The sequence below is a fragment of the Solea senegalensis genome, linkage group LG13, assembly GCF_019176455.1.
Source record: "Solea senegalensis isolate Sse05_10M linkage group LG13, IFAPA_SoseM_1, whole genome shotgun sequence".
In the NCBI taxonomy this organism is placed as follows: domain Eukaryota; kingdom Metazoa; phylum Chordata; class Actinopteri; order Pleuronectiformes; family Soleidae; genus Solea; species Solea senegalensis.
This window is the reverse complement of record NC_058033.1, coordinates 8,244,175-8,310,772: the sequence shown is the minus strand read 5'-3', so window position 1 is coordinate 8,310,772 and position 66,598 is coordinate 8,244,175. Positions and strand designations below refer to the sequence as shown.

The following is a 66,598-nucleotide window of genomic DNA, read 5'->3' as shown; positions in this document are numbered from 1 at the left end:
ATGCAGGTGTCTGTCTGGTGGTTAAGAGAACAACATATGAACTCATATTTACTGTATTATCAGTTATAATCATCATACCTACACGTTTAATTCCATAACTAATTCCTTTTTAATGTGTTAAATTCATTTCAGTTTCTCTAAATGATCATTATCTCAGGCAGAACAAGGTTAAGCCGCCGTGATAACATCATAGATCATGTTAAAGGTGACATAGAATGCTTGTATCACACATATATGTCAGTTATGGAGGTCTACTTACATATATTAACTTGTTTTCATGATTAAAAACCTCCTAATCGCTGCAAACGAGCCGATCAAAATATCTCCTCACTGCCGCTCTCGTCAGCCGCGCTGTTTCAGACCAAAACCACACCCCTAGAATGTGGACTGTGTTGTGATTGGCCAGCCAACGAGAGCTTTCCCACTGTCCTGTGATTGGCCAGGTACCTGGAAGTGACGTAATAGATACGCCAGCTCTCAGATACACAGCTCCCCCTTCTGGCACGGTGGATGCTCTGCATCTCAGCAGCTACAACGAGAGTAGTTCTTCTTCTTCTGCGGTTGAATGTACGCAACCGGATGTGCCCGGACTAGTGCCCGCACCAGGAGGCGCTACGGTGGTGAGAGGAGTGGTGAGGATTTTTGATGACGACATCAAATTAAGGAAGTGCCGATCCGCTTCGCAGAGCCCAGGAAAACAATACAACACTATTTTCTCAGCAGTGACTGAACTGTTTGTTCTGAAACTTTAGGGTTTCATAAAACGCGGTAATGACGCAGATACACACACAAACGCAGCGTTAATTGGAGCTTCCGGTCTATGTGGGCTTTAATATTAATACTTGCAAGTTGTATAATAAGTTGAAGTTGCAGAGCTGTTTGTATTTACTTAGCTGTGACAGACATAACGGTGCTCTGCATGTGTGCTGCCACATTAACATCATCAAGGCATTTTAGAAAGATCTGAAATCTGCGTTTCTCCTTAAAAAGCGGTCTCTAAAATGTGTATTTGCTCATTGCAGTTTAGTTGTTGCCCATTTTGTTTACTTCTTACTTCTTCTTACTTTCTGCGCCAACAGGATATTCCATCTGTAGCCGAAGATCAGGACTCAAATTCAAATTAAACTGCATAAACTGTTTATTTTCATAACTGTGTTATCTGTCACTTTACTTACTGTCGTGTCGAAGCAAAGAAACCAGAATAAACTCACATGGAAGAAGCTGAAATCACAGCTCTTGTCTATTTGTTTTTAATTCTAACTTTATTTTTAGAACAAAGAATGATTCATTAATGAAGCCCTGAGTGAAAAAAAACAACAAAACCTATTGCCACTGCTGGCTGCACAGTATATAAATGTTGACATGACAGATTCACCATCACATGTACAACAATAAACAAATACGAACCCCACAGTTCCTGTAAAAGCACTGTTTGACAGCAAGTAAACATGATAACGGCCGAGCGTATTCTTTACAGGATCAAATGTCTTCCTGCATTAATCTGTTACAGTCAGCTGTGATCGATATCCATTACAAGATGTAAGCTGTTTGTATGATGTACTCTGCGCAAGACCTGATTACGTACTGTCGAGTTACCTGAGAGTAAGGCTGTGTGATGTGTGGTTTCTCAAACTGTGGTACGTGTACCACCGAGCTTCCTCTGGTGGTACTTGGAGGAAAATCTAGTCTAACGTTAGATGTTAGAAGTCTAACATCTAACGTCACTAGACCAGTGTGTGAAGTATAAGTGAGGGAAGAGGAGTTGTGATGAGAGAGCAGATTCCCTTTTAACGTTTTAACAGTGATAATGGTGTTACTTTGAGAGCTCAATATTTTCCCTAGGTGGTATAAAAAGTTTGAGAACCTCCGGTATCGACCGTAAAAAGGGTTTCCACTGTACTACAGAACAAATAGTATCTGTTGTGTCTGTATATTGTGGACGGTACAACTTATCGTGACTATAGTAATATGTGTATGCGTCTGATACATTAACACGTGTCTGTGTCTGCAGTTAAACAGAATTACTGACATTTAGAAGACATGGGTATCTATAAAAATGAAACATGATGCCTTAGTGCTCAGGTGCACCCATGGTAAATTGCTGTCGGAATAATACACACAACTCCTTATATGGACATCCTGGGGGTGTGTGTGTTTATAGGTCACATATTCAGGCTTTAAATTTTATTTTATTTATTTTATCTTCTTGTGTGTTGTTGAGTCAAAGTTATGATTCATTTGATATCACATTTTTAGTGGTGATATAAAGTAGCAATAATTGTGCAGAAGTCACATAATTAGACCGTTTCTTCTTGGCTTTTTGTTCATAAAAACGAGCCAAGAGAACTTTGAACTGTGACGTATTTCCAAATTTCACAAATTCAATCTGATTTTAAACATTGTGAGTACTTTTTGCTCACGTGTGTTTCTATAGTTGGTGATTTTTTCTTTTTTTTCATCAGATTGCCTAGGTTGTGCTGAAAAAAAGATAGAAGACACTCTATATTGCACATTCTTATTGCCTGTGTATATGCCATATGGGGAAAAAGCAGCCAAAATGGCCTGTGTTCTAAGGGCTAAAACAGCTAAAACCCAATCCAAATGTGTACTGAGTTTTCTTGTAATCTTCCTCATCAGCAGATGCAGCTCTTCAAACACACCTGATTTAAATGAACAGCTCGTTATCAGGCTTCTGCAGAGCTCGTTGACGAGCTGACCATTTGATTCAGGTGTGTTGGGTCAGGTCGCATCAGATTGCCTCGGTTGTGCTGAAAAAGGCACTGTATATTGCACATTCTTATAGCCTCCGTATATACTGTATGTTTAAACATAGTTCAATCACTCAGGCTGGATGGTAATCTGGCTATTTATTTATCTCTTGATCTGCTGAGAGTTGCATTGTCTCGAAAATATCACAAAACAGCAAGCTCAACAAAATCTGACTTTTGCCTCAACTAACAAGAAACGCAGCCCAGTCTTACATAACATGTAAGAAACTCACCTCAGTTTTGTTGACCTCCTGTCAGCCCAAGAGAGGGAAGAGAGATCAATTGTATTAATGTCATTAGAAAACACTGCAAGCGTGTAATCACGGTCATCTGTAATTAATGGATGTGCACAATGAGAAGGTCATTAAATGTTGGCCTAAAAAATTTGATTTAAACTCTTTTCAAAACACTGAGAGGACACATTGGTAGCAACATAAACAGACACGGAATTTTGTAAAATCACACAATACAGTACAATAACTGGGAAATATTATTCATCTACTGCAGAGCGCACTATGATAAACTGCATGCAGCATGCGCTGTCTTTAGTGTAGTCGAACCACAAACTAATACTGCATCCCAGCATTTGGCTTTAAAACTCCATAACAATTCCACACGTATCAAACTGAATTTACAATCAATCAATCACAGCAATCAATGGGAGCAAAAACACTTAAGCTGTAGTGAAATCGCTGCATGTGACTGAGCAGAGAGGTGGAGAACACTTTTCCCAGAGTGAACACTGACACTTACTTGACCTTGTGGATGGTCAGCCTCCTCCTCAGAGAGGACACCTGCAGTTGACAGCCCTGCTTGGCACCCATGCAACTCTGGACCACCATCGTGACTCGTTCATTAATTACTGCTTCACTCCCCTAAAGCCGTGTGGATGGAGAACAGCGGGGCATCCGCAGGACGCCAGCCACACACCAAACACACATGCACTTCATCCTTTACATCTTCTGCTACTCTCTGCATCTCTCTCTCTCTCTACCTTAATTTGCCTTTCTTTGCACCTCCCTCCTTTCTTTCTTTCTGCACCTTGCCTCCAACTATGCAAAGACCGCTCCAACTGGCCCCTCTTCGCCTCCCCTCTCCGCAAAGACTTTGCTCTTTACATATGACCCATTTATTCTATACCGTCCATCTTACTTCAGTTCAGTCCCCAGCTGCTAACGCTCTGCACAGTTGCAGGTATACACTGTTCTGGCGTCATCCCGAAGCCCACTGGGAAACACCACATGCTTTTACACAGTTAGCACATTTGTCATGTGCTGTCTGTGCAGAGCTGGCCCAGCTGTGTGTGTGTGTGTGTGTGTGTGTGTGTGTGTGTTCCTCCATATACAATATTTTTTGTCCATGAGCATGAATTCTTTGCCCTTGTTTCTTCGGTCCCATTTGTTATCCGACAATGCGACGGAGACTGTAGATCAATGTTTAAATAAAAGGTTGAGCAAATGTTGCAACATAGCACTATTTATGCTCGATGGAAAATACAATGCACAACAGAAGTGACAACTGCAACAATTCATTTCAATAATTGTGAGCTCTCCAGAGAAGTCTCCGGTAAGTTTGAATCCTTTACTTACTGGTAGTATAAAAGGTCACTCATTACCAGTTTAGCAAAGGCATCATGGGAATCCCCTATTGGCCACTAATTCTCGAGACAGTCTATACCACGCAAAGGCATACAAGATGGAGTGGTGGCGAAACTCAAACACCTCTAAACCTTGGTGTAAAAATACACCTACAACTGACAGTAGTATTTGAGTTGAAAAAGGTTTCCATCTAGTGGTAAGAGGCAGAACTGCCTCTCCAAGGTTCAAATGGAAAATAAATGTGCATTAAAAGGTGACAACTTAGAGTATTTAATTAACCTAAACAATGTTTTAAATCCATGACAAATACAATACAACACGAAAGAAAATGTCCTACACAAATGTGTATACTATACAATGTGCATGTGATTATTGTATTTCACTGGAATACATTATGCTTCAATATTTTGTTTTTTTGTGTAATTATTTACATGACTTTGTCTCATCTTTCCATGCATTTTTATTTACTTAAGTAAATAACATAAAGGCTACCTTATATTGTAGTTTTGCCAAACGTAAATGTAACCTTTATTTAACCTACTGTTACATCACGACCCTTCGTTTCTTACCCTAACCCCTTATATCTCCCTTAACACTGAGGACATCAGGGAATTGCTGACCGTGCCATTGTCCCCTTAACCTCAACTTAAACCTGACCCCAGTTCACCTGGTGATGATATGATACTCCACACTATATTTACGTCATAGGACTTTGCGCTCTTGTGGAGAAAACAAATCCATGTGATGTAAGATGTGTAAACATAGCTCCCCCAAGAGGAGTAAAAGACCACACACGTACACACATGCTCTCTCTCACACACACACACACACACACACAGCAGACGTAAACACATTTGCATAGTCATAAATCATTAACCTGCGTTCATCTCCACCAGAGACCTTGGCTGCCTTCCCGTGAATAAATGCACAGCGGCTCGATGTGACTGCTCAGCACATTTCGGGCACAGGCCCTTTCCAGGATAAAGACAATGTGTAAATGAAACACTACACACCCTTTTTATTGGTATTTTACATTTCAATAAGGACATTCTGGGCCTAAAAGTAAAATCAGGGAAATCCTTTGCTATGGCCACAGATAACCCTGATAATTGCCTTGATGTATTTAGAAAAACGTCCCTCTGCAAGGTTTGCAGCTCTTCTCAGTCACTAGTACAGAAAAAACGTAACAAATCACCATTAAAAGAGATGAACATTAACTAAAACATGCAACAAAATAACACATTTTCTTCTGACTTTAACTCGGGGTTCTCCCTCTCCATCTTCCACGCTCCACTGCATGATTTAATAGCAGTCCTCGTTGTACCACTAGAGGCCAACATTGGCTGCACATTGATACAAATGGAGTTCCATGGCCAATGAATATGATTCATTTGATCAAAGCGTGGCCGCAAGACAAGCAAGCGAGCCTTAACAACAAGCTGGACAGAGTCAACGGGGGGTTTGTTTTAGCTTATGTGTAATAAATGCAGATATTATACACAAAGTAAATAGGCTTTAAGCTCATTCCACAAACTGTTGTCATCCGTAGACTCATGCTGACTCAAGTGAGTGAGGCTTCATGAGTCTCTTAACACTTAAAGTGGCATACTTGTATTTTGAAAGTTTTAAGTATGTCAGATGGGCTTTGCCTCCATTTAAGGCTCTAAAAACCTAAACCACACAGCAAATTGTGTAAACCACTTTTTTATTTTACTGTATTTATTTGAATTATTTCAAACTAAACACGACAGAGTCTTAAAATGAGCAAAGCTCCCATTTGTGTGTGTGTTTTTCCGTGTGACTCTTATTGGCCCATTAAAAACACATTTGAGTGAAATGTATCCATGTATGTACAGTAGATCTCTGTCTACTGTGTCTTACAATCCTTGTTACTTGTTATTTCAAAAACACTTTGAGACACTTTGGATCAGGAACACTTTTTCCTCTGTTTCACACGTTTCCTCTCCTGCATGTTCCCCCCACACTTCATTTCTGACCTCATTATTTTCGCTCAATTATCTCTTCGCCCTCCGGGCCAATCGGGACTCACGCACCGCTCGTTTTGAATTACTCGTTTCTGTCTTCACACTCTCAATTTCACAGTCCGTGTCCTTCATCCGTCACCGTCTCCATCACTGCTTTATGATTATGGCAAAAAAAATGATCCATGTGTTTCACCTGAGAGGTTCTAGTCCCCCCACTGACCCCAGTGTATAGGGATTCTACCTTGTTCCTCATGCTGGGACTAATAAAGGAGTATAATCAAAAGAATATACACTTTTTTATCAAGGTTTATACCCTGTATGCTTGTATGTTTATTGCCTTTAAAGAGTCTTCCCGTCCATTTCCTTGCCAGACGTGTGAAGAAGACAGGGCCTCTCTGTGCGTCTCCATTCAAAGTTTTATTTTAAAAAGAAAAAGGGAAGAAAGTCTCTGTACAAATATACATTTTTTCACTCAAACTGTGTACTATTTATATACAGTATGTGGCTGGCAAAACAAAGTCTTGACAGAGAGAAAAACATAAAGATAGATGGGACTTTCATGATGACATAAGGATATTTCACACAGTACTTTGTATTGAATGTGTACAATATAAGAAACTTAAATGCAGAACAAAAAATAGTATTTTTATTTTTTTTATACCAATATTGTTTATCTATAGGAGTATCATTTCTATAATAATATAGATTTTGAGGCAGAGCAAAAATCCGTAGATCATTTAGTATCTGTAACATGCATATAACCATCATTCCTTTTTCCTTTAACTGAGGGGCTTTTATTACCCTATACATTTCTCTTAAATGTAAAATTTTGATTTTTAATCTAACCTGCGGTAAAAATGGAGAGGTTTGTGACTTTGGTCGTTTTTTCTCGTGGATCTCACTGAGCCCTAATGCTACAGAGATTCAAAGGAACAATCATGCTCTGCAGTAAAGCCACATTCTCTCATGTGAATAACCCTGCTGTGTTTGGCTTCCAGGGGCATTATGGGGAAATTCAAAAGGTTGCTGTCGCCATTTTCTACTCCCAGGTTTATCATAGTAGATGAGAAACAGAAGTACAACCTTGCTTTGATGTGAAGCTGGTGATTGGCAGATTGTCACGCGGTGGAGGTGTGTGTGTATTGTGTGTCTGACTTAAGCTAAGTTCAGTTTAGACGTTCTTCCTATATTAAAGGGTCAGTCGGTCCATATTGTCGCTACAACTACTACTACTGATAATAATAATCATATTTTCTTACATTCATATAGTGTTTTCTAGTCATGCAGATAATGTTTTGCTTTTGTCCACAGTTCTGAGTCCATCAGGATTCCCCAAAACTATGGATGTTGCCAGACGTCAAAATGGCACCTTCGCTGCTCAGTGCACAGACCTGAAAGTTTAATGGTGTGGTTGAACGTGGTCATATGACAACTTAATGCTACTTTCATTATGATAAAAGTCCTTATTTTGTCGTGGGAGCTGTGTTTGTTCAGTCATACTATCACCTTACCACTTAAGAGGTTTCTTGTATATGAACGGTTTATAATCATAAAGATTAAGTGGGCTGCCTTCAGGGGGCAACAGACGTCTTGAGAGTGTTTGGTCACTGTCATAAAGGAGCAGCAGCGGTAAAGGATGCCAGTGAGGGCACTTTTCCTCAGAGCAGGTGTAAAAAAAAGCACAATATATACTGGATGAATGTTATTCTCTGCAGTGTTTTGAATACTATAATGCAGTTCTTTTGTGCTGTAAACAGAGTCATCTCTGTAACCGTCCCAGCGACAGGGTAAATATCATATCACAGTAAAACTATGTTTTATACTGTACGGGTCAATATAAACGTGAAAATAGTAGCTATTCTGTCACCATGACACCGTTCTAGCAGTTTTAACTATTACAGTGTTAAAACACAAACATAGCACATTTATTCCTAGATTTGTAACTGTGGATGCGTGTAACACAAACAGCAGAAAGTAAATCAAGGTAAAGGCCCTGGTGTAGTTCCGTGCACATGCAGCCCAGACTTTGGAACCACGCGCAAATAGCGCGTTGGGTGCACATGACCAGCGAATGCGCAAACTGAACTTCCGCCCCTACCGGTAGGTGGAGTATTAATTAAGCCCCGATCACCAAGCAGGAAAAACATACAGCAGACAACAGAAGAAGTCGTCGCAAAGGATTGTCATCCAAGCCTAAACCCGGCAACCCTCTAACCCTTGTTAGGCCTTTCAATTGTTAGCCACTCAAACCAGACGTATCCGAGAGAGCTGTAGCATCGTTCTCTTCTTCTTTGGTAGGAATGCGTCCTATTCCCTGCGTCCAGATTTGTACCGCCACCCGATGGTGAAGTCAGTTACTGCAGGACCCTGACGTGAGAGAATACCGCGCTGGCCAAAGTTAGTGGAAGTATGCCAGGGCCTTAAGAGTGCGGGTCACGCCATCTTTAAGTAGCTTTGAAGTAACTTTTGTTTTGAACCGCAACAATGAGAAAAGCTCTGCCCTTAGACCAAAGGACGTACTGTCCGCCTCTCAGCAGCATGCAAAGCACCGCGGTCGACTACGCTATCACGGGAGACGACTGAGGTGGTGATGAAACACGTTGGGCTAAGACTCACAAGACAAGAGTTAAAAGGCGAACAAGGTTGAGAGGCCGACTGTGCGCTGAAGGAACAGAAAGTGACTGAAGAATGAGTAATGGAGAGGGATCCGCTTTGTCCTCTGCTGAATGTGTGATGAGGCACAAGGACGGAACAAAGTCTGCTGGCTGGTTCACAGTGGGTCAGATACAAACAGTGCTCTTCTCCAAACCTTTGTGAACTCCTTGTGTTTGTGTCCTCGTGAAAGGACAATCATTTGCTAAGACTATTGTACTGTATACAGGTTATTCAACGTATGCGTACACGTATCGAATCAACCATGACTTTGCAGCAGGAATTCCATCTTATTTACATCACAATAAGCAAAGAATGGAACCGTAGCGTCTTTGACAGTGACATGATGGTCGTTGACAGGTTAAACCACTCCTTACAATTGAGGAGAGCAGTGTTAGTTTCCGCTGCTGTCAGAGAAGGAACATGTGAGGCTGCAGTGGACACACACACACACGCACACGCACACACACACACACACACACACACCAACACTGGACACGTGAGGGCTGAAAAATTTCATATGAGTCAATCATGTTAACATGGAACAGACGGGGAAACTACATCATAATATTGTACAGTGTTCCTAATATACTGCTTACTGTCCGTATGTTTACATACATATACATCTATATATATATATATATATATATACATACAGTACATATATGTATGTATATTACTTATTTCTATTATGGTTATAACATTCTAACCCACACAGAATAAAAGGAACGTGATTCTTACAAGTTCTGTAATCGAAAACAGGTGTAGTCAACGTGATTTCTGCCAATCATGAATATGTTGCCTTTCAACATTTTTATGTGGCAAATCTGATAAATTTGTTTCTTTACATGTCATATTTTTCATTTCCATGGCCTGGCAACACTGTAAATAACCTGTGGTAGTAGGTTTAGGCACAAAAATCACCTCGTAAGGGCTAAGAGGAACATTTGGGGTGAGAATTTCACCTTAAATACTTCTGAAAACTTGTTATGAATGATATGTTAATTCAAGCAATTTGCCAAAATGCATATTTGAATCTGTTGCCTTTAGAAAATTTGATATGCAATGCAACGATTGACATGGTTGGCAGAAAAAGAATAATAGCAACGTGTGTTTTCTGGGCTGCAGGTCGTCTGCACTGAACATCTAATTAAAGGCAGTTTTTATAACACAGGTAGACACGTGTTGCCATAGAGGCTGCGTTAAACATTATAGTCGTAAACTAACTGTATTTGTAAGATATATCACATCCCGTGTCATAGTGTGATTAAGATTAAGACTGTCCTCTTTCTGTCTGAGTCAGAAAGACATTAAATCTACACTTAAAAAACATAATTTCTGTAATCATGAAATCACAAATCATAAACCACACCACAATTCTAATTCTACTTTCACTGTACATATGGCACTAAGGTTATAGTTAATGGCAGATGGCTATGGATATAATGATGTAAAAAATAAAAAGTGTGCACTACTCCTCATGTGATGAACAATCCGCATGTTTATATTGGATTAAAAAGTCAGAAAATTTAAAAGACCCTCCCCTCTCTTGGTCCTGGCAGTAAACGCAAACTGCTGTATTCATTTTCTGAAACACCTCAGGCGACAACATTCCCCATGTGATGGGTTTGAAGAGTAGTGAACCTGAATGTGATTTTGTCTCTAACATGAACACCTATAACATGAATCCATACATTGTCTACTCCACATGAGGGTCGTAGGTCACTGGAGTCAGCTGACACTATTACACAAATCAGTGATTCCCAAAGATTTGCATAATTTCCCCACCCTTTCACTCAAAATGTACTGTATGTGCATATTTTTTTGTCTAAATAACATGCATAAAATGAACTAATTCAAAATGATATTATTTCGATATTTTGTCACAACAGTTTGTTTAGAATGTGGGTCCACGCGCGAAGTTTGGGAAACACTGACACGAGTGATGATTTAATCCTTCTGTGCTTCGGTGTTTTCTCCAGAACAATGGGCGGCAAAGACAATGCAAACACATGGGGTAAAATGTCCCGAATGAATCCACGCTCGCACGATTCCACACATGAGCACATGTGTTTGCAGTGACAAAGAGATGCAGTGTGTGATAATACTGGCGACACTGATGGATAAATGAAGTGTCTGCATAGTCTTTTACAATCAGCCAGAGCCATTCATCGTTATCCTGTGAGGCTGCTTTCATCAGTTCACTCATGGGTGCGGGTGTTTTTTTTTAATTTGCAACAGGTGTGAAGCGGTTGATAGAAAGGTGTTTGAATGTACTGTGAAAGACACGGCTACTCCTTTTTTCCTTCTCCCCTTATTTCCATCATTCCTGCGAACCCCTGCTTCACATTTGAACAATTCTTAATCTTTATAAGAACTCGTTTTGCTCAGACGTGTCAATGGCAGAACAACGGAAGGAGCTTGTTCCTATAATGTCAAAGGAAAAGCAGAGATTCCTTGTGAGTTTAATTTGGTGAAAGTGTCCGTCAGACTGTGAATATTGAGAATGTACAGTATCTGGATAATAGAATGGGATTTTTCAGGGATTTTTAGTGTCCTGAGGCTACGTTTGTCTTTTCTTCTGTGGGATTAAAACAGTCTTCTAAACAGTCTGGAAGGCCTTGGTTTGAGCAGGGATCATAACAGGTGTTGCCCCCATGCGGGTCAGGTTCGCCGGGCTCAGTTTAGGGGGAGGGCTGGGCTTGGAGTTGGAGGTAGTGGTGGGGGTAGAACGTGGTTCCGGAGTCTTGGGAACTGCTTGACTGTAGCTGGGTGGAGACTGAGGGAAGTTGGAGGCTTTGCAGTCCTCCCTGAGGGCTGCCACGGCGGGAACGCAGCCCCGTTGGCCACGGGGCCCCATGTTGTGCACCATGGACTGAGTGGAGGAGGTGCCTGAGCGAGAGCTGCCAGAGCGGGATGAGGACAGGGAGTTGGGGTTCACCAGTTTGGCCTTGGGAGCCTCCGCGTCCTCCCTGGAATGAACACATGGATGAATGAGTTTAAAAAAAAACACATCTGGACAAACTAGTGCCAACACTATGAGTCAAATTCTGTTTAAATTAAATCGATGTTTTGGTGATTTTTGTTTTTATTCTGCCTTTAGTCTTTGAGAACAGGAAGGATGTGATACTGTGTGTATGCTGCATCCTTAATGTGAATAAAAGGCTCTGTCAAACTATATTATCAGACGTGACTGAAGGAGCGTTTGTTTTGTGAAAACCAGCAGCAAAGGTTTCTTTTAGAGTGGAATTCACTTCAAACACTTCTTATACTTAAAAACCAGGCACCACAGTTTTTAGGTCATTCACAATAACGTCTACAAAATCTCCAGTTGTTCTTTCATGACATAGCTGCAGACAATGTGATTGTGTTCACTTTCAACCTGCTTTTTTTTTTTGTTTTTTTGCTCTGTCGCGACTAAATTATGCATAGCGAGAAATCTCCACCAGTCTATTATTCATTCAGATGCACAAGTGGTGCAGTATGAAAGGTAAGAACAAACTTGTGTATTACATATTCTATTACTTTACTTTTTTGTTTAACTCTGTAATTCTATGTTTCTCAATCCTGGTCCTTGTGAACCCGCTGCCCTGTTTCCCATGAACCAACACACCTGATTCAAATGTTCAGCTCGTTAGCCAGCGCTGCAGCAGCCTGATAACGAGCCATTCATTTGAATCAGGTGTGTTGGAGCGAGGCAACGTCTGAGGGAAATAGTGCAGGTAGTGTGTGTGTCTTCCATTATCTGTTTCTGGTCATTTAAGTGGCTTTTTACCTTTAAATTACCTCATTTCCCCTGGTAAATATGTTTTTATACCATTTTCATATGTGTTTTACAGAATCTTTACAATGTAAGGCAGAACACATGGCTGACACTAACAAAATTAACAGTTACTTTTCTGTATCCTGAAAGTTTAAAGTTATTTTTATTCACCAATGCCATTTTCTATCAATTAAAACTTCCACATGACACATGGGGAAGGGAGCTTAGCGTTGTATTTTTAACTCTGCAATTAATTTTACTACTTTGCTCTCCTCATGCACGCACAGTCTCACGGGAACAGATGATGATGTGATTTAAACACTTGGGTTTGGTGAGAGTGACTTTGGTGGGTTCATACTCGCCAGTCATATGAATATCGTAAGAATAATTTAGGAGAAATTTAGTGAGAAAAGTATTGCGGTATTGAAGCAGCAAACCATTATCGTTTCCTTTCTGTACTACATGTATGACATTGTACTGTGTGGTTGTCATGGACACTGTAGCCACCTGATTTCATTTGGTGTCTCTTCTTCTTCATACTTCTTCATCTCCTTCTTGCGACACACCAACCAGATGATGAGGATAATGAGGAGGACGCCAAAGGACACACCGACCACTGCCCCCGCTACCACGCCCATTCCTCGTACGTCTACACACACACACACGTCGACATTACACATATTGGAAAAACAACACAAATTGTTGTGTGAGAAAGACAATATTGAATCTGAACATAACAGAACATGAAATACAGGTTTTAGGTTGTTGGAATGAGCGTTGCAACATTTGTGTTTACGACATCAAACAACGGGCGTTTGCTCTTCGAGAGCGAAAATCCCTCTGAATGAAAATGTTGCAGACTTTGCACACGCGCAGCGGTCAGCAGAGGTCGTCCACTCACAGTGCATCTTAACCTCCACCGTGCAGCTCTCCTCTCCCACGTCATTGCTGGCCGTGCATTTGTAAACTCCAGCACTGTCCTTGGTCAAGTTCCTCAATGTCACAATTTCTGGGTTTTTCAAATCTAAGAGAAAAAAAAATAACAATGCATTCTTTGTTTTACAGATTTGTTTAAATAAATTTAAATTTAAATTAAATTATTTAAAATGACCAGAAACTACTAAGCAGTTTCGAAGCTATATCTGTGTAAGTATAATCAGAGGTGGCAGAAGCAGACGGATAAATAGAACAGACAGAATACATGGCAGCTTATACAGCACACTGCCTGAGTCAGCAAAAAAAAAACATCCCCGGCAACATATTGAAAGAGCTGAAATGTGATAACAGTAACACACTTCTTTAAAATGAACCTGAGCCGGATGACAAACAGATGAAGATAAAGGGTGACAAAATACTGACTGACAGATCTGCAACATGGTGACACGCTGATAAGGAAAACATTTTACACGTTAATCTTTATATCTCAGGAGCAGTGTGTGTGCGTGTGTTTGTGTGTATGTTAAATTACCTATCAGGGCCAATGGAGGCAGCTTGCCAACATACTTGCCCTTGTCCAGCACTCTCTCCCATTTGTAGTGGATGGGATCGGAGCCATCGGCAGACTTGCAGCTCATCTTTACATCGCCGCCCTCCAACAGTTTGCCCTCCATCCAGCACTGCGGCTTCGATGGCTTCACTGCAGGGAAAAAAACAACAACACATCTCATCTCATTCATGCTGTTTCCTTATTTACTCGTTTTTCTTTGATTTTTATTGATTGAAATTTGGTGGTCATGTAATATTAAATTACACATGCTATTATCAAAGTAACTACGTGATATCAGACCAAGCAGGACTGAAACCTTTGAGGATTACACAGTTACAACACCACTGATTCACAGAGAAAAGTTAAGCCGCATTATCACATAATGAGAGGAATGTGCTGGCACAATTGAATGGTAGCTCTCTAAAGTTCTTTAAAGTCAGCTGCATACAGGATTTTACAGGATTTAAAATGGAACGCTTTCTTCTCCCCTCCTCTCCGCGTACCTGTCATGCATTCAGAGTACTCCCATTTTAAATATTCAGCCAGCACGGTGATTTCACTGGCTCGTCTTCTGCATCACTGGTCAGAAAAAACAAAAGGGGACGTGACGGTACCCTGACCGGCACAGCGTTTACTGCTACTGTAAATGTCTGCAGCATCCGAGCACATCCACTGCAGAGGGACTGAACTTCAGTCAGAGTATGCTCTTTGTGCTCCTGCAACAATGTGTCTGAATAAAATGAATAGGTTTTACAGTTGGAACAAAAAAATACATTAGCATAGTGCAGGAGATGATTCTACAAGACTTATCTCAGTGAGAGTCATTTCCCTCTATCCATCCTCCATTTTATCAACATCGTCAAATCCATCCATTGGAAACTCAAATTTAGTTTTACTGTCATGGACAGGAGGAGGAAGAACCACTAAATGTATGTTCTAAAACCCTCTGTGGGATTTATTTATGCCTGTGATCTCCTGGAAATTAAGGAGGTGTTTTCTCGACTTTCAGAGTCAGGCGCCAGAAAACTTCTTAAGCAATACGACTCAGCTTATTAGGGCAGTGATTCAAAACTAATCTCAAAGTGTTTTGTGTGCAAACTCTGCACACCCTGACCTTTTGATAAAAGAAACGCAGAGTGAGCATATGAGTGGAACTCCAAAGAGTTTGGATAAGGAATATTCTCTTTACTATTGCATATTTAACCTAATTAATCTGCTCCACTCAACAATGGAGAACGTCACAGACAATGCACTCAGTTTACTCTTTCAGATTCAGTATTAAGACTCAATGGTGTAAAGTCTTTCCACACGGTAGTTGTTATATACAGTATATTTCGACCAGATGAGTTGAGAGACTTGTTCATTTTTGTTAGAGACCTGTGAAATAACACATTTAGCGTTTTCACTCTACTCTACTCCACTCTACTGGTTATTACCTGGTACCTGGTACTAAAGCGAACAATGCCGAACTGTAGATCAGTTAAAAACACTTAACAATCCTGAATACGTACGTTAATCTCCAACATTTAGCAAATGCAATGTCTAAAATCTCATCATTTAACAGAGGAGTCTGGTGTATTTAGCGACAGCACTGCTGAAAGCCTGTGATCACGAGCGGCAAACCGCGTCACAAAACTCTGTACCGCTGTATTGTGTATGTGACTGTGTCAGACGGAGTCTGTGCTCCGGTCATGGAGGAAATACTGAACAAATCTTTTCAATCAACTGATTCTAATGATTCAGTACATGGAAAAGAACTCCTTTCAAGTCACTGGACACTAGTTTGTGTGTGTCACATATAAAATGAAGTCACGGCAGTTTCACGCAGCCGCTGTGATGACCCCGCCTGCGTTAAGAAGGCTGTGTAGAGCCGAGGTGAGGCGAGGTGAGCATGTAGTGGAAGCATTAGTCTTTTTCAGCCACAATGTCTCCTTCCTACCCCTTTGCGAAATAAAACAATCTCTCAATCAACATTTCAAACTTTTTTTTTTCCAGTGTGACGTTGAAGAACAGCTTTGTTTCAAAGACTTGCGGCATAGTTTGACCTGTGACGTGTCCCTGCAACTATTGCACACGTGCGCATTGCGATGACTCTGCTTAAAACGACTAAATACTGTGCAGCCCTAATCAGTGTACAGGAAGTGAGTAAGAGATCAAGAAGTGACATCGTGCGTATCATGAGCACCGCCACAGTGTGCTGCAACTTTAGCAGTCTGGGACACCTGCAGTTGCACAGTTTTGTGATGAGTTTTTCTCTCTGCATGGTCTCTCTGTGCTGCTGAGTCGGCCACTTACACAGCACTATGAGGTTGATGGTGCTCCAGTGGTACCGCGCGCCATTCTTGACTTTGCAGCTGTACTCTCCTGAGTCCGTCAGAGACAAATCGCTGATCAGCAGCGACGCGTCGCCTTTTAAGTACTCGCCACCAAACGCCACGCGGCCACTCTCCGCATCGTTGGGGTCAAAGACACGTCCGGCGAAGTAGGTGATCACCTGGTTATTAATGGAAGGATTAGTGATGAAGGAAAACAAGACACACGCACTTGTGCACAGATATATAATAACCATATAAATGTACAATCTGGTTTTGGAACCATGACATATTTTATTGTATCTCATCTAATCAGAATGTCTTCCACTTAAATGTCTATTTTCAGTTGATGCCTAATGTGTTTAATACACTTTATACATCTGTGAGAGTCTTTGCAGGACTTGGACGATTAATTCTGCTACACAAAGAAGCAGAGGACAGGGACGCTGTGAGAAATAGAAATGAGTTTCACCTTTCTCTAAAGGGCTAGTCAACGTTATATAGCAGTTGATTGACAGATCAAAGTTGCCACACTGTAATTTATGCACTTATGGGAAATGCAAAGTGTGTTTTAACTGACTCCATTCACCTTAAGAGAAGCCCCATGCAGTCTCCCACTCACAGTTACATAAGACAATGTGTAGATGATTGTTGTGATTATTGCAATGTCTAATGTGTTCAGTTCAGAATGAATACAATGAAAGCTTGCACGGACGGACACTCACCACCCTCTGTCGGTTGGTCGGCTTCAGAAACAGCCACTCGATGTCCAGGGTGGGGTCGTCGACCGCCCAGAACTGATGGTGGCAGGGCAGAGTGGCGTTGTCCCCAACAACCCTCTTCATCTCCATCTGGGTGTACGTCATCTGCACACCCAGCACAACTGCAGAGAGAGAGAGAGAGACAGGCCAGGTCAGGATCAATGATGTAACTGATGCACTGTCCTACCTAGGTGAATGAGATTTACATCTCAAGGTTACTTCCTGGTTACATGAAATGAAAGAAATGCATCGCGTTAAACTGTATAACATGAAGTTCTGATAAGGCCGCGCTGGGGACTCAAAGACATGGTTGATTTTGTAAATAATTCAGTTTACAGTAGAGTTCAAACCTTCATGTAGACAAAAGTGTATTGATTTGATCAGAACCCCCCAACTCCATTCTCTCTCTCCTTACCCTAACCTTTACCATCACAACTAAATGCCTTAACTTAACCCTTACCCTAAATCTAATTCTAACCCTAACCCTAATTTTTGCAGTGGTAGTGGCTGGTAGTCTACCAGCAATGGTATTCTTAAAAAAAACACTACTGCTTGCTGTGAATTGTGTTGTTGTATTTTCAGGAGGAAAACCCTGTGTGCCTGTGCATTGGAAATAGTCAGTGGCCCTAACCCTAAACCTAACCCTAAAACCAGGTCTTAATCCTCAAAAAGCCTGTTAACGTTGTGTGTACCAGCCAAAATGTCCTCACACAAACAAATATCTGTATAGTCCGACTGGTTAGACGACATCATTTCAGTCTTCATGTGTGCCTGTATCTGCATGTAAGCGCAAAATGAATTGAGACCCAATCACACGGGAGACACGTCCAGGACACATGTTCATTACTGGTCAATACTTCAAGTTGTCCTCTTGTGATTGAATCGCTCAGGACAATGTTAATACCAGGTCTTAACAGGGTCTTATTTACCACTGACATTCTATCAGAGTAGGAGTGTAAATCTAGCATGCTGCATGCACTGTGGTGCACTGAGGTGCTGATGACCTACAGTAGGTTATTTTGTACTCCTCTCCCTCCTGATGAGGGAATTTGTTTCCCCCTTTTACCTGATACCACTAAGAAATGAGGATTTTGGAATCTTTGGTGAAAAACCAACAACAACACAGTTTTAAGTGTCTCTCTAATCCCCTCACATCATAAAAAATGGGAAACAGAAATGAAAATATTACCCAACACCCGACATTTGTTTTGATTGTTAAATTATCACTGGGGGATGAACTGTCTTTATGAAGGTGCAGCTACTTTCTCGCTCTCAAATCAAAGACAATAAATAAGCCATGTATTGAAAACAATACCAAAGCCATGAGAGTTCTGAATGCGACTATAGAGAACATTACTGACTTCAAACACTGCCGCCACCACCACCACCACCTCCCCCTCCTCTGATCGGTCACAATAATAATGAGTCCAAACAAAAGAGGAAACACGGACAATGGGTACAAATTCAGCTGGGATATGAGCTTACCACCCACAGCAAGGACTGAATCATTGGCACCTTTAACTGGGGAAGAGATTACACTGAGACTGAGGATGAAAGGCTGAGCCTCCAATTGTCCCCCCATCCCCATTTATTTATCCTTCCTTGGACACTGATCAGCTGAATGGACTGTCCTGTTCTGCTGGCTCAACACATTGTACTCAGAATGGCAGAGCAAAAATAAAATGGGGACGGAGCGTGCGTGTGCATGTGCGTGCGTGTTTGTGTACAGATGTTACAATCATTAATGTGCACTCTAACAAATGATGTGCTGGCTCAACGTAAAAAATTGATATAACAATTTGCGTGGATATTTTTGAGTTATTTCAACTTAGCTAGTATTGAGTACATGCCACAATACTTCTCTAGTTAGGCCAACTAGTACTACTTTAGTACAAGCAACATGATATGCCTCTTCCTCTACAAGCTTATTTAACTTGAACCAACTTAATTTTAATTGTGTTAAAATTACTCCTTTTAGTTATTCTAACTTATTTCTTTTTCTTTCATTCTACTCAGAAATGTCCATGCAAATTGTTACCTTCATTTTTTTTAGTACAATAACTTACTTATCTAAGTCAGTATAAATTACACATTGAAATTCCAGTTTTGTGGTCTAACTGTTTATTTAAACACCAGTCAGCATCTTGCTTACAGTAACAGGAGTGTATATACATTTTAATAGAAAACAAAAATGTAGCATTCATAAAATAAATCAGGAAACTTATCAGCCCCATTAGCAAGGCACAGGCTCTGGGAACCTCCACATCGGTTAGGACCACTGTTCCCTCCAGGACGATCTTTGCACAGGCTGCAGGTATACCCCCTCGTGTTGTGACACTCCCCATCACCATCCTGGTAGGGCAGAATCAATATAAATGGTTTAAGGGTTTGTAGTGGGAAAATTCCACATAGACACACAGTTTTTATGTAATCATGTCCCCGCTTGGAAGTAACTTTAAATCATTTATTCACACCTGTAGGAGGATGTTCTGTAAGTGCTGAATCTTGATGAGACATTGGGGTATCTCTGGGGTATAAGAGAAAAGACATCATTTTAGTTTGACTTACAGAATACATTCTGCTTAACATAATGTATTGGAGGGGAATATTGACATTGATAATTACCAGTGATATTGTAGAGACTTTTCATCAACTTTGCAATATTAACTTGCATGGAATAAGGAATTGCACTGGTTATTAGGTATATCTCTAATCATTAGCTTTCACATTAGACATCGTATGCATTGTATTTATTCTTTTTGACACCTGCAAATCTGAGCATCCACATATTCATTCATTTAGTTAGACACTATTTGAATCCTTTATTTCTATGGCAAATACATTTACTATAAAATAAATTGTTCATCCTCTTAAGGTTTCCCATTGAAACATGATGTAATAAAGGCAAATCTACAAATATCAAAAACTTACAAAAAAAAAAAAACAGCTAGTGGTTCTGTTTAAATTACTTGAATTTAGGTCATTCAGAAGGCTGTGGTGCCTACAACTTGTGCAACTTAAGTACAATAAATTTTATTTAACTATTTTTGACTATTCAAGATGAGAAACAAGAGAAAATGCACACACACTACTGCAAAGAAATGGGCAGTGGGCAATTGCACACTTGTGCTGTTATAACAACTAGCTTAATAATGGTATGACCACTGCTGTGGCTCAGTCACTTACAACAGCCAAGCCATGAAGCTATTGCTGCTTCAACACTACAACAAATTTTAAATATTTTTTAAAGAAACAAAGTTAAACTTCTGAAAACCAGTGCCAATTAAAACCTGCCACCATAAAACAAAACTTAACGAACACTAATGTCAGACTGAATTATTAGCATTACTGCTAGCTTACACATTACCACTGCTGACCGAGAAAAAACATCTTGTGTTGTGTACAACGATTTCTTGAACTGTCTGCTGATGTAGTTATTAGCTGTTGTAAATAAAACAAGTCAAAATTGTACTCACCAAGTTGTAAAGTTTGCAAACCGCGTTTCTCCAACTCAGTGTCTTTGAACTTTATGCTTCCAACAGGCATGGTCTGTTCGTGCCAAACATGTCCGGGCAGGTCAGCCTTGTACTCAGCTTTTTAACAAACTTGGACACAGATTCTAAAGTTGGACTAACTCAATACACCTCTATGTTAAGTTAAGGCAGAAACATTTGTTGAAAATTCATGTTTTATTGAGTTAAAGCTATTTTATTTATTTTCATTTAGAACAACTTATTTAATTAAGATATGAACTCATTATAATGTATACACATAACAAACTTGTTTTTTTATACAGAAAAAACTCTTGATTTTGAGCTATACTAACTAACCCCATGAATCATTTCTGTGTGTACAGCAGTATTAAAGTGTACTGTACTGTACGATGATGTGTGTTTGTACTCACTTGTTTATCTGATGTGCATATCTAGCAGATAACGTGTCCTTTTATTTGTCCACTTGCATGTGTGTGTGTGTGCGTGTGTGTACGTGCACTATAGGAGGAGTTGTGCTCCGATAAAAATCGATCTCGTTCCGCCCAGAAAATTTCTCACTGGACCAATTTAGCAGTCCCAGAGGAGGACACAGCAGTAATCCAGTTACCCCCCAAACTGTCGAGAGTAACATTGCCTTCCTTCCTTCCTATGTGACCAGAGGCTTGTAACCAAAAACAAAAGCTCAGATCTTATAAAGAACAATCAAAATAGAAAAAGAGAGGAAGGAAGGAAAGAAGGAAGAAGGGAAGTAAATGACTTCTTACTGCAAGCTAATTTTTCCTAGATTGTCTAATTGCTCTTCAAATATCCTGTTCTTAGATGGTGATTTGGCAAAAGAAATGCGTGTATTTTATTTCAGTTTATTATTTAAGGGGAAAGTAGTTGCACGACCATCATGTTTCTTTTCTTTGTGATCAAGTCGCATTAAACTGAACCATTTCTCCCTCTGTGATATGTTTTTTTTCCAAGAGCTTTATTTGGCAGTGTATCTGTGTGAGGAAAACAATGTGTAAACATGATTTGATTTTCTCATCCTCGTGCTGGAATAATCTGCGTCACGTGATTTGATTGGCCTGGTGCTCGCGCTGCCATGTGGAAAGTAGCAGCTTTGAGCTCAAACTTCTCCTGAAAAGCAACGGACCCACCAGGCAGTTTGGCAGCACTTGACGTCGCCCCATTAAAAGTGATTGAGCGGCGTTTCATTTGAAATATGTGTGTGTGCGAGTGCGGGTTTATTTCACGTTGAAGAACGATGGGGAGGCGATGCCGTACTTATTTACCAGAGGCGTTAATGACACAATGTCACATAGACATTCTCCTCTGATTCCTGAGTAATCTGAACATTGTATTTGTTCCATGTGCCATTTCCAAGTACCGGCTACACGCTGTGCCGTTTGTTGCTTCATGATTTAGGAGAGGAGTGAGTGCACGGTGCTGTCGTCTGAGCAGGTGAGAATTCAAATGAATACAGTCCATTAAAACACGGATCAATGTTACGCCTCAGAAATATGAACGTATTGTTTCACTGCACGGTCTATATAATATTTTATTTATTTCCTGTGGTGCATTAGCCGCTGCTGTGCCAGCTGCCAGCTCTGCTGATGTGCCAGGTAATTCACCTAAGAGACTGATAATGAATGCTGAAGGAAAACTGGGGTAAACGTTGAGTAAAATGAACACCATTCCTGAATCCAGCTGTTACTACACCTTTTCTTTTATCTGACGATCTTTCTTTTCTCTTTTCTTCTTTAGGTATATTTTCTCTTTCTTTGTTGGCTGACTGCCCATGTCTTTTTTATTTTTTAATGCTCTTGCTTGTCACATTAAACACCACCACCCACTGCTCTGCACCACATCACTGGTGCCTTTGCTTTTACTATATGAGCGGTTTTGTTTGCACCTTGCTTCTCTGGGACACTGCATTGCTTTAGTTCAACCAAACCCGGTAACTATACACACTCATTCACATCACAGCAGCTGCAACGCTGTGATGTGATCAGCTCATGTGTCCATATCACACGAGGCTCAAATCCAGCTGACACGAGCTGTCTGTCGTCTCCACCCATGTTTCTTGTCATTCTCCACTGACGACAATCTAATCAAGCAAAGATATCGTACATTAGCAACACAAGGGCTGAAAAATTGCTCTTGATAGTTGATCACCTTGAAAACACAGCTCTCAGATCACAGATGGTATATTTGGCTGAATACAAACACAGTGCTGCAACATTTTCATCTCGTGTGAGACTGTGCAGATTTCCTTTTCTTCTTGTGCTGCATCTCTGAGCAGAATTATTTGTAAAGTGTGTGCAGCACTGCTCCATATGAGGGAGACGGACTCTGCAGGGTCTCTGTATTTAGAGTTAGACTTAAAACCGTCCTTTTTGATAAAGCTTATAGTTTGGGCATCGCTTTTTTTTGGCTGCTATGGACGTAGACTACTCACACTCTCTTACACTCCGGAATACGACTATTACATGTCATTAACCTTCTTTTTTCTGTTCCTAGTTTGTGTCCTTCCTTCCTGTCCTCTCTCTCTCTCTGCGTCCTCATCTTGAAGGCTGCAGGATCCAGATCCAGTTTCAAGGCTATTATTATTAGTCGTATCATTGTCATTATTATTATGCTATAATTAACGTCAATCTCAGTTTCCTGTATAAATTACATAGTAGTACTATAAACGACTGATTCAGAAATGTCCTGTCTAAACTTATAACCTATAACCATTTGCTGTTTTTCCACTATATGGTCCCGGCATGGATTTACTCTATCCTTTCTGCACGGCTTGACTCTTTATAGTTTGGTTTCTTTTCCATGACAATATAGTACCTCCTTAACACTAGCTTTCAGCAGTGCTGTCGCTACATGACAGATTAACACACATTAACAACAGTTTTCAGGATTTTTAAGTCTTTTTAACTGATCTATAGTTCGGCATTGTTCGGTTTGATTCTTGTGTCGGACGTCTTGCTCATGACTCTCTCGCAAATGTGTTTTGCTGTGTACATGTGGGACCATGTAGTGGAAAAGCACTACATGGTGGCCCCCACCTCTCCTCTGTCCCTCAATTTTTCCTTTCACCCCAACCTGTCTTGGCAGATGGTTGCACAAGATCAAAATCTCCCAAATGGCACATCAATGCAGTTTGGGCTTATGAATAAAAATTAATCAAAATTTCAGCCAAATAAACAGTTTTAATTTTCTAAAGTATTGTCCCAAAAAACAACATTGGGTCACATAACATTCGGCTATGAATATTTACCAGTTGACACGTTATCTGACACCCACTAAATAATGCACGGGTACAGTCAACAAAATGTCATGTTGTGTTTCCCTGGCCCGCTGCTCCACCTTTTCTGTGCGTGTTTGCAGCTTTCTGAAGTATGCAATCATTTTACTGCAGCCTTGAACACTTGACGTAGAGCAGGGAACTCAGGATCAATCATATTTTATGTCTCGCCGCTGCTACCACTGCTGCTGCTTTACGACGGGGAAAAATGAAACATACTCACCTGCAACAACACAGGAAAAAACCCCGGAGCATAGGGAAGTGTACGATTTTAAACATAAAAATGTAATAAAAATGTAATAAATGTAGGATTTGTTTGGTGTCATTGATCAATATTTCCAAAAAAAAATAACCTCCCAGGCTAATGTAAATAAAATAAGAGGGACAAAGACTCTCTGCCTTTGTATTTAATAATTGTGGATTAAACTTCACAATTCTGCAGCTTTAATGAGTCAGTGTTTCTAAAATTCTTTATTTCCTGAGTCTTTCTTGAGGACATGCAGCTAATTTAAAAATATATAAGATGGAAATGTTCCAAAGAACACAGTGTCATCTATTTTACACTAATCCTTAACCTTGACCATTGATTTAGATCTAGCGCTTTAATTGAATTATAATATTGTTTGGACTTATTATCCTGCTTTAGGGTTAGAGAGTGGGTTTGTGTTACAGTTACTGGGATTTTTGAACTCCCTGTTTTACTCCATGTGTCCCTGCTTCTGTCTTGTCTCTGTCTGCCTGAACTTCCGGCAGTTTCTTGATTGTTGATCACATTCACCTGTGTATCAGTTACACCTGCTCCTCGTTGACTCAGTTGACCTTATAGTCTGCACCTTCCCGCCACACCACTGGTTTGCTCCTTGTGTTCTGTCCTGCGATTTCTGGAGCTTTACCCGTGTCGCCTTTGTTTTTTTACCACGTTAAAATTGCCCTCACCTGTGAGCTGTTGTCCTGCACTTTGGTCAAACATCGTAAATGTTAGAGTAACAGGTGCACTTTTAATTAAATGAAATCATTTTTTCATCTCCCAGCACTAATGCACATTTTATACAGAGTTCTAAATAATCTACACAATTACCATCGAAGCAGATCATCACAGACACGTTATACTGACACCAAGTCTCAGTTTACCATAGAATTTGCTATTTTTGTCCCTGGTTCTGTCCATGTCCCCCGGGGAGGACAAGGACACCAACACATGCACCTATTTAGAGCACAACGGACAAAGACATGAGGGTGCTGGTAACTTAATAGGCCGTATAAAAACCCACGTGGAGGTAGCAACGATTCAGTTTGAAATATTTCATCTAAAAATCATCAAACACTACATTGTCATTATCATAAAATGTACAGTGTGTCAACATATACTCAAGCATGTACAAACAAGGTAAAAATTCCCTTTATTGAAATGATACAGTTGTCATTACTAGACTAATGTGAAAATCCATATGATGTACAGAACAGAAACAGATGCCTCTGTTGACATATCTTATATTTTTTATGTCAATATCAAGACTTTACTGGTCTGTTTCTTTCCCATTCATATTAATTTGCCTCCAATCATGTCAACATCCAAGACATTACATGCAGATATGGAGAGAGAGAGCGGGACAGCAGGTGCACTGCTGGCGTCCCTCGAACCTTTCCGAAGAACATGACACTTCATACCAAGTCATGCCAAAAGCGCTGGTCGCTGGAGTGTGTTTTTAATGTCTTAATCCGTAAAAAAAAAAAAAATGAAGGCGTTTTAACTTTAAAACCATCTGTAAGTGCTTTGACTTGGAGCCCTTCTTTTTTGGCATAAAGTGTCCATTTCTTTGGACATTAACCACAGATATTAATATTAGCAGATGTTGTTCAATGGAGAGAAGCACAGATAGATAGATATTCACACACAAAATGTCGGCTTAATTATATTCATTGTGGTGTTCTCAGATGTCTATAACCACAGCTGCTCGCCTAATGATCCTTCTTCTCCGTCAGACGCCAAACACAACATGCTTTTTTCTAACATTTTTTACTGAGAGTCGGTGAGAATTTAAGTGAAGCTGTCGTGTCAGAAGCTGTAAGTGGACGATTTTTGTCCCCTCAAACCCTCGTGAGACCACAGCCAGACACGATGCTCGTCCAGCCGTATGAGTGTTAAAGTCCATCAGACCGGTCAATGTGATGTGATTTGATTGTGTTGTCTGTTGCTGACAAAGACAAATACAGCTGAGACTGCGCTTTGCCTCCTGTTCTCTTTTGGCTTTTAAAAAAAAAACATTAAACAATTAAATCACCCATAAAAACAAAATATTTAAATTGAATGTCTTTACTTCTACATCTTTATGGTCCAACAAAGTAATGGCCCATCCATCAATGGATAATCACCAACCCATTTGGGGCTGGATTTAAAATTACACAGAAAGACTGGGATGATTAAGTGTGAAGTGTTCCCTTAGTGTTTTTGCAGTCGGTGTATTTGATGCAGTGGAATTAGGAATGACTGACATTTTGTAAGAAAGAAAAAAGGCGTTGTATTTGTATAATTGTGCTTTGGTAAATTTGGGGGACAAACAAATTCAGACACATTATGTTAAATAAATAAGTACGCTGCAGGCAGGATTGTGTTTGCACGTATCGATACAGGAAATGTATTTCACACGCTTTCATTTATTTGGACTCTGGTTTTTGTTGCGTCATTTTTTTCTGCCTGTGTGTGTGTTTTTTTGGATTTAACTCCCTGTTTTGCTCCACGTGTCCATGCTTCTGTCTTGTCTCTGTCTGCCTGAACGTCCTGCAGGCTCTTGATTGTTGATTACGTGCACCTCGTTTACTCAGTTTAATTTTTTGTTGATGTATTAGCCCAATAATACAGGTTGACACATCATTAGCTGCTGTTTTTTTTTTTTGTGGTTTCTTTTTAAACACACACATATTGAGGCATTGCAGGCAGCACAGTATAAAAATAGGACAAAAAGGGAGGTGGTGTTGGCTAAATTGTAGCCCAGCACAGTGGTTATATCAGGAAGGACGATGGCAATTACAGCAACTTGTAACTTAACTTGATCGCTGAGGAGGAAAACTTTGACAACTTTATTCTTACTATTAGCTTCAGGATTCAGGCTTGTTTCAAGGATCCAACTCCTAATTACACCCACACTTACTGTTCTGTTATATTGACTATGTTTATATCTTCTATTTTGCACTATTTTGATCAAATTTTACTCAAGTAAGGTTATTTCTTTCTCACAATAGTTGTTTTTAATCAAAGGCAAACCTTTAAAGGTCAAAGGTCACAAATGCTTTAACTTTCTCACTCACTCAGGGACCTAAATTAGCACCAGTTCACCTGTCCTCAACCTTCACATGTCCTCATCATTCACTTGTCCTCATTGTTCACCTGTCCTCATTATTCAACTGTCCTCATCATTCACCTGTCCTCATTATTCACCTGTCCACATTGTTCACCTGTCGTCATCATCATTCACCTGTCCTCATTATTCACTTGTCCTCATCGTTCACCTGTCCTCATTATTCACCTGTCCCCATCATTCACTTGTCCTTATCTTTCATTGTTTAAAACGTAGTACAGTACTTCAAAAAAACAAGCCAAATTAAAATGACACAAAAGTACACAAAAACCTACTCAGTTACAGTAACGCGAGTAAATGTGATTCATTACTTTCCGACCTCTGCTGTGAGTGTAGTGTAACGTGCATTAAGAGGTTGATAAACTAAGGATTGCTGCACAGTATAAGGGAGAGACGGGAGATTAAATCTTAACTAAAAAAAAAATGATGTGCTTTAAGAAATACTAGCAGCAGTGTTATTACCATAAATTGTGTATATTAATGAAGATCATTCATGAGTAAACATCTGAAACACACACACACACGCACACACTCCTGGCCTTTTTATGTCAGCAGATGGATGAAAGCCCCTGTATCTGGACCTCGTCTCTGTCACACAGAGAAAGACAGCAGGACGAGAACGACACAGAGATACCTACCAAAAACATACCGTATGCATATAATCAGGATAAACATTTCATAATTTAATGTTGTTATATATAAAAGCAATAAATATGCTGGTGATATCTAGTGGACACAATAGTTTTGAAGAGAATTCCATGGGGTGGAGATCTCCAATTGAGAGAGCGGGAACTTCCACACCCAAAAGCTCTGTGATAATGTCCGGATAATTCACAGCGAGTGAGTGGGTGAGTGTGCAGTTTCCTGTCTCCACCCCATTGCCTGGATGTTGTGCACAGTCTCCTTGTGCAGTGAATGTGTCTGACCCAGATGCTTCCCAAACGTGGGTTGTAGCAACTCCCATTTGGAAGCGTTGACATTCATGATTTCACAGCTCAAAAAGATGTCACCTGTCAATCACACTGGTGTCCACTCATTATTATGTGCCATGTCTAAATGGGAACATCATTAACAAATTTGACATCGTAAGGTATTGGAGAAATTAGCAGTTGAGACCGTTAACGCCTCAGTTAATGAATGTTATAAATCAAGTAAGAGGTATAGGCTCATTTTCCCAAACTGAGCAAGTTGCTGAGTCACCACTTAGTGATTACTTTCATCCTACTTCCTTTCAAACTAGAAGACAACGTCCATTTCTATATACAGTCTGTGTGTGGGACATAGGGGCGGTCTAAAGCTTGTCTTATACTGTGTGTGCAACACCTTTAAATGTATCGAGCAAGAGAGATTGTCCCTGCATACGTTACTTGTGTCATATTCTGTTACAGGATTGTTGGACCCAAACATTTCCTCCCTGTTTTTCTCCTGTGTGGTTCAAACCAATGCTCCTACCATCTTGGTTAAATTCCAAATCTCTTCCTCCTAAATTGAAAGTGTCATGTGATGTTTGTTGAGCGAAAAGTATAAATCGGGATTAGAGCTTTCAAAAAGAGCTCGTCCCACTCTCGCCTTCCCGCTGTCACTTCCTTGACTTCCCCACACTTGGCTGTCTCTTCACATCTCACCTTCCTACAGCAAAAAAATATGGGTGTGATGTTGTGCCAAAAGCCTTGCATCAATTTGGCCATGTGGGTGAAGAAAGGAAATAAGTGTGATGTAGAGTGACAGTTGTGTGTATATATATATATGTACACACACAGGGTTTTTAGTGGATTTTTGGTGTCTTGAGTGTGAATATGTGCTTGTTTCTTTCCTCCGTGACAGTAAAACGCTGTGGTTCCACCTGTTTGTTTTTGAACTCAATCTCCCTCCGTCCTGTTTTCGCTCGTGTGCATACCTGATCTATTTTCATTAAACCGCGGAGCAGGGAGGTAACGTCTGCATCTTATCCCAGCACTTAGGATATTATAGCATTTGGAATGTAATCAATGCGTCAGCCCTTTTAGCTGAAGACAACACTTTGTAGTCCAAAAATAAATGGATTTTCTTTCAGCGCCAGGAAGTAAGATCTCATTGCTTGGCATTATGGTGAAGATCTTTCAGTAGCACTTAAGCAGGAACAAGCACAGTGCCAAAAAAGATGGATGGACACGTGGAGGCCATGTGAGGTGAACTCCGGGGGGGGAAGGGGATTGAATGAAGACAAAGAGAAAGACATGTCTCACCTGTGTAGAGCCCCGCGATTTTAACTCATCACAAGTAATCATAGAAGTGTGTGAACTGCCATCACACACTCTCTGTGAGGAACACATGCTAAAACAATTAGAGGGAGAGGTGAGTAGGGACTTTAAAGAAGGCGATCAGTGGGTGAGGAGATGAGAGGGGGGAGAACAAATGAAGCCCTGTACACATTCCTGTCACTAGTGATCCATCTTTGAGACCAGTGTGGGAGAGCGAGAGAGAGGAGAAAGGAGGAATGAGTAAACAATCCATCACATTAGCGCTGTGAAGGGGTCGCTCCTCTTTTTATTCTTCCACAACGACGTATTCATCTGCATAAACCTCACCTCAACAATTACCAGCGGCTGCGCTAAGATGTGGGAAGTGACTGACTTGCATCTTTTGCACACTGTGTGTGTGTGTGTGTCTTTGAAAGTCCCCGTAGCATCAAGTTGAACTACAGTATCAACAAATCACAGTGGCAGGATTGAGGAGACAGGAGACGTAACACCCGGCCGGTGTTACGTCCACTGGTTCCATTGTCTTTTTAGTGGCATCTGAAATGCACGTCATCTCTTGCAATGCAATGTTAATGCTGGTTGAAGCAGGAACCTTGTACAAAGGTTTCTTAGATGAGACGTTTACTGTCATGCAGGGCTGCAGCAGTGTCAGTGTTTGTTAAGTGACACAGTATTTGAGGCCAAAAGTGTCACTTGGTGGTGGAACTGGAACATAGTGAGCAACATCTGCAATGCAGCAGATTATACTGTAGTTCCAAGACCAGATTGAAACCAAATGTCATGGCATTCTGGTTTGTTTTAACCCTGTGACATGGCGTCTTTCACGTGCTGTTCTTTTTCTTTCTTTTTTTTTTATGGAGACAATGTTGATGCTACGAGGAAGCACTGACCACACCACCAGGTGCTTTACAATATACTCATAACCAGAAAATGATTATTATCCTCATCTTTGTTTCTTTGTGAGATGGTGTGTATCTGTGGTTTGCAGAAACTTGCGAAAATACAATCTACTTCACTATTTCAATTCACACTATGTATCCCAGTTTCCTTCTGTGGGGTGTCAGTGATGTGCTTCCAACAAGCTGAAGCTCAGGGCAGAGGCCAAATTCCCCCCAAAAAAAACCTCAAACATCCACCACAGACACTTAATGAGCTGACAAAGACGCCAGTTCTATCCCTCTTTGACAGTTGATACTTATCACACATGACACACATATTTTGAGCGAAACACATAGACATACTTTGTGAGTCACCAGATATTGGCTTTGAAACATCGCCAAACACGCCAAGATCTTCCGATATGACTATTGACTAAAATACGCTGAATAAGCTGCTACCTCCTTGACCTCTATGCTAGCGCCCCCTACTCATTTTATATCCACATCTGCTGCGACAAATATTATTATCATTAATTATATCATTATCATTTCACTACAGAAGAGACTGAACAAAACAACATATTGGTGTCTGTATCAGTCTAAACACTCCCGATAAAGATCCTTTACCGAGTATCCCTAAACTGTACACCACACATATCACAATCGGTATTTGATTCAAATTTGAATCACCAGCTACTTCTAAATCGATTCCTAGTTTTCCTAGGTTCGGTTCTTGGTTCGTTTCCCTAACGTGCAAAAGTGTGAAAACAAACTCGGACCGGCTGAGTGTTGCAATCCCCAATTGAACCAAGGAGTGAAAACTAGAAATTAGAAAATGAGCCCATCAATCTATTCTCTATTGTCTATCATGATCAGTGAGATGAAAGTGCTCTTATTCAAGTGGTTTAAAAAAAGAAAGAAATGCAATAAAGCTTTGGCCTCTATGAACAGACCCAAGAGCCGTGTCTGTTAGCTTGTACAGGACAATGTAGGCCTGCGTTATATAAGATGGAACACTTTGTGTGAGCACATGAACAATCGTTCAGAGACAGACGAAGAGCAGAGACAGGCGGCGACGTCTCAGCGTGCCGTGACCCCCGAGGACGACCTGTTTTATCCACTTTAAACTGCCCTTATCTTTCGCTCCATTCTTCTAACCCTAATTCCCCCGCTCACTGTTCCATTTCCTCCGTCGCCGTTTCTCCGCCCTCTTTAATTCTGATCAGTCTTTGTTCTCCGTCTCCCTCTCCCCCGTTCACTTAAACTGTTCACGGAGAAGAAGCGCTGAGGGAGGTGAGGCCAGGACTACTGATTTTCTTAGACCATGTTATCACTATTACTGCAGTTGTCTTACGGCACGAAATCTCTGTCAAACTCTCCCACGTGCCTGCGAGCCACAAAGCCGTTTGATATCTGTGGTTCTTTGGTTCTAATCAATCAGCTCAAATCAATGTCTACATGTACGGTATAGGATGGAGGATGCAGACGGACGCTCTCGTGTTTCACTTCACGCTGCCTATACTCGGGAATGCTGACATGCTCTCTAAACTCACACGTCGGGGGGTGGAAACATGCCAGATTGATTCACTGTGAACAAGAAGAGTCGGCATAACGCGGGCGTCTTATTATCAACAATATAGCGGGAGCTAACTGTGAACATATGTCGCGCGGATGTGTTACAGCTGCGAACTTCAGGCAGTAACGGCGATATGGGATCTTTTTTAAATAAATGATACGTCTTGACATTTTCATGCAGAATCCGGCGAACCAACTCAAAAACGACGTGAGGGTTTTATTTTACACACAGGTTTTGTTTTTCACGATGACACACTCTCTGTCTGTTCTTTATTATGGTGATCTGTCGTGCACCAATGCCTCGTCTGAGTGTTTTCATATGTTGGATGCTGAGTATCGTGGCTCTTTGAGGTCCATAACAAACTCTAAAGATCTCACCCATCGTTGCACATTGTTTTCTAACGGTCCTCCTCTCTCAATGGCTTAATTGCTGGTATATTTTTAACCACGAGGCTATCTCTGCTGCTTTTAATGTCCCGAAAACGTTGCACTTGTGGACAAAAGGCAACGGAATATCATGTTAATGGCACCATTTTATGTGGAAGAGCCACATGATTGATAATAACAATTCTATTTGTGGGTTTGGAATCGTCCTCCGTCTAATAATGGGGTTGTTGTTTTGTGGGGTTTTTTTTTTGGAACTGTTCCGCTGAGATTTAAATGGGATTTTAATCAACCATACCAATAAAAACCCACTTCATTGGGAACGATGCTCTGTGCGGTAACTTTTTTTTTTCTGGAAAAAGGGATAAGAGGTTAAGGAAGACGACAACTGCAGAGGAGACGAGGGCGCTGACAGCCTTGAAATGGGCCTTGATGGTGATGGATCTGCACAGCATGAAACATTCAAACAGAGCCTCGTTTGTCTCTCTCTCGCGCACACAGACCGGCGACACCGACGGAAAACATACGACATGCGAAACATCAATCACGCCGTTCAACAAAAATCAGACCTTCACTTGTCTTTGTACGGGAGGGGATATTCCCGATCTCTTCTGCATGGAGTTCTGCGTGACCTCGGCTATTTAATTGATCCATCACTTCTCTGATGATGTGATCTGGCAGCAGATGCAGCTGTGAGCTCCGCTTGGAATTCAAAGGTGGTTTTAATGAGAACAGCCATCGCGCATCAGCGTCACAGTGACATCACCATCATCGCCGCCATCATCACCGTCACTGCCGCAGCCTCAGTCACGGCCTTGTCACTGTCTTGTCACTGTCTTGTCACGCAAACCCAACAGGAATTCACCCTTGGTCAGGGGTCACAAAGATGACAGCAAGAATTGCTTTCAGTGACATGGTAGGCTGACTGAGTGAGCCCGCCATCAGCTCTGATGATGATAACAGCGCGGAGCATCATCTTTTTGAACGGGTGAAACCATTCTTAATCATATAAAGGTGAGGGCAGGTCCACAGGGAGGTTTTTTTTTATTGCTCCCGCTGCAAACACGACCGTGAACAGAAGAGTGTGCATGATAAAACAATATGTCTAGATTGGGATTAGACCAGGGGACTTGAACTGAAACGACCTTGGGGCCAATGAGTGTCCAGTCTGGTCATGAGGGGCCGGTCAAGTTCAACGATGTAGGAAATTAACGATATTCCTGATGATATTTCACAACATTTAAAAGTAAAAGTGTCTGTTATGATATGGAACATTACATAGATCACAATAAAAAAAGTACTTGTGTATATTTATGATGCAAATTGAAATCAAAAATGAAAAATGCCTGATTCATATAACCTTAGGTAGTATTATTACAATAATAATAAAAAATATTGAATTATCAAAATATTGATCATTGCTAACAATCCAATTTAGTATTATATTCTCTTTAAAATCAAACTGTAGGTCAAGGGTCAGTTGTTATTATGACTTGATATTGAGGGGCAGATGATTGGCTTCTCACACACACAAGCGACCACCAGATATTCTCAGAAATATAAAATAGCAGTTCAAAAGGGCTAAGATCTTAATGTTAAAGGGTGAAACCTGAGAGTTGTGCAGTATTTTCATTGCATGCCACATTATGTTGCATTATCCTGATCAAGTAAATCCATCTGTCAGCTTGTTATCCAAATGTCTGTATGTGCATTTGTGCTTTTTTCTCTTAATTGTGATTAGAGATGAATACAGATGAGAATAGCCTGGGTGAGGGTCTGACTACTACGCCGCTTTGGCCAACTTCAGAATCTCAAATCACAAACGCGTCCCACGGGCAAAAGCTGTTCAGTCCTTTGACGCCATGACTCGATAGTAATTGCTCCTAGAAAATTACCTCAAGCACGTTTGTTAACACATTATCCAGATCATTGGTCTGATTGGTTATAGGTCTGTCCAGTTATCTGGTTTTTGAGTTATGTCCTCTTGCAAGTGGGAGGTGACGACACCCATTCCAGACTGGACTCAATTGAGGAGGAGAATTTGAATTTACTTTAGTACGTCATTCAGTGGAAGTTCAAAAGTTCACATTGGGGATGTGAACCGAGGAACGTGTCAAGCAACACTTTCTTTTTCTTTCCCTGACAATTTCTGATGCTCAACACTTTTAAATGTGTCGTGTGACTGAGTATGAATTAGGATTGAGGGTGTGCAGTACATCGTGTGCATGTATCCATGGTAACCATAAAAGTCCCAATTTATCTAATATTCTGAAATTTAAAACGACATATGGAGACGTTTTGAAAGTAATCTTTGAGGTCACAGGACTGAAGAGATTTAGAACTCATGGGTGCAGGCTCAGAAATTCCAAAGTTCAACAGTAATTGATGCATTAAAACACTTTGGTTTGAATGTTTTTACCGTGAGACGTGTACAAATGTTTCTCTGTTTAACTGGTATTTGCTGTTTCCTGTCCAGAGAGATGTTCACAAACACATTTAATTGGTTTCTTCAGTGTTCACACTGGAGCATTGATTAATATTTGATTAGATTAAGGATTAGCATTTCAAGCAAAAAATGATAGTTGACAGTCACTGGGTAAGCAATGTGTGCACTGTTGACTGACTTTAACATGGAATATCAGTGTTTGTGAACCTGCTGTGCCAACATCAGAACGTGTTTTTGTAAATAGAGTGCGAACGGTTTTGAAAAATAATCAGAAGTGACATTTCAGAAGTAAAAGACGTAGCTTCCAAACCGCAGCAGTCGCTGTTTACTCTCTGTTTAACAAGTCGTCCACAACGATCACTTAAGTTGTCTCTTCTAAATACTGAAGCACACAAACATCTTCTGAGACAGCTCAAATCAATATATGGACTTTTCAACGGCAAATTACACCTGACCTAATAAACTTAGTCGTAAGAAAGTTGTGCACTTTGTTCCCCGCTTTATTAATTCATGTCCCAGCATGAGGCAGGAAGTACTCGACCCTATCTCATTCACTCAGAGCATCTTCATGACTTGGCTGCAGTCAACAAAAGACGAAATAACTGGATTTATGGTAAAACAGGTGGGGTCATTTTGCACCGATACAGAATGTTCACTTTCATTTAGACATATACGTGACCGTGTCCCATCCAGTGAAGAAGAAAAGACCAAAAACAAACATGCTTGTCTCTAAATGTCTTGTCTGGCTCAAAGATAAAAGCCTCTCATTATTTCAAGGAACATGTATAAACATAATGTTCTGCCAGACCTTGTGACTTTTCGGAAACATTACTCAAACGAGTAAACGGTTGAATTTTTTTAACTGAATGTTTTTCGCTGGCACATTAATATGTGTGTGTGTGTGTGTGTGTGAAAATAGGGAAAAGGGTTTGTACGTGAGAGCTGTAGCTTCATTCAGTCAGAAATAGAGAGACACCAAAGTTGCTTATTTTAACCATAAAAGGGTTAAAAAACACTGTAGTTATATACGAGCACTAGATTTTGCAAATTAAATTTGAACAGTAGAAAACACATTTAAAATAACATTTGTGTTCTTTATTTACCATTCCCTACTTACATCTCAATTGATAAAATGATTGTATTTAAAACAATCCTCCCCGGGTTTACATTCCTACTTTTCTGTTCAATATGCTTGTTTATCTTACTGGGAGAAATGATGAGTCTGTAAATGTAATGTCATAGATTCAGTTTTGTCCTTCTCCTCTTCCACTCACACTCATTCATACACTGCATCTCTATATGTCACTCTTTTTTCTGTTTTGTTTGGTTCTATCACTCATTCGCACTCTGCCAGTAAAGCTGCCAGGAGCGAGTTGGGGTCTCGCCCAGAGACACATCACCATGTAGAGGAGCTGGAGATCAAATCCCCGACCTTGCATTTCAAAGACAACCTGCCACCACTGAACTGCAGCTGCTCCTCAGGACTAAAATACATGAAAACTATCAACAACAAAAAATCTATATCATTTAATAATGAGTGGCTTTTTTTTTCTATAGCATTCACACTGTGTGCAATGGTAAATATTATTCCAGTGACCACAACCAGTGTCTGACCTTTCCTTGTGTTTTGTTGGGACTCAGCAGGATGCCTCATGCTGGCTGGAGGGGTTTATTTTTTTCCACCAGCGAGTGCATAATGCAGCCTTCACCTCCTCCTCCTCTAGCTCCTCACTCCAGCTTGACCCCATCATCCCTCTAAGCCCCCACCACCCATCCACCAGTCCCCTTAGCAATCCTTCTTCTCCACCTCCCTCCCTCCCTCCATTTCTCTCTGACACTGTGGTGAGTTATAGGTCCATGAATTGCTCTGTTTCCAAGTCTCAGCATTTCTCGCTTGGCCTGCTGACCCTTTCTTTATTACCGTGAACCCTCGTCAGTAAATTTGATCAGCCACCTCGCGTACCTAATGTATGATTCATTCCTAACCTCCAGCAAAGATCCGTCTAAGGGCTTTCGATAAATTAATAAAAGAGACAATCTGTAGAGGGAAAGGTGTATATCAAATATAGTATACCAAAAAAAAAGAAATTATATCATTTTACAGGATGTAATGAGGATAAATAAACACACACATTTTTTTAATTGAATTAAATGTCCCCTTATGTTTTCACTTATTTATTTATTTATTTTACCTCCCAGACTGCATTGCAGCATCAAGTGTGACTGCTGCTTGAATCTCGGTTCCAACACTGCGCTTGCCAGGAAATATGCAAGAGAGAGAGTTAGTGTAGTGCATGTGTATGAGTGTGTGTGTGTGTGTGTGTGTGTGTGTGTGTGTGAGAGAGAGAGTTAGGTGGAAACCCCTGCTCTGCAGTCCAGTGACAGATAATAGTGTCTGACACTGAGAGACGATCAAACTCTCTGCCAGGACAGCTCATCCGCCGCCGTCCGCGCGCCGCACAAGACATCGAGAGAGTGGATTTCAGTTTACAAGCCGTGCTCAGCATTTATCTGCGACAACAAACAAGTCTCCGTCCAAAACACAACGGCTCCGAAAATTCCCTCAAATAATGATTTTTTTTCTTTTCTTTCTTCCTCTCCTTGAAATTCAATACTACAGAATTGAGTCTGAAAGAGAGAGAAATGCTGCAAGTCCACAGTATCTGTATTCAGTCTGTTGCTGTGAACTCATGTCCCAACAATCTTGCATGACTGCAGTGACTGCATATCCCAGAGAAACACATCGCAATCCAGAGGTGGGATTGTTAAATTCTTCTTATTATTAGAAAGTTGTAGAAACAGCCGAATCCTTTGCCCTCGTCAATTCCACTTTCGCACAGTTTGTGCTTGTCACCGAAAGCTCTGCTGCAGTTTCAGTCTTTCGGAATAAAATTAACAAAGTGCAGTTCCCACTGCAGTTACAAGCATTAAGGAGAGAGACTCTGCAGTCTCCAGCTGGCACCAGGAGAAGACTCCTGCGACATATCTCCAAAAGACCAGACTTAGTGACTCTCACATCTCACATAAAGTAAACAACTATATGTACGTATTGCATGCTTTTGCTATATGGTGCAAGACATTTCAGGGGGGGTTTCCTGGAGGTCCTGTGTCCCCTGCAAGCATAAATATTACCCATCACTGTGTATTTTAATCAGGCTGCTCGAGATTGATGCCTGCAGCACATCATGTTAACAGTGGGCATCCATCAAAAAGACCAGGGCATTGGGCTCCTGTCAGCAGCCAGTGTCTCTCACACATATGCACTGTCAAGGGAAGGATATACTGAGGCAAGGAAGATATACACACACACACAAGCACGACATGAACATCGATCAGAGCCGCCCAAGTCTATATCCGTACGCTATCTTAGCGGCCAAAGCAGGGATGCTGATAAAGTCGGTGTATTTGTGAAGTAATGTATGGAATATTTGAGCTGCATTACCCTGCTGATGTACAAGTAAACCCAGTCAGCTTCTTTTACACAGGGAGAATGTCCATAACAGGGTTTATTTATTTTCTGTGCAGCCTTTTGTTTGTGACTGTGACTAATAACTTTCAATATCTGGCAGTTACTATGTTAAAGTGTTAAAATAGTCGATTAACAAATTAAAAATGAAGAAAAACAAAACGCTTTATTTAAACACTGTAGTGACACTGGTGTGATTTTTAAATACAAAGACAAAAAGTCTTTCTCTCTCAAAGGGTTATTCTTTGCAGATTATATATATATATATATATATATATATATGTATGTATGTATATATACACATCAAACATAAGATTAATTGCCATTCCTGCAAAATAAGATGTAAAATAACAAAGCCGCCTCTGATTACTTCACTAATAAGTTTCCCGTGTAATCTATTAAGGCGCGGCTTATAGAAGCCTTAGACTTAGAGTTAAAATGCGCCGATAGGCACTGGCTGCACTACAAAGCATGTAAAATAATTATCACTGGTGTCAGACTTTTATGCTCCTAATATCCACGGAGTGATTAATGTTAATGACGCTTTTGTAAAAGCAGAAAAAAAAGTAGGATCTCTTGTCTCTTCTTTTGACGTTGGCTTCATTGCTCATCTACATCTCTCTGGGTTAGTTCAGTGTAACGATCAGAATCAGAACCAGAATCAACAAATTATTATGTGATTATTATGCAGTATGTTGGATAGAATTCATATCTTTCAATCGGCACTTGATAAACCTTGAATAATTTAACTATAAAATTGGAGTCGATATCTCTCAGGAAGATTTGCAATTCGACTTGACCTTCAGGTCTTAGACTCAAGTAATGAATAAACTTGGTCTCTTATGACGTGTCTTGGATGGTGTCCAGGACCATCATGCATGTAGCTGTGGGTTCCATTGCTTAGATTTCTTTAACCTTTAATGTGTACCGTGTCGTTTTGCTTGCTCTATCTCCTCTGTTCTCTCCTGGTCTTCGTCAAACACTAACACAACTGCTTCTTATCTGCCCTCTGACCTGTGTCGCAGCACAACATCTGTCTCCTCAGGCCTTTCATGGCCCTTTAGCATTCACTGCCCAGCGCTCTTTCATGGCTCACTGCTCCTTTGGCATAATACTGTACATCCTGATTTCTTTTTTTTAGATATATATATATATATATATATATATATATATATATATATATGCATATATATATATATATGTATATATATATATATAACATGAAATGGCATCTTGCTCCTCCCTTCTATCATTTCTATTGTTTTGTTCTTGAGTGGAATAAGGGGAGAAAAATCCCTGAGAGTGACGCTCAGCATACATACAGAGGGAGGACGAACCCTTGAAAACCAAACAGGGTTAAATGAGCCGCGTGAGAACGGACCAGACATGAGACAGACAATGAGGAAGGATGATGAATATCTATATGGACACACCATTAATATAAAGACCAACTCTGTGCCGCTCCAAAGACGTGATGACCAGACGTTTGCTTTTTCTGAACTTTAAAGATCTTGAGCAAGAACACTCAAGATACAATATGGCAGTAGAGGGCATTCCATTCTTATAGTTACGCATTAAATCACGGGGTGATAAAAATATGAAGACTGTAAAGTCCGCGAGGTCTAAATATACAGTGCTTAGTCCACAGCGTCTTCATTAAATGAGAGCTTCTAAAACAAACGAGGCAGCTTGCATGGGAAGATAAACTGAAAATGAAATGCAGACGAAGCCAAATAGTTGATTAATTGAGTCACGAGCAGAGAAAACATGCAGCAACTCCACAAATGTAATCAATGGTTGCTCGTTCCCACCTTGCTCTTTGCTCAAAGGTGTCCGCAGGAATTTAAGTCTGCATTTTTACACTAATCACACATGTGCATGTGTGTGTACTGTACTTAATCTGTTTATGTGTAGTATTTGAGTTTTACAGCCTCCTAAAATTAAGCACCAAAACAAATGAACTGTTTTTATTTTCTGAACCAAAATTATGTTCCTAAATGACATTAGGACGGTAACCTGAGTTGGGAGTTCTTGTGCCCACAAAGGTGGTTGCTCCTCTGCCTTCTGTTCTTATGATGGGCTTGCAAGATGGTCTACTGGAAAATGGAGATCCTAGACAAGAACTTGACAGAATTATGCGTTACATCCTCAACCTGCACAGACGATGATCCTGAGGTACCTGAGGTGGAATGGCATCATAGACCAAGTGGAAAAAAAATGCTCAAGCCATGTTGGACAGAGTGGGAAAGAGATCAGGACTCTGAAGGATAAATAAGACGCGCACCAGGAAGCCATTCAAGTCCTCACATAAGACATTAGTGACTTAAAAGCTAAAGTTTCAGAAGAGAACAGAAGAAACAATCTTCTTATAATGGGTTTGCAAGATGGTCTACTGGAAAATGGAGAAGAACTTGACAGAAACCTGGACAGATTACGATCCGGTACCTGAGGTGGAACGGCATCATAGATGTCTCAGGAAGCACCAATGCCATACATCAAAAATCACTTGGTTAAGGTTTGGAAGAGTTTTCCAAATACTTTCCCTAAGTGTTTTCTCTCTCTGCAGCATGACATACTCCATAAAAACAGACAAGAAATGTCCTGATAACATAAAAATTCACAAAAAAACACCTCCTCCTCCTCCTGGTGCATATTTTGATTAAAAAAAACCTGCGAACCACGTAACAATTTGTGATACGTCAAAAACACACTCAATCTGGACGAAAATATGTTCCCCATAAAACGTAACAGGATGCAGAAGAGCATCATTTCTGGGAGACACGGTTGTTGATGGGTATGTGAGAATTACGTGTCACTTATCTGAGAGACCGTAAATTTGGTGCGTGGAGTGAAATATGCAGACAGACTGTGCTACATTACTGGCAGGGGCAGAGGCAGCAAGGACAGCAGGGAGCCATCTGCAGTGCCAGGTGTGACAACAAACACCAGCTACATGTATTTACTTCACTACTATGAAGAACAGCAACAGACATGGACATTAAAAATACAAGAAAGCCATGTCATGGTTCAAAGATTTGGGTCAGCGACGCTGTCATTCAGCTCCCCGGTCCCTAGTTCTTCTGCGGAGAACATGCAGAACTAAACAGCTGATGGAGCTGATGGATTAGGGCAAGGAAGGATCATGTTTACACAAATATCACTGCAAAGTAGGGTGTGCCAGTTCAGTTTGTGTCCTTGGTTCCTTTGCTTTCTTGTGCTCAGTTGGATTCCTTTGAATTAGTGAAGACTGTGCCAGTGAAAGCTTTTCGACAGAGCACACAGGAAACGGAGCAGAATAATTACAACGTTACTAAACGTGAGTTTTGTAATCCCGGACTGAAGAAGTCCATGACGCTAAGATCCTGCACCAGTATTGGTCCAACCCAGTTCCAAGCACAGTGCTTGATGCAGTGTGTCAAGTTGGACCACAACCCTATTCACTATCAAGGAATCCACATGTCAGAGGTGGAAAAAGGACAAATGCCATTGCCAGCAGGAACAACCACCATTGTGCCGCTAGATGAACATGTAAAAATGCTAAATAACTTTCTGAAATAAGTTCTGTAACTTGGATTACAACAAAACCACACACTTTCACAACAAATAAACCATACAATTCTGTATTTAAACACATGAATTACATCCTATTGAGTCACTTTAACAATACATGCCGTATGCAACGAAGAAAAGGGTTGTAATTTATGTAAAAACTCCATCAATAAAACCTCCAAGTAGTAGCATTCTCAATGTAAATGAATAGAACTATTTTTTTACAGAAACAACAGCGCTGCCAGTGAAACCCGAATACAGCAGGATCTTCAAAGGCCTTAAGTCACTGGAGAGAAACATAAAAACAGTATTTCCACCGACTCAGAAGCACTTAATTGCATTTGTTAAGAGTCAGACACAGCCCCAGTACTTCATTACACATTGTAGAACCTCTATACATGCAAATTATTTAAATAATTACACAGAAAATAAGAAACAAATCCTTTTGAAGCGCTCACGGAAGTGTGACCGTGTGTGAGCGAACGAGCCTGGTGAGTTGCCTTTGATCGCTGTTGGCGTTATTTGTCGATAATGAACGAGCCGTGTCCTTCGCTGCTTTTGGATAAACATTTAAAATTCAACAATTTAGCTAATCAGCTAAATAGAAAGGGAGTGTTTGCTCTGCAACAGTGACGTCAAAGGCAAGAGCCTGGCCCTCTTGGAGAAGACATTACAATATACAGGAAACCTACCCACACAGACCAATACGTGCTGTTCGACTCTCACCACCCACTGGAGAATAAACTCTTAGTCATCAGAACTTTGCACCACAGGGCCACTAACATAGCCCACAACAAAGGAGGGAAGGGAGAAGGAACAGGAGCTCATCAGGGGAGAACTTGAAAGCTGGGACTACCCAAAACTGGGCCTTCATCAAAACCATCCACCATCTGACAAGGAAGAAAACAGCAAAAGCAACAGACAAAGAATAACAACACTGTTATTCTCTAATGTTGGAGAGTATCTGAGAAAAAAACAACAACACTACATCCCTGTACACTTCAAACCTGACAGAAACGTGTTCATCCAACAGATAAAAATCACAAGACACAAACAGCAATGTGGTTTACGCAGTGCAGTGTAATGAGGATTGTCCTGACATCTACATTGCAACTACTGCATTAACGCATGGCACAGCATCTGAACAGGACTCAGCTCAGACTCCGGCCAGAGATAAGACACCAACTGCCCAGCCACTGCAAAAGGAATCAACAGTCGCACACACACACACACAACGACAAAGATGGATTTGAGTCAGAGGGGGGAGGATCTGCAATGTTTAACTTAAAAGAAAGGTTTCCGGCCTCCAGAGTCTCTAAATACCTTGATTTTCATACTTGCTCACAAAATCACGGAGGATAACTACGACCTGGATGACGGAGAACCTTCAAAGACATATAGTCTGACTCCAGTCCATATCAGACCTGTTGTTTTACTAAATGCAGTGTGAAAGTATAGTGAAAGAAATGTAACGGGGTTGTAACATGCTACAAGGAAGCAATACACAACAAAACAAATACACAACAGCCACCAGAAGAGTGATAAATGTGCCATGGGCAGCCTCGGCACCATCCATTGGCTGTGACTCACTGTGGCCCCCCGACTATTAGAGGGAGAACATGGGGGAATATGGAGCGTTGCCAATTATACCCATGAGGCCATAAAGACGCAGTGATATAACACCAGTTGGTAAATAAGGTCTTAATGCTCAATGAAACCTTGGCGGACACTATTGTTCACGATGCATAAAACATGTAACGATGCATGTTTGCGAAAAGACGGCCAACGTGATATACGGTCAACAAAAATATGTTGGCTTATTTCTTTCCAAAAAAAAAAGTGAGATGCTATTTAAGTTGCTGCTGAAGCTTTTTTTTCCTCCCCTGGTCATGCATCTAAATGCTTTCCATACTTTCACTGGTACACTGACTGAATAATAAATGAGGAGAATTATTGCCACAATTTAGTGAAGTTAACGCTCATGCATCGTCTCCACAGCCCAGCTGATGCACAGAGAGAAAGAGAGAGAAGTGCTTAGCTACTCTTCGCAGGACACTGCTTTGACGTCCATTCCTTTGGACAGCCTAAACCGGGTGCAGTCAATTAAAATCCCCAGAGGCTTTGATTGAGAAACATTCCTAAAGTCCAGAACGTCATAATATCTAACAAGTGCAGTTGGCTCGCCGCCTGTGTCCAGTATATTGTACATTTACATCAGCACCTGTAGTCAGCAATAAAGTCAAATGAATGGGTTATAAACATGTTGTTTTCTACAAAGCAAAAAGACAAATAAAGCACTTGGTTCTACAGATATTTCACAATAAAAGCCTTGCTGAAAAGAATGAATGCATTCAGGGGATTGAAACAGTAAAGTTTTTAACTTTGAAAAAGAAACCCTAACCTTAACCAAACCACAAAGGAGCGGTTAGAACATGCAAACTCCATACAGAAAGGCCCTTAGACAGACCAGGTCGCTAACTAGTTCCTTAACCAGTTATCTTATTAGGACCAAATTGTCCAAATCTCTTCCTGGTCCTGACAAGGTCAATGTCCTACTGAGGTCCTAACAAGGGGACAAATCGAGTACACACATAAAGACTAGGGTTAAATGCAGAAGTTGTTGTTTGGCATGTTGGAACACAGGGGCATCCAAGGTGCTACTCTGGAATTGAACCGGACAGAATAACCTGCAGTGTGTGGCAGGGTGGGTGTGTGGGCCATGGACAGTGGACAGGTGACATCATTAATCTTCCAAAAACCTACTGTGAGGGCAAATGTTGGCTCAAAAACCGCGATGATGAGGACACATTGAACTTCCTCATACAGTATTTCTCTGGCCTTTTAAGGCCCTGGACAAACCACGTCATTATGTTTGTGCACAAACGTCCAAATTAAATAAGGAAGGTACCGTCTGCTCTTCTTGTCTTTAGATTGGCTGGAGCTGAAACAGCACTCGGGGCAGAGTAAGGGTTAAGGTTAATTGAGATGGTTAATAGGGCATGGAATGTGTCCTCACAACTGCAGGTGTCTCCACAGCTCATCTCAACAACTGAGCGTTCCCCCGTTTTCCCAATTTTACCAAGTAATAATTGGTAAAAATGATTAGTTTGTGATACGACGATGGAACCTGCAGTGCAGCACAATGGAGTGAAATCGAAAACCCGGACAATTCATCAAAAAAGGTTCATATTGGGTGTATTTTCTTTTTTTTTCATTCAGTGGACTTTTCTGGTTCACAATAAGTGAGGTTGTTCTGAGAGGCGTGTGTTTTGTACTGTCAGCAGAGCTATTAGTTCAGCTACAGGATGTGTCCATACACAGTCTCTCAAAGGGAGTCCAATGTGCTCCTGGCAACTCAAAGGTTTCCTGTGAACACACAGTCCAGTCAGTCCATTACTACCTGTCTCCCCAGTGGAGGAAAGGGAAGTAGAAGAGGAGCTTCTTAACACTCATGTCTCATGTCCACGCTACATGAGTGAGCAGTCAGTCAACCCTGTGTCTCCTGAACCTCATTTAACTGGTCTCTGCAACGTTCTCATTCTTGAAAAACAATCAATATTAATGATCATCGCCACAGGTGTTTAAATGAATCAATACTTGGACTTAATGTCGTGTCAAAATACAGTGTCTTACAACTTTTGTGTGAACAATCATGTGTGACATAGCACAAATATTTCAGAGTGGTGGAGTGGTGGTCACTGGAACCATTAAATGAAGCGGCGCTAATCCAAAATTTGAAAATGATGACAAAAGATTAGGACTCAATCACTCGTAATGTCTATCTGTTGTTATCTCTTTGTGGATTAGATATGTTATCAGCCGCCAATGTGTAGAAAATCTGTGATTCTGTGAGTTTATGAATGGGGAGGGTTTGTACAACAGTGCTCAGAATCCACTGTCTCTGCACAAGAGGGCGGGATTTACACGTTGTCTTAAATGTAGCGGTGCTACACTTGTATATGTATATATGTATATATATATATATATATATATACATATATATGGCACTATTTTCCAACCACACTTTTATTCACAATCTACAGGCACAGGAACCAGGAGCAATTCGGAGTTCACTGTCTTGTTCAAGCACATTTGGGGACCGAGATCGAGCTGCCGGGAAGAAGATAACCTGCTCTGCATTGGTCTGTCATTCCTCTCTTTACTATAAATAAAAAAAGAGTCCATCATAACATGGAGACAGAATAGTCTTCTCATTCCAACCTTCTGGATTCTTATCAATATACTGAGCACCGAGAAGACCATAGACTCTTATCTAAGTTATCACTGGACTCATCTTCTCTGATAAAGTAGACCTTTTCTGGTCAATTTGGGCACCACTTCAGCACAATCATAGCCAGCAAGAATAATTCATTGAGCTCTGTGCAACAACAGGAAATTAAATCATGTTTGCATGATCTGCTCTTTTATGTAGCTTTTTTTTCTCTCTTCTCCAAATCTGTTTTCACTCCACTGTCCTAGAAAATTTTCTGAAAAGCTACCCAATTATTTTCTAGCCACTGGTGTGTTCGTCCTATCACTGTTGCACTGTGCATTGCTGCTGTTGACACGTTTGAGACGTGTGCTTCGGGGATGCATTCCTCATCCAGCACCGCTGACAGATAAGCCCATGTGTGCATTTCATTTCGGGGTCACAGTAATCCATTCTAAACATTTGTTGCCCTCTGAATTCTCGGTCCACCCATTCCACTTCCACCATGACTAAGATATCAGCAAAAGACGCAGCACACATGGTCATGGTTGTGCAATGGCTGTCAGTTATCCTGGATGGGATTACAGCGCAGAGGGGAAAACTACTCGGGAATGTGTGCTGAGGAAAAGATTAACCGGAATTGAATTATTCAAATTTATGAATGACATTTGCCATGAGGCAATAGAAATCCTTCCAAGGACTTTTGAAAGGGCTTGAAGAGCGTACTATGTTTATTATGATGCCCATGGGGACAAAAAAAGGGCTCACATCTGAACTGATGCAACGAACAGAAAACAAAGCAGCAGATTCCTCAGTAATGATGTTGTCTTTTATCATTTCTTTTTCTAGGGGGAAGATCATTAAATGGTAATTGTAAGATAATTGAATGAATCTTGACATAGCTCGGCAGTTCTGTGTTAGCATCGATGAATCACAGCGAGGGTCAGCAGTTTGAATCCAGGAGAGTTTAGAGCGACTTGTTCTCCCTGCATGTGTGTGGGTTTTCTCCAGGTACAGACATACACGTTGGGATTAGGTTCATTGGTGACTATAAACTGACAGACAGATGTGAATTTTTGTTTGTCTTTGAGTGTTTCCCCTGTGAGAGACTGGTGACCTGTCACATGTATTCCCAGCCCCCCACTGCCTCCTGTGTCTCTGTGCTGGAGGCGTGGCCTTCAATCAGCTCACCTGCGCCTTGGACTCACACCTGCCACCAATCAGCTCATCAGTCTCGTCTACTTATACCCCTGCTCTTCAGTCGCCAGATTGTTTTTACCGTTCTGTCATCTTTTCCTAAAAAACATACTTAAACAAAATAAGCTAGCAGTTGAGTGCATGTAAATGAAAATGGGTTTTCAAGGTTCCCACAGTCCAAAAACAGATGGGGATTAGGTTCATTTGACACTCTAAATTGACCATGAGTGTGAGAGTAAATAGCAGTTTGTCCCTGCAATGGATTGTTGACCTATCCAGAATGTAGTTGTAGAAAACAACGAAAATAACTTCAACTTTAATGGCTTTTTTTGTTAGTTTGTCTGTTTTTTTGTTTTGTTTTTACAACTGACTATATTTAAAGGTAGAGCAAAAATGAGGGGAAAAAAGTGAGCCGTGCAGTCTGAGCCTAACTGACATCTAACTGGCAAACGGATAATGAGAGAGTGAAGACAGTAGCTATGTTTGCATGTCATTGGAGGGCAGCCATGGGGAGAGAATGGCATACAGCATCCGTGCCTCTCAGAGCAGTTCACAATTTTGAGATGTGCTTGTTAGTGCTGTGATGATGAAGCACCTTGTTATCTCCAATCAATTTACCCAGTCTTACAAAAAACTTGGCAAATAAGACTATAACCGCGAGCCTTCTTTTCCTGCATCTCTCCAGTCATTTGCCTCATTCTGTCGATTGGGTGAAACCGCGTTGAAATAGTCCTGGTAATAATTTAGATGAAGTAATCTTGAGCATTTTATTTTTTTACTCACAAAACTGAAAAAATAACCCTATGTGGGAATCTGAAGAGGAACAGTGAATCAGGCGGTTTTTTTTTTCACTTGAAACCTTGCGGACTGCAGTTAGCCTGTCAGCAAGGTAGGAATTCCGAGAATAGACTGCGAGAGAGAGGAAGAGACAGCTGGTGAAGAAGGACCAGTGAACACGAAGGGAAATAACACCTCACACCTGCTCTGAGACAGAGCACTTCCGCAAAAATCAAAGATACAATCAGTTTGTCTCCGGCTTAAAAAGAAGTTTCACGAAAGAAGCAGTAAACAGAGTGAGAGTAATTAAGTAAAGGGATAGTTAAGGGATTTTTGAAGGATGCTTGTATAAGGTACTGACACATAGTCTGGATCTTACACACAGCTGACTGCCCTGTAAAAAAAAACCCACAGGCAGTGATTTGCTATTTAAAAAGAAGCAGTTTAATGTTCGGTTAATACCAAATGGCAACCAGTCGTAATGTCACTCATATGAAGTCCAGTTTTGTGTTTACTGACATTATACATCAATTTTCCCATAGGCCTCCATTCAATGGAGTTATTTTGCAACCAGCAGAGTCGCCCCATATACTCTCATTTCCAGTTGGATTCACAACAGACCCCATAGGACTACGTCCATTTTTAGAATTTTAACTCCAAAGTTCACAGTTTCACAAATGAACTAGTTTCCATTAGGGCTGAACGATTTTGCATAAATATCTTTTTTTTATTTTATTTTTTATCTTTTTTTATTTACATAAAGTGTGATTATTTTTTTATTGTGATTGCAATATGATTCGTGATATCAAAGGGAATGGTCATTTTTTACATGTTTATTCTCATTTTTAGTCAAAAAACAAAGATGTTTCCCTCCGATCTGTGGAATAAGATGTGTAGAAGTAGATCAAGACAATAATTCATCTAAAATTATATTTTGACACACGTTTTGGCTTTAACAATCCTGTGATTTGAAAATTGCACTATAAGCTGTATTGCGAATTTCAATTAATTGTTCAGCCCTAGTTAAGTTATTCACTAAATCACAACTTAAATTGTGTTTTCAGAGTCTACGTTAAGATGTATACTTATGGTTTGAAGTGCTTTATTACCCAGGGAAATTATAAATACTTTGAAAGGATGTCTTTTCAGTTTCAGTTTAAAGTTATTTAAACACAAAAGTTTTAAGTTTGCAGTCACACCATTCCTGCGTCGTCTCTCCTTCGCTTCACTTAAGGCAGTGTGTGTTTTGATGAGGATGAGAGGACAGACAGGAAGGGTGTATCTGTTTCATCTGTTGCAGTTTAGCCTCGTTATTAAAAGCTTTTCCAGACTCTTATTACAGTTTTCTTTTTCTTATTTTCCCCCACACACACTAATCATTTACTGGTGACCACCCAGACATGAAGAGGGTTCTAACATATAACACAAAAAAGGTGTTTCAGAAAAAAATGATGGACTCATTTTTAGTTTAACCACTGCGTTTCTTTTTTTGAATATATTTGTTTATAGAAATATTCAACACAGTATCATATATTTTTCTTTTTTAAACAATATATATATATATATTTATTTGTATATATAATGTATGGTTTAAGTCGATTTTTGATCCAATAATTACAGAGTCTTGGGCAGTTCTGGAACATATGTGCTATAGAGGCCGGAGCTTGTCCACATCGGTCGCATAAGGGGGTCGACTGTGGGAAACATCTTGGACAGCCGTAGTTTTGATAAAAGTCATCTGTTAAGAATTTTGAATAGTATCAGTCCATAATCACTGCTTTCCTCTCTCTCCGGCTCCCTGTCGTTTGCTTCTCCGCATCACATGGCGTAATGCCAAGTAGGAGAGCTTACGTATACGATGATGCAGCCGATGTTTCCCATGGAAGTGCAGCACTGTCATATAAAAATGAGATTGCCTTTCAGTGCGACGAGAGTGCAGCCCTACTTACCACACTTTAAAGTTGTATTTTAGCACCAAGAGAAGTGGGAGGAGAAACTGCTGCACTCAAAACATTTAATAGGACATGATCTAGTTGGTTATGATGTGAATGTTTTTTTTTTGAAGAACCTCCACGAGCCAAACACTGTTCTGTCTCCGTTTCAACCTGAACCCTTTCATCTTCTTTTTTTTTAACAGAAATTCAAACGCTCAAACCAAAACTTGTGGAACAGCTGCTATGATTTTTACACTCTAACATTAACTGGGTAATTAACGGCAGTGGCCCCTCAGGTGCCTCGGTGGCTGTTGGGACATCAAGCTGACATTTCAAACAAGCCTGGCCGTAGTTTTCATGTATTAGATACTGTGTTTGTACATCACACTGCAGAGAGCGGTGAGCAGACTTGGCTGAATTCAATTAATTTTTATTAATCAGAGTGTGATATAAGACACGTGTATTCGACACTGCATATCAGGATGGAGATTATGACGCCTGCGGTATAATAGAGAGCGAGGGCAGTATCTGCTCATTAATTCATGGGTAAAAGGTGTGGAAAAAGTGAGCGTATACTCTTGTGACTTGTGCAGTGTTCTTACACTTGGGTAGGTTTTATTTAATTAAGTGTGGGAACAATAGAACGTTCGAGCCACTTTGCACCATTCGGCTGGTTTTGTTCAATGAGAACTTTTCGAATGAATAATGGCAAGCAACTAATGACTGACAAAAACCAAATGTAAGAATGTGTAGACTTTTAACCTGCTTTGACAAACAAGTCGCGTCTCTGTTTTGACAGTTATTGATCAATGTTTATATGATTCACAGATTTTGCCACAGGGTGGGATGTTAAGCACTGACAGACGATGAGGTCAGCCACAATCGTTTTTCTAATTGCCATTATTTTGCATACAATCATAAATGATTTAGTTTAAACTTCATAAAAAAAAGAAATAACACCAGTGACTGTCAAACACATGATAAATCTCTCTCTCTCTCTGGGAGCTTGTCTTTTTAATGACACTGTATGAGCATCATACAGTAGATGAGTCAGCTGCAGCCCAGCCCCACATTACCGCTGTGGAAACATGTTGATTTGATGCTCAATGACAAATCACGTCGGAGGAGACCAGTGGCAACTGGTCGTGACGTCACGCGTGAGAATCTGAACTCTGATACGAGCTATGTCGTGGTTTTTGCAAAGATCAGGCGTCAATCACACAAATGTCCACTCATATGAGCTGCTTCTCCTCAGGAAAGTGGTTACTGATGTTGTAAAACAAGTGAAAAGGAGGCTCATTTCCCACCTGGACTTCCATTCAAACCCTAAACCCCAAAAAAGGGTCGTCAAAAATGCTAAATCAACAAATCTAAAAATCCATAGATCCATCCCAGCATGCTAATAAATGTGTTTGCTTCTAAATAATATCAGTGGTAAAATTTTTACATTTGTTTAGGCTCATATAATTACAGCCTCAAAACTAACCACAAACTAGCAAGGGCTACCTGGTCACAAAACAAAAATATTGACTTAAATGTAATGGATTAACGCAAAGTAAAGTAATATTGAGTTCTCCAGTTTAGACAAAGGAAGGCTGCGTTTCCAAAAAGAACTGGCCCCGCCTGACACATTCAGTTCAGACGCAAACGTTTGAGGAGGCGACTTTTACAGCTGGAACAGCTCTAATGTCATTTTTGGCACTCCGCTTTTATTCTTTCATACAAAAGGAACAGTGAAGGAGAGACAGGAAAGGAAGGGTGCAGGGGAGAGGCATTCAGTAAATGATACAGCCAGCCAGGAGCCGGATCTGGGACCTGCTGCTCTATGCACTCATGTCATACATATATATATATATATATACCATAATCATTCAAGAACACACCTTATTCTGCATCCATATGGATTTGTTTCAGTTTAACGATTCACAGAGGACATTGAGAGGCTATCTGTATGTAAAATGAGCAAGAAAGGTGAAAACAAGGAGGGGACCAGGGGGGTAAGAGAGTCAGGAAATGTAAGTGTGGGAGAGCAAAGAATGCTGAGCTTAGCAGAATTACTTCATAGGAATAGCAGCTCCCTAACCTCGTCGTAATGGGTGACTGGAAAGCCTCAACAAACGAGGATCAATTCACTCTATTTGTCTTTAATTTCAAGAGAAAATATGTGCTTCATTTCCCACCAGCGCCAGCCCTCAAAGTGCAGATAATACTGACAAGAATAAGCCTGTTAATTATCTCAATAACAACGTGTGTACGCACAGAGTACGGAAAGTATTTGCTTATGGAAGTTGAGGGCGATGCTGAGGCAGTTTCTCTGTGTCTCCGTTTTAATGTCACATGAGGAGAGAGCTGCAGATTGTGATCACCTACTGTATACGTCGTGTGCCTTTTTTTAACTGCACTTTTGAGAAGACACACAGAGAGACCAATTAGCCGTGACACACTCTCCTTGCGGATTTAATACGACATCGACTTGTGTTAACGCTCTTATTGTTTTTGTCGTCTTCTCAACGAGGACTTCTTTGAAGGAAACTTTTCCGACAGCAGACAGCAGACCCTGCAGCAGTGTTGTCAGGGTGATCGAGTATTGTCGATTGACAGTGTCAGATTCAGAAACTGAATTTGGCTCTTCCTGTGCAGAGTTTGCACGTTTTCTCCGGGTTCTACATTTTCCTCCCACAAGTCCTCTGAATTGACCGTAGGTGTGAACGTGAAAGTGAATGGTTGTTGGTCTCGATGTGTTTGCCCTGTGATAAACCGGCAACAGGTCCAGGGTGTACCCCACCTTGCGCCCAATGTCAGCTGGGATGGATTCTTCATTGATTATTAATGTTGAATGCAGCAATTCATCTATGGAAACATAGCCTGACGATCAGAGGTGAACACTGACTCGCTACCAGCAGTGCGCAGATGTTCCTGATAGCTATTCGATGACGCAGATCGAGTTTTAATGAGTAGAATATTTTACATGCACAGTTTAATTGAGCTAAGGCCGTAGCCAGGCAACCGGACAACCATCTGACTCCGTCTCTGTGGGTGGCGCTGTGTCTCTCTATATGCTAGCGCGTACTGAATCAGTTTCCTGTTGACCTTTACGTCACAGAAAAACAAATAACTAACAAATTAGATGAGCATGTCTCTTCCGGTTCTTCCGTGTCAAACACCAGGGGAAGAAATTTTGGTGCATGTGCAGAACGCTAAGTCTGACTCCAGTCCGACTAAGAGTATATATGCAGTGCATATGCATGGAGTAATTGGACTATGAATCGCCTAATCCAGGTATGTTGGTCTGACTAAGACTACCTTGATTTTAGCCGGACTAACGTGTTTATGTAAAGAAGTTAAAAAAACCGAATTATTGTCTTAGTCCTATTAAGACTAACTTGATTTTAGTTGGATTAACGTGTGTACATAAAGAAATTAAGAAAACCGAATTATTGTCTTAGTCCGACTAAGACTAGCTTGATTTTAGTTGGATTAACGTGTATACATAAAGAAATTAAGAAAACTGAATTAGTGTCTTAGTCTGACTAAGACTAGCTTGATTTTAGTCGGACTAACGTGTTTACATGAAGAAATTAAGAAAACTAAATTATTGTCTTGGTTCAACTAAAAAGTTTTTACATGCATATAACATATAAATGCCCTGACTGAAACACCAGGAGCCATTAGCATGATTTGTGTCTTTCACGAACATTTGCCTCTAACAAAGACCTCCATACATGAGCACCGAGTTAAAATCTCTCAGCACTTTTCAAGAATACACATCCTCACAGCCTTTATGACTGAACAGCCTAGAAATCTGTGAGGTGGGTGGAATTAATACTGCAAGACAAATATTTTGGGAATGGCTATCTGCCTCATTTCTCGCAGTAAAAACATGGGGAACATATGGTCCCCATTACAAGAAACCAGAGTCACACAAAAGCCTCCCTCAGCCTGCCTCCCAGACTGACCTCAGTCCAGACAGACATTTAAAGGCTCAAGGAGCAATCCACGGTGTAAAGCTATTCTTTAAAGACTATCATATCAAAACATGATGGGTCCTGACATAGAAGATACATGTGAATTTTTTAAAAACAAAATACTACCACTTGGTAGAATAAATAAAGTTCCCGGGGGCCTTGGCCTCTCTTGTTGTTTTTAAAATCCCTCATTGCTTGAAAAACAGCTCCTGCAGGAGTTCTTCTGGAATTTCTGGAAATTCTGGAAATTTTAATAATGTGGTGCGAAAAATAACGGCTTCACCTGATTAAATGTATATTTCTGTTAAAAGCGTCTATTACATTGAAGAATATTAGAGCAAAACATGAAGGTCCTGTCATGTGAATAAGTTTACAGCACAGAACTTGAATCATGTTTTGTTTTGTTTTTTTCAATAAGGCATAAAGCTCCTTTGGTTGCAACAGAGCTGATTTTTATAAATAGCCACTGGCTTGTATGGATTTCAGAGCAGCTTCCCAAAGTCTGGGGTTGTGCTCTCACAGAGAAAGAGACTACTTTGGCTGTTCGGATGGACAGAACGTGGGCAGTGAAGGGATTAAGGGAGGTAGCAAGGGGTGAGGTAGGATTTGACGGGTGTGAGGGGAGAGAGCGAGAGAGAGGGACGACGGTGTCACAGTGATTTTCGTCAGCAAGGTGAAGAGGCACTCCGCGAGAGAAAGTTCCTCCTGCTCAGCTAATTAAAACTCTCCCTTTACACATGCCTGCACATACACACACACACACGCACACCTTCAGTGAGAGCCACAGGATGAAGTTATGCATCTGTCAAAGGAATCTATTACGGTCATTTTATTAGAGATAACACAATAATATGATTTCTGGCTAGACGTCAAGTAGGACATCGTCATCATTTGTTTGTCTAACTTTAAGGGTGTATTCACAGCAGGATAGTCCGGGGGACGCTGTTCGATTGGACGGGGGAATGCCAAACAATTTCACACCTTCATTTGGTTCCAATGAAGCACTTTTGTACGCGGACCAAACCACGCAGTTACAACAGCTGCTCGTTTGGAGCGACAGTGCCCAAAACGAGCGCGACCAGGAAGGAAAAAAAAGCAAGAGGAAGAAGAAAACATGGCTCATCGGTTGGAAATCCATCCCCTTCAGTCGGCTTGTGCAGCACAAAAACAATGGAGAAACACCAAATTCATGCAGTCTTGGGCTTTTTGTTTTTACTTTGGTGTTCAAACCTAATTGGTTTTTCACCAGAAGCTTCCCAGTAGCGAGCGATCCTCACTTACACTCGGTGGTTCACTGGATAGTCCGTTTGTATTCCCCACTGTAAGCGAACTGCACCAGGGTTCACTTGCAAGCGGACCAAGACCCACGTTTTCAGTTCAGACCAGAGTCCAGATGAGCTTTGGAAGTGGACTATAGGAGGAAACGAACTCTGGGCCGTTTAAAGTGGACCAAACAGCTGTGGGGTGAAAGCGTCCCAACTTTTAGTGTTCAAGCTAACGTCTCTAATTAGTTTCTAAATCTCTTTTTTTATCTTATTTGTGGAATTCCTCTTTATATCTGGAAAAATGCTCCCAGCACTCTCTCCTTGACTCTGCTTCAAGCAGGGGGTGGAGGGTGGAGAGGGTGGAGATTTGACAAGAGCAGACAAGAGAGTTAAGGGTTGTTGCAGTTGCCAACTATTGCAGATTATTTCAATAAATAACATAAAAAGAGTGCAGTCTCAAGCTTTGAGCTATGCCGAGTCTTCCACACATTCAGATAATTTGCCAAACCAAAACATTTACATAACATCAAAATTGTAATAAATTTGGAATATCATGTAAAGTGTGCATGGTATACGTGCATGTGAGCATCGCCGATGTCTACCTATACTGTGGCTTTCGTAACATGGATGAAACAACCCTTTGGTGTGTGGGAAATTGCGCGTGACTTCAGGATTTGACAGACGTCTGAGTGAGATGCCGGCAAGCACGAGGAAAAGCCCAAGGTGAACTCTGACAAGATACACGGTTTAGATGCCGTGCGCATTACAGAGAGAGAGAGAGAGAGAGAGAGAGAGAGAGAGGGTGGAAATCCACGGATACTTGAGTCTCCTTTTTCCGGAAGTGAAACAACACAAATCTGTCTCACACAGCCTCTTGACTGTCAAAGTCACCTCAGAGAAACACAGTGCAAAGACTGAAAGGAGAGACAAGTGAAGGGGGGGATGAAGAGGGGATGAAAAGGGGAGGGCGGGTGTGAGAATTCAAGGCCAGGGCTCTGCAAGATGTCACATCCTAACCTCTGGCACTGAAGACTTCTTTCATCTGTACGCTTGTCAGATCCTGTGGCCTGCCGCTGCTGAACTACTCTATATATAGAGACTGGGGGACAGACAGCTTAACCCATTGTTTGTGTGATCAACTCAGTGCACATGGGCATGTCCAATGACATGTGAGGCACTGGATGGGATCCAAAAAAAAAAAAACTGAAAGGTCACCCAAAGGTGTAATAAAAATAGAGCACACAGCTAAAAGCAACTTGGCCAAGGAGGCAAAATACAAAAGAAAGACTTGGCCTCATTTCCTTGTCATCCCCTTAGACCATAAATCCCATATTCATTCAGTCAACGAACAATTCCATCAGAGTAGCTTTTGCTGATTTAGCATTAATGTGTGCCTTTCACTTGTGCGAGCTCGGCATGCGACGCCGGTGCCACGTTCAAGGTCACAAGAGTGGGCGACCTGGAAACCTCGCCACCTACAACGTGAGAGGTGAATTACCTCAAACGACTCCGTCTAATGAACGCAATGAGCGGCACTAATTGCGACCCCCCACCAGATTCATCAATCCGCATTTTTTTTAATCTGCAGCAAAAAAAAAAGTGAGGACAACTTTTCAAACGGGGGGGACATGGAGGAGGCAGTGCCATGAGGTAGAACATGCTGTTTTTTTGCCATGGCCTGTCGAACTCAGTGCCATAATGAAACTAATGAAAGCTCCCATCAACCAGACTAATTGTGAAGTCAGGCCCCTGCTGCTGCTGCTGCTGCTGCTGCTGCTGCTGCTGCTGCTGCAACCGGCTCCAGCACAGAGCCAAGAAGTGCCACTCACACACACACAAATGCGTTACAACTCGCACACATGCAAACTCAGAGCAATTACAGGCCAGCGTGTGGTGCAGTTTGTCAACAAGTGTGGTCAACTTTGTAAGAGGTGGCGAGAAAAAGAAGAAAATAATCACCTGTGCATATAATTGGATTTTTTTTTTTAGTTCCTTTGAGCCATGGAGGGATTAACACAAGAAGAGAGAGTGAGAGGATTTGCATTTTCTCCAAGAACACTCAACATAATGCTTCATTCACACTTCATGGGGAAGGAATTCCACTCCGGGCTTAAAAACATAATGTTTCCATGCAACTTAAGTGCACTCTTGAATTTTTGTAACATAAAAAAAAACAAAAACATTTTTTTAGGAGACTGTGCTGTCTCAGAAGAAGGCACAGAGCTCCGAGTCAGCAGGAATATTCCAGATAATACTCCAATGAGAATAGATTCTACAAGCACAAGGTTCAAGTACTGTGTTTGTGTTAGATTTCATGGTGAAACATAAACATTTCATAAAACCGCAGGGGGAAATAAGCTTCTCATAACATTTATATCTATTTATACAGAGATACTTTTTTTATATTGTTTTCATTCTGTCTGCTTTATTGTCCTTCTCCTGATTCAGCTATCAAATAAAGCTCTATTCTAACTGCAACTTAAACATGTGAATCCCCTGTGGTGCATCATGTTCATGTTATTTACTTCTCCAGTGCTTTCAATGGCGGGAGTTTATATCTATGACATCTGGTGGGATCAGAAACAATCAATGAATGATGTGCGTCCATAAATATGCCAACTACTGCAATATCGTGTTGCGTGTGTGCATGTGTGCTGTTTGTCCACGAGGTCAATAAACACAGTTAACTACAGGCTGTAGCACAGCAGCTCAACTCCTTTTAATGAAACTTCTCCCAATAAACACGCTTGGAAACGTTCAAAACAAACACACACACACACACACACTGGATAATTAGTGTTCTTCACTATTTAAAATCGATTGATTCGCTTCGCCGCCGCCGCCGCCACCACCAGCACTGCAGCCTGAACTTACCCAGCACCAGAGTGCGCAGAGGAGACGCGGACATCCCGGACTCCAGCAAGGACAAATTCCAGCAGAAGAAACACACAAGCGCAATGGACCGCGGACCCGACTTGACAGCAACTAGAGTGGGACCTGACAGAGTAGGAGTGCAGAGTACCGCATGTCTCCAGCGCGCAGCCTACAGCACAGCGTCAGCATCCCAGAAGCGCAGCGGCATCTTCATCCTTGTATGATTGCGCTCTTTTCTCCAGCGCAGCGACTATAGATTCTCCTTGAGCTCGCCCTCATGTGTGCGGGTGTTTCCCACCCCCCTTACACACCACGCAGCCTCTCCCTGTCCAGAGCGTGGATCACTGCATGGGAGTCAGGAGAAGAGGAGGTGCAAGGAAGGTGTGCGTGGCCGTGGCGCGCAGCAGCAGCAGCCGGTGGAAGAGGGACCTCTACAGTTTGATATGGGCGTGCACCTCTACAGTATGATTATGTGCTGCTGTGGTACTGCGTCCCGGCACAGGACAATCCTCCCACGGGACATTACATTATGACGAGATAATAAGATGATCATGCACATGTGAATCCTTCAGATAACAGCATATAAACAACAAGAACTGCACATGTTTTACATTGAATGAAGTCTCTTTTTTCTACAAAAGAACTCAAATTTCTTGAGATAAATGCCAATCAATGGTAAACATAAGCATAATATTATTGACATTGCACTAACAGATCACAGTCGACCTATAAAGGCACAACCACTTAGTCACAGGTGTCTAGAAACTGAGAAATATAGTGTTTCATTACTACAAATTCATCCTGCGGGTCGGATTGAACCTTCTGGTGGGCCGGTTCTGGCCCGCGGGGCATATGTTTGACACCCCTGGACTAGTGTATAATTGTTGCCCTTAAACCACAGTGAACTTCACGAGAATCAAAAAGAAAAATCACCTTACCTGACCTCACCCATCATCATCTATGATTTATTTTAGATGATGATCTTCTCCTCTTTTCAACCTCAAAACTTAGCACTTGGACAAAATTGCAAAATAAGCCAAGACAAGGTATAACTTTATAACTTTTCACATAAACCTAATCGGGGTATTATGTTCTGCAGTGGTATATGAATTGAAGATTAGTATTTTCTTGTGCATTGGAATTGTTCAGTTTATGTTCTCATCTGTATATATGTGCATAAAATGTCTGATGTATAGATTATAATGAAAACCCTTTATGATCTGTTTTATGTTCTTTCTTTTATATGCACTTTAAGAAGTCTTATTTTTTTTGACATGACTTCCTCTTTACGTTGTCAGCGCCCCTCGCTGTAGTCGCTGACAATTTGTTCTCGTTGATGTGAGAAAGGAATAAACGGAACCGGTCGACATTCAAGATCGAAAACGCAATCTGGAGGCTGAGGATTTTAGATTCACCCTTAGAACACAGAGCATTTTGGCTGCTTTTTTCTATGGCTATTTCAAAACGCACAATATAATCAAAGCCTATAAGAATGTGCAACATAGAGTGTCTTATATCCTAACCCTAACCCACAAACTAGCCAATCCGATGAAAAAAATTATAATTTTCACCAACTATATAAACACACATGAGCAAAAAGTACTCAAAAGGTTTCAAATCGGATTGAATTTGTGAAATCTGGAAAAAACTGGTGTATAGATCTTGCAGGCATCGCCTCCTAGCCCTTCATTCCTGTGTGATGTGGTTTATTTGCTACTGTTTTATTGTGTATATTAGTAGTAGCAGTACCTACAAACTGCCAACACTGCATTTTAAGAAACCTAAACAAGAGTCGGACAATAAACAGGGGTGAAGACTTTGCCTCGAGTCGTCTGTCGTTTGCTCGTGATCTAAAAACATATTTAGCCTTTTAACCTGTGCATGAAACAACTCAAGGACAAACAAACTGAAGGCGTTATAATAAGATTCCGGATTCTACTTGTGATGAGATCTTAATTGCGTTTGTGGCAAATTAGGAAACCATTAGACGTTCCGGTCTAATGAGGCCCCATAAATCCTCTCCTTACATTTTTAATACCTTCAAGACAAAGACAATAAGTGTTCCTCACAGTAAGCCACATACCACCAGAATTTTTTTTTGTTTTTTGGTTTTGCCTTTTTCCTCCAGAGAGACACACACTGTATTAATCATGGTTCAACAGAAGGTAGCAGCGGGGTCACACGGCGGAGTAGTGGCAAGCACTGTAGCCTTGTAGCCCTTGCAGCATGAATAAGATAGTAGCTAACCTGGTTGATCAGGCACCCAGTAATCCGAGTATGAGTTCCTTCTGCAAGCACCCTTCCTACCACTTTTTTCTCTCCATTTCATGCCCAATCTGTTGAAAAATATCTTTGAAACCAGGATTACCAAATGCAAAAATAAGCCCTTTTTTCCGTCTTTTTTTTGTTCCACAGAGACACAAAGTTCAAACTAATTAAGTGTTTAAATAACTTTAAAAAAATGCATTCTTATTGACCAAACAATATATTTCAAAGTAGACTCAGAGGCATTCAATTAAAGAGCCACTCTCGTAAACAATGGAGGAGGCCGGGCGGTCAGCGTTACTGCCATGCCAGTGTTTGAATCCCAGAGGTGCAATGAAATGTACGACATCATACAGCTGCTGTGTTAGTGTTTCGAGTTATAGCGTCAAATGTAGAGTTAGGCTAAAAGAAGCTAAGAAAAATGTAAATAAAAGAGTGCAGAGAGTGCGTTCCAGGTGACCTGATGAGACCTGAATGTTTCAGAAAATAGCAGCAGATCAAAAATAAATGCATTTATGCCCTAAACCAAGACAGAAAGCCAGTGATGAGATTTAAGAACTGGAGTGGAATGATCCACTGTGTTTATGTTGCTTATAGGACTCAAGCAGCAGCTTGAATCAACTGCAGCACTCTCATTGATTTTTTTTTTTTTTTTTTCGAGGAGACCCATGAACACACACTTACAGTTTTACCCAACATTCTGCAGAGACTTTACTTCTTTAATCCTTAATGTGTGGAAAGTGTTAGTGTGAGACTTTGCAACTGTATTAAAAAGACAGTTCAGTTTAAGATGTGATCATGTACTCAATATTAACTCAGTTTGTGCATGTGTCAAATAAAAAAAAAGATTTTTTTTTATTTGAAACCTCATTGAAACCCATTATCGGGGTAAGTTGGGTCAATCGCGGATGAGCTCAACAACTTTTTACTGTGCTTGGAATGTATCTGTCACATGTAAAGCATCAAAGTTGGTGTCGATATTAAAAGTAGCCCACTCGTAAATTCTGATGTGATATTCTTTTTATTATTTCATGAAAACACCCTTGCAGCTGTATTTTATCATAAAAACCATCATTGGTAACATAGGGTTTTCTCTTTTAATTATGTAGCAGGGTTAGAAAAATGCTAATGTGTACCCGCTGGCAGATGACAAGAGGACCCACAGGAGTAATCAGAAAGCACCAAAAAGTTCAGCCTCAAAGAGAGAGCAGATGGGGAGGCTAATAATCCACTATCCAAACAAGGTTATATGTCATATTCATTAGAAAAGCAAATAGATTTTGTGGTTGTGAATACACAGCTTTGTGTTCATCAATGACAGCTGCTATAATGTGACCTTATAGGCATCAGTCGTGGAAGTGTGTGAAAGTAACTCATTACATATTACACCTTCAAAAAGTCATCATATAACTCTATTTAACCACCAGAGAGGAGAGAGTTGGAAAAACACCTGTACTTTGTTTCCATTGTTTGAGCCTGTTTTTGGACATTGAGAAAAAGACTCAAACAAATGTTATTTTATAGTATGTTTAATATCTTTGTCTTCATTTTAAATGGTTAAAATACTATTTTTACACGCAGTAAATTGTAAATAACTGACAGATATTGAAAGTTATTCTGGAAAAATGGGTAAAAGCACTCAGTTTACAGGACATTTTTTTTGGCCCTTAAAATAAGAAAAAAAGAAAAAAGTGCAGACACTTTGAGACTTAGGTGTTGAATGGCTAATAATTGGTATTAATAATAACCTTTGTAAATACAATCAAAAAGTTAAATACAACAGGTTTCTTTTGGAAGTGAATCCACTTTACAGAAGTGGATATTCTGCTTTGATGAGGATTTTTGTTTTTTTTTAAATAAAAGATCTTTCAGACTCTGATAATCAATAAAATATTTTTTTTATTCAGTCTTGGCCCGGTACCAAATGACCCACGTACCGGTACCCGTTACTCATTTATTCATTACTGGTTAGAGTGATAATAATGACAGTCATACGTTACTCTGTATTGTGTTACTTTGTTGGTTTGAGTATTGATTATTGTTTGTGTATTTCTTATTGTCATACAGGTCATTAGAGAATTATATTCACCATAAAGGTGGTGCACATGTTTAACAAAGGTCTAACATTGTTGTTCCACACCGTTACTCCACCAGCAGCATCCTGGACTGTCTGATTCTGACTGTCTGAGTGCACGGTGATGGTGAGTGTGTGTCTCTGCAGCCTCATGTTTCTGCTCTGACACCAGAGGAACCTGTCGTGGTCTCTGCTGTTGTAGAAACGTCCACCTGTAAAAAAAAGTTGAGCTGCTGTACATTCTGACTTACACCAGCACCATTCAGCTATAGTCTGACAGCTCTTCACTGCTGCTCTCTGCGTGGTTTTTTGGTTTTGGTTTCTGGCTCCATAAAACTCTCAGGAGATCAACAGCTTTGGCCACAATTAAAGAACCCTGTGTAACAACAACAGTCGTGTCAAGTCAAGTCACTGAAATTTGTTGTGAACATTAACTGAGGCTGAGTCTGCACCACTTATCCACTGCACTGCTGCGACATGATTGGCCACTTAGATCATCAGTGGATAAGTAGGTGTGGAGTAATCAGAGAATTGAGATAACAAAATTGAGCAATTTTAGGCAATTTTCCACACAGTTTTCTGCATAAATCAGTGAAACAGTTGCTTTGCTAATCTATCTATCTATCTATCTATCTATCTATCTATCTATCTATTGATCTATCTATCTATCTATCTATCTATCATGGCTATGTACGAGTGATGGATGTTTATGTGCCTGCCCAATTAGAAGAAAACCCACATTGACTTTTCTTGTTTTAAGTGAATAACAAAGACAAAAGGCGCCGACAAGAACAAATGTGTGTTTCGTCCTGAAATAGCAGGGAGCAGAACAAAGACAGCCTCATTAAAAATGTATCAAGGGTACACCAACCCTTGTGTTTCTCCTTGCTCAGGGATTCTCCGTGGCTCAATAAAAGGCTGAGGGCAACCTCATCATCACACTCACCAAACCTTTTACATCTGCACTTGTGCATCGCTCTTGTACGAAATTGTGCCAACTACTTTCTTTTATGTCCAAAACTTCATAGACACGATCCAGTGGCTACATAGCAGTGAACATTTTTTTAAAACAGCAATAAACTGCTGCCGTCTTTTATTTTATCTGCAGAACTACCAAACTACCAGCGTCTTGCGGTTCATGTCCTTGCAGAGAGATGTTCATTCAGCACCAGGGTAAGAAACGGGAGCAGCAACAGTGTCGACCGTTTGGTGCTGAGTGTGCCGCGGACGCTTATTGACACATGTCAAATAGTGACTGTCAGCAATCTGTGTGTGTATAGCAGTTAATACAAGTCCCCAACCCATACGCACCCACTCTATACTTTTTGGTTAGCTTTTTCCACAATTTTAAAGTGCATTTCTGATCATTTTGTCCCAAAAAATATGTGTATATATATCTAAGAGAAAGACCATGTCCTGTGTAATATTGTAAAAGTGAGGCTTTCTTTCATTATTATAGTCATTGACACCTTTCTGTTTCTCTTTATTTACTCGGTTACATATTAGTTGATTTCACTTCATTGTACTCTTAAATTAAGTCACGTCTACCATTTTTTCCCTCAGCAATCATTATCATTGATTTTCTATCTCCAGTGCTTCCTCATTGCAGATGGTCTAGATTTATTATGGCAATCCCTCACTTCTATGTTATTTGTGTGATTTGCTTGATGTACTGGCTGATGTGGCAGCTGCTTTTCTATTATGTAAAGCACAGTATATATGAAATCTTATAGACTAAATGACCGGCTAAGTGCTTGTTTGTTTGGTTGGAGCTTTTTTTTTTTGCTTATTTTAACCATAAAAAGTCCTGTAACTAAATGCTTTTGCCCATTTTTCCAGGATAACTTTCAATATCTGGCATTTGTGTACGATTTACTGCATGTTAAAATAGTGTATTAACAAGTTAAAATGAGGAAAAAACTAGTTATATTTAGAAAAACCACTGACAGGATAAAACTGTGTTAATGGCCGACCACCACATACCTGGGAGCACAATGCAGTCAGAGCAGTTTCCCTTATTCAGACTCACTCACTTTTAATTATTATCAGCTTTGACTAATGTTCCACGATCAGACCTTCTATCAAGTATCAGTAATTGACAAACATGTCAAAAAAAGCTGTTTCCATCAGCTTTAATCACATTTTTTTGTTTTCCTCCTCTGCCAAGCACTTGCATTTTTCATGCAGACGTGTGAGTTGATGCAGTCACATGTTTCCATCAAAATCACTACAAATGCAGTTAAAGGGAAAGAGAGAAAGGCGTGATGGTTAATTGAGAACAGCCTGAGATGTTTCTTTGTGTGTATTGACTCCTCCGCTCCACGCGTCATGTTGTTCTGCGTTAATGAAGGCTGATCTGTCAGAGGCGGTTATAGGATGTTGATCGGCGAGGTGTTTGTCCACGCCGACAGCTGATGTGCTCCGCGGCGTCTGCTGAAATCTATGAGTGTTACATTGACTCTGACGATGGGTGTGAAGACTGGTGTAATGTTATTTTTACACTCACTGAGTTAAATTAATTCCGACTATTGGACTCTCTCTCTCTCTTTTATGTTGCTCTCATGAAGCGCACACCACACAAACCACGGTGTACTACCCCCCACCTCCCTCCTTGAAGTGCTGCAAGCCACTCATTATATGGAAGGGTAACCATAGCTCTCCACTGAACTACAAGATGACTCATCTGATGAGGAGCTTTCGCTGCTTTACACCCCTCAAAGTGTGGAGACTCCGGTCCAATCAGCTGAAAGGCTGAATCATGCCACAGTAAAATGCTCAACTTTCAAAAAGAAGTCACGCACTACAGTTTTAACTGAAAGCTGAGAAGTTGCATGTCAAATGCCAACGTGCAGTTATTGCAGTAATTTTACTTGTGCAGATGTTTTATACTGTTCAAATTTCAAAAAATCTCTGGTTCATGTACAAATACAGAGTTTTTCCTTCATTTAAAATTGTTAATACACTATTTTAACATGCAGTCAATTGTAAATAACTGCCAGATTTTGGAAGTTATTCTGGAAAAATGGACAAAGGCACTTAACTCATAAGGACATTTTATGGCCCTTTGTGACTTCCTGTTGGACATTTCTTCCAGTTCTAGGAGTTTTTGTTCATTGAACTGTTGTATTTTTATTTTATTATTATGGTAAATTTCACTCGCGCTGTTGCAGAAAGCTGGCAAACTTTAAATATGTTACCGTTCAAATTTCACGTTTAACACGCAAAATCTAATGTTCATGTATAACTACAGTGCTTTTTTTAAATAAAACTTAGTTTTTCTTCATTTTAAATTGTTAATACACTATTTTAACATACAGTAGATTGTAAATAACTGCCAGATATTCGGTTATTCTGGAAAAATGGGCAAAAGCACTTGGTTACAGGACATTTTGAGGCTTATGTGTTAAAGGGTTAACACTAATAATGGAAGTTATCTGCTCTTTATCTCCGTGTTCTCACAGCATGTAGAATATACATATGCTATGACGCCACATACTACAAACACAAACTCTTTTTAACTGTGTGTGCTTCATGTTGCTTCACACAGAAATAGAACGCGGACAAAAGGAGAAGAATTGGCCTCCCTGCAAGTCAACAGAGTTGTTATAGATAGTGCTGATTTACGGTCGCCATCATCAGCCGGATTAGTCTGGAGACTTTAAAGGAGGAGCATGTGGTGTCGGCTGAATTGCTTGCCAATTCACTCCTCATATGATCATTTAGCATGGAGACAAGGCACTGAACTGCCCGCCTGCCTCGCAGGGGTCAGCTGTCCCATTAGCTCGCGAGATTTATGATCTGGTTGAGAAGTGGATTTGGAGTGGGCATTAAGAGGAAAAAAAGGGATATTTCTACACCAAGGTGCAACTGTGTTACCACACACACACACATACACACACACTTAGTGTTTGCTGTGGGTGGCCACAGACCCACAGCGAACCATCATTACATGGCCTCCATCAGTTGGTCCATATGTTATCTTGTGACTCTAGGGGTTTGAAATCCTGAGTTTGGATTTTGTCTTTGGTGCAAAAG

At 40.7% G+C, this 66,598-nt stretch overlaps 1 protein-coding gene across 1 annotated transcript; it reads right to left on the bottom strand.

Moving 5' to 3' along the window:
- Window positions 1-9,503: 9,503 nt before the first annotated feature.
- LOC122779829 (CXADR-like membrane protein) lies at window positions 9,504-58,623 on the bottom strand. The gene is made up of 7 exons (XM_044042476.1): window positions 58,225-58,623; window positions 17,290-17,447; window positions 16,548-16,746; window positions 14,235-14,402; window positions 13,668-13,790; window positions 13,274-13,415; window positions 9,504-11,975 (listed from the first exon to the last, which is right to left on the bottom strand). Exons 1-7 carry the CDS (start codon window positions 58,256-58,258, stop codon window positions 11,606-11,608), a joined length of 1,194 nt encoding a protein of 397 aa, XP_043898411.1. The 5' UTR covers window positions 58,259-58,623; the 3' UTR covers window positions 9,504-11,605.
- Window positions 58,624-66,598: the final 7,975 nt, after the last annotated feature.

What these genes read in the sequence shown, in the direction of transcription:
- LOC122779829 (XM_044042476.1), bottom strand. Translation starts at nt 58,258, where the DNA reads ATGTCCGCGTCTCCTCTGCGCACTCTGGTGCTGG. An exon ending in GCCTCCATTGGCCCTGATAG is followed by an intron (nt 13,791 to 14,234) that starts GTAATTTAACAT and finishes TTTTTCTCTTAG; the next exon opens with ATTTGAAAAACCCAGAAATT. An exon ending in GAGACACCAAATGAAATCAG is followed by an intron (nt 11,976 to 13,273) that starts GTGGCTACAGTG and finishes TGTTCATTCCAG; the next exon opens with GGAGGACGCGGAGGCTCCCA.